The 55016-nt window shown below is 48.7% G+C and overlaps 1 protein-coding gene across 2 annotated transcripts; it reads left to right on the top strand.

The window, feature by feature from the left end:
• Window positions 1-7899: 7899 nt before the first annotated feature.
• On the top strand, window positions 7900-52812 carry PCCB (propionyl-CoA carboxylase subunit beta). Of its 2 annotated transcripts, XM_058657280.1 has the most exons (15): window positions 7900-8123; window positions 11354-11473; window positions 12799-12867; window positions 15366-15422; window positions 17391-17504; window positions 22687-22797; window positions 36807-36915; window positions 38386-38506; window positions 40008-40089; window positions 47974-48097; window positions 49273-49380; window positions 49603-49703; window positions 50341-50439; window positions 51317-51416; window positions 52607-52812. In XM_058657280.1, exons 1-15 carry the CDS (start codon window positions 7941-7943, stop codon window positions 52726-52728), a joined length of 1620 nt encoding a protein of 539 aa, XP_058513263.1. In that variant the 5' UTR covers window positions 7900-7940; the 3' UTR covers window positions 52729-52812. The 2 variants fall into 2 exon arrangements, with proteins under 2 accessions (XP_058513263.1, XP_058513264.1); XM_058657281.1 differs by lacking the exon at window positions 22687-22797 and having other exon boundaries at window positions 7910-8123.
• The last annotated feature ends 2204 nt before the right edge of the window (window positions 52813-55016 follow it).

Below are 55016 nucleotides of genomic sequence, written 5' to 3'. Positions count from 1 at the left end.
GTTGAGGAGACTAAGGAGACAGCCAGTCGCCTGAGGGGCTCATGGCCATAGGCAGCTGGGATACTGAGAGGTGGAGGCTGACCAAGGCAGTTTGCTGAGCAGAGGAGGGGGACGGAAAGAAGCAAAGGAGTACGAAGACAGAGGTTTAGTTAGGGAAGAAGAGCGAGTCAGAGAGCGTTGCGGTAGAAGGGCTGTGGACTGGCAGTGTGGCGCAGTTGGTGAAGCCACTGCCTGCAGCACCAAGATCCCATTCCCAGGTAGTTTCAGCACTGCTTGTTCTGCTCCCTGCTAAGCTGCCTGGGAAAGCTAGGCCCCTGCAGCCTATGTGACAGAGCTGGATAGAGTTCTAGACTCCTGGCTTTGGCTTGACTCAGCCAAGGCCTTTGCAATCATTTCAGGAGTGAACCAGTAAGTAAAAGAGCTACATGTCCTCTCTTCTCTAACTCTGCCCTATTCAAACAAATCACGTAAATTTATATATTAAAGAAAGTGAGGGTGGTTAGTTGGTATAGTGGGCTAATCCTCCTCCCGTGTCACTGGCATCTTAATTGAGTGCTGGTTCAGGTCCCAGCTGCTCCACTTCCCATCCAGCTGCTTACTTATGGCCTGGGAAACAGCAGGGGGTGGCTCAAGTCCTTGGGCCGCTGCACCCACATGAGAGATTCAGAAAAAAACTCCTGGCTTCTGACTTCAGATCAGCTCAGCTCTGGCCACTGTGGCCACTGGGGAGTGAACCAGCAGATGGAAGATCTTTTTTTTCTCTCTCCTGTCTGTCTCTTTCTCTCCCTGTGAATCTGCCTTTCAAATAAAAATAAATACACATTTAAAAAGATGAGTGGAGGGGCCAAGGCAACCTGTTCAGTAGCAGCAGTTGGAAGAACGCAGCCAGGAATGTATAAGGCTCTTGCATAGAACTGCTAAAAGGCAGAAATTGATGAAGAGCTATCAATGAGGAACAAAAAGCACATGGGAATGGACATGTGGACACACTCTGTGGAGGAAATGACGTTTAGAACCGAAGGTGTGGGATTTGGACATACAGACCTGGAGCTAACACGCAGACATCTGAGTCGTAAATCTTGGTACCTGTCAACCCAGCCATAGTTGTAAATGCAAATGAAGCTAGAGATTCTGACATGCGGTCATCCTAGCTTCATGATGGGTCCTAAGTTCAAAAGTTAGCATCATAAAAAAAAAAGGTGGCATCTGAATTAGAAACAGTGGTGGGAAATCACTGACACACTCACACACACACCCAAAGAAAAGATCATGTGAGATTGGTGTTACATCAGTACCAGAGCTACTAGAAGGGACAAGGGAGGGTTCTCCACTAACAGACTCAGTGCTTAGGCTGTCACGTGGAACACCCACATCACATCTGGGGTTCTGGTTCCAATCCAGCTTACTGCTATGCATCTTGGAGGCTCAGGGATGTGGCTTCCTGCTGCCCATGATGAAAACCTGGTTGAGTTTTGGCCTTTGGTGTGGCCCAGTCCCAGTAGTTGTGGGCAACTGGAGAATGAAACAGCAGCTAGGAGTCTCTTCCTCCTCTTTATCTCCCCTCCTAGAAAAATGGAAATACACAAACATTTTAAACAGAAGGGATTCAGGCCTGGCGCAGTAGCCTAGTGGCTAAAGTCCTCTCCTTGCATGCACCAGGATCCCATGTGGGCGCCAGTTTGTATCCCAGCTGTTCCATTTCCCACCCAGCTCCCTGCTTGTGGCCTGGAAAAGCAGCAGAGGATGGCCCAAAGCCTTGGGTCCCTGCACCCATGTGGGAGACCAGAAGAAGCTCCTGGCTTCAGATTGGCTCAGCTCCGGCTGTTGCAGCCACTTAGGGAGTGAATCAGTGGACAGAAGATCTTTCTGTCTCTCCTTCTGTTTTTGTAAAGCTGCTTTCCAATAAAAATAAGTAAATCTTAAAAAAAAAAAAAAGAAAAGAAAAGAAAGCAGGAATTCTTCAGTAGGCAAAGAACTCTACTGATGTCAAATTGTTGGCTCCCAGAAACTGTGAGAATGAATTTCCATTGTTTTATCACTGATCTCGTGGTAATTTGTTGTGACAGCTCTTGCAAATGAAACAGTCTAATATGATTTTTGCAACCCTGCCAGCAGCAGCAGCAGCGGCTGGCCACCTGAGGGCCGGAGGAGAGTGAGTGAGCCAGAAGGACTGACCTAAGACGGACCGGTGCCTGGTGCTGCAGGTCAAGATGCAACGGCTGAGAGCAGCCAGGTGCTGGGGTGGGCAGAGAGCAGCCAGGTGCTGGGGTGGGCAGAGAGAGGGAGTGAAAGGTTTCGTGGTGGGGACGGAGCAGATGCGGTAGGGAGTCGGAAGGCAGCAGAACAGTAAGAGGTGCAGGGATGGCGTCGAGCGATGGTTTGTGAGTCCAGGGCCCCAGGGTGGGTGAGCATAGCTGAAGGTGTTAGCTGAAAACTCCACAGTGCCTCTGGGAGCAGCGGGACGAACTCAGGTCGGAGAGGCACTGTGGAGCTCTGGAAGAGGGACAGCCTCCACCGCCTGCTTCCCAGAGCCCACAGTGAGATGATGAGGACTCATCAAGGTGGATGGGAAAATGTGTGTGGTCTAGGGAATGGCAGGCTGTAGGTCTCAGTAACGATCTTAACTGGGATTTAAACCAGGCTTTCACTGCCCATTCTGTGCCACTAGAGAAGCATGGATCAGAAGGAAAAATGCAACTTTAAAGTATTTCATTTTTCTTCAGTTTTTATTTAAACAACTGTGTAATTAATGTACAGTAGGAATCTTTTTAAAGACTTGTTTATTTATTTATTTATATTTTAAAGGCAGATCTACAGAGAGCTGGAAGGACTAAGATCTTCTGTTAGCCGATTCACTTCTCAGATGGCTGCAATGGCCAGAGCTGAGCTGATCAGAAGCCAGAAGCCAGGAGCTTCTTCTGGGTCTCCCAAGGTTTTGGGCTGTCCTCACCTGCCTTCCCATGTCATCAGCAGGGAGCTGGATGGGAAGTGGAGCATGCGGACATGAACCGCTACCCACATGGTATCCTGGTGCATACAAGGCAAGGACTTTAGCCATTAAGCTACTGTGGTGGGCCCACACAGTGGGAATCTTAAAAAGCCCTCTCCCCATGGATAACAGCTGCTTTCCAAGATGTCCTTTCATGCCCCGTACTTCTAACTACTCAAGCTGTTGAGGGCAAGAAGGCACTGGGACCACCTGCACTGACAGTCCAGTGTGGGCTTCTAAACTGACTGCTGTGTTTGCTTGAGGCTACAGCTTTCCTGGTTGCTCCCACAGGAGCAAGGGCAGCAGGACTAGGGCTGCAGGACTCCCGGGGGGCTTTGATGAACTGGGCACAAAAAGAAAGTTCTCACCTGCCTTCCTTCCTTCCTTCACTTTTTTTTTTTAAGATTTATTTTTATTTCAACATCATTTATACAGAGAGGAGGAGAGACAGAGAGGAAGATCTTCCATGCGCAGATCTTCCCTTTGCTGGTTGGCCAGGCAGTATGTTAGTAGTTTCAGGTACCTCCTTCCATTTAAGTTTGCTTCACTTGTGAGACAAGCTGTGATACTTCCCATTTTATAGGAGAGGAAACAGGTTAAGTTGTTCACTATCACATGGTAGTAACTGGGACTCACTTGTCTCTTCTCTAGTCATGGTGTGATGAGTGACAGATTTCGGGGGCCACCCCTCTTGGCTCCTCCTGAGGCCATGGAGTGAATTTGTTTTATTCAGGAAATCAGAGCCAAAGCAAGATTTGCACTCAAGCGTCTGACTCCACATTTTCAACATAAGTGTCTTAGAAGTGGAGAAAATTACTAAAGACCTGGGAGGGTGATGCCTGTCTTGCCATGGAGTCATCTCAAACAAGCAACCAGCAAAGGGGATGAAGGCCATGCCAGCAGCCTAGAGCATGCTGGGATTCCAGAAGGCAGCCACTGGAGAGTTCAACCCTCCTCTGAGTACCACTCATTCCAGGCTGGGATTTGGCTTCAGGTGGGAGAAGTAGCACTAGAAACCTACAGCACTGCCCATGGAGTGGCCTGGGTGGGCAGTAGGATAGTGAGAAGGGAGAAGGAAAAGAGGAGAGAGGGAGAATGAGCGGCAGGTGTAACTGGTTCAGCGAGCTCCCCTGTGTTGGGCTTTCTGTACAATTACCTTGCAGAAGTATGCATCCTAACCCAGCAGGAGAATCAGGGTAGACTGCAAGAGGTGTCAACTTAGCTTGAAAAGGTGGCCAGGAATCAGTGATTTTTTGTCTAGACCCACTGCAGTGTACTTCATAAGTACAGGAGCTGGCACTGTGGTGTAGCGGTAAGGCTGCCAGCCTGGGCGCTGACATCTAGGACCAGCTCCGTCCTGCTGCTCTACTTCCCGTCTGGCTTCCCACTCAAGCGCCTGGGCAAAGCACCCACGTGGGAGACCTGCAGGACGATCCTGCTTTCTAGTTTCGGCCTGGCCTAGTCCCAGCTGTGGCGGCCATTTGGACGATCTCTCTACCTTCTCTCCATAACTGCCTTTCAAATAGTTAATTAATTAATTGAAATCTAATAAATACATTATGAAGGTTTCTGTGTTCAGTCTTGTTCTGGGTGCAGAGGCTGCAGTGAACAAGAGCTGAGTAATCACATTACGTGGGGTGTGCCTGAGGAGAGGGATGAACAGGACGCCCCTGGACACAGAATCCCACTGCCCTCAGCTGAACGCAATTTCTACTTCCTGGACTTGGCCTCTTCACAATCGCATGGCAGTAACCCCAAGGCTGGGGACATAGCCGAGAGAGAGAGAGAGAGAATATGAATGAATATATATGAGTGTGTGCGTATATATATATATGTGCCAGGCGCTCCTGTTCCCTGGCCTGCAGTTTCCTCCTCAGAGATAACACATCAGGCTTGTTCAAGGTCTCCCCTGGCTCCCACGGCCAGCCTTCTGTCCTAGAAAGTTAAGTTCACTCTAGAGTCTTGAGAGAGGACTCTGGGCCTCAGGTCCTCTCGGTCCCCTGCATATGTAGGTAAACAACTCCTACTCCAGGAAATGCAATCAGTACTGACATTCAGTTCTTGAGGGAGGAGATTGTTAAGGCTTTTGTTGAAAGCAATTACTCAATTGCGTTGCGTTAACATTAAAGTCCTGGTTCAGAGTTTGGACTTTATGAAGGTCTGGCTATGAGCTAGATCTCGGAAGAGTTAATGATCAACTTCAGCTGCTTTCTGTGACTAAACTGAGAAATATACACCTTGTTCTTTACCTTAAAGATTTGCCTGTTAGCTAGGAAAACAGACAAGCTCTTAACAGTTCAGTTCCCACTCCTTAGCGCAGTGGGTCTTAAACTTTAACAAGCATGGGCCCTCCCCAAAGTTATCTGTTAAAACAGACCTCTGCCCCCACCCTCACAGTTGTTTATTCAGATCAGGGGAGGAGTCTGAGAATGTGAGCGTTCGCATTTCCAACCTGCTGAAACAGGTGAGGCCAAGCTGTGGTGTTGACAAGCTTCCCCCCTTGACCCAGCTTGGATCAGATTTTCCTGAGTTCTTGTTTTGATTGGATCTGACCTGGGCCTCCCATATCCCGACTTGTAAAAAATCAAGTGGTAGCAAGACTCCTCTCTTGCTGACATCTGCTCACTGTCTGTATCTGACCTGGGCTCCTCATCCCGATTCCTTCCTTTGCCTGGAGGTGGTGTCGGTCACCCTGGCCTGCTTGAAGAATCCTGCTAGGAGGGTAGAGCCCGTCTCCCTGCTGTATGTGGTGTCCTTCGAGTAAGTTTCCATCCACAGACGCTCACCCTGCTCCCTGTCTATAAATGCCCACACTTCTTTCTGTGTTCAGAGTTGAGCCCAATGTTACTCCTCAGGGCTGTAAACACCCCCAGTGCAGTGTTCCCCAGGCCTATCAGAACAGTCCTGAATAAATTCTGCCTTACTGTTTTTTAACAAACGTCATGAACAATTTTTTCTTTAATAGGGTTCACACTTGGGGAACCACTCCTTGAAAGTGCAGATGACAACAACAAACTAAACTAGACAAATGGAATTACATCAAACCCAGAAGCTTCTGCACCGCAAAGGAGACAACAGAGAGACAAGAAGACATACTTGCAAGCTAATTATCAAAGGATTAATGTCCAGAAGATATCAGGAACTCACAAAACCAAAACAACAAAAAAACCAATTCATTTAAGATACGGGCAAAAGACCTGAATAGACAAGTCTCAAGAGAGGAAATACAACTGAGCGACAAATATATAAAAAAGCGCTTGGTGTCACCAGCCAGCAGGGAGATGTCCTCTCACTGCTATTAGCATGGCTATTCTAAAAAATCACAGAGCAGAAAATGCTGATGAGCATATGGGAAAAGGGGGACGCTTGCACGCTGCCGCTGCAAATGTAAGTTAGTACAGACACTATGGAAAGGAGAATTCTGACGAAACTAGAACTGCCATGGAAGCCAGCAATCACCTCGCTGGGTAAATATCCAGAAGATATGGAATCTTTGTCAAGGAGAAACCTGTTCCACCATTGTTTATCGTAGCACTGTGCACAAAAGCAAAGGTGGGATTGACGAAGGTGTCCGTCACCGGAGGAACAGAGAGCCGTGACATATCTGTGCCAAGGAATACTATTCGGCCCTACAAAAGAATGAAGATCCAGTATTGTGATGCCGTGAGTTAAACCACTGTCTATGATGGTGGCATCCCACATGGGTGCCAGTTTGAGTCCCATCTGCTTCTGGTCCAACTCGGTGTAGATGTGCCTGGAAGAGCAGCAGATGGTTCAGATGTTGGGGCCCTTGTACCCATGTGGGAGACCCAGAAGGAACTCCTGGCTCTCGGTGTCAGCCTGGCACAGCCACCTGTTGCATGTGCTAGATCTCTCTTTCTATAACCGAACCTTGCAAACAAACAGAACTAAAGAAACAGTCTGGTCATTAGTAACAATGGATGGACCTGGGACACGGTGTTGAGTACAATGAGCCCCAGTTCTCTTACAGAAGCAATGTCTGTTGTAGAAAGCCCTTGGCCATCCTGATAAAGGAATGACTCAGACACAGAAAAGACCAATTCCACACATTTTCTTATACGTGGAAGTTGAAAAAACTCTGCACACAACGGGGAAGCTGGGTGTGGTTTGATGTGATAAATATATCATCATGAATATGATATTTTAAATAGCGGGAAGCTGGGTGTAGCTCGTGGTGACACATCTATCACAGAACATTCAGCAACAAGGCATGCTTCCTGTGGGGCACACCAGACCTCCGTGTGCCACTCACGATTTTTGCTCTGTTCATTTAAAGGTGTAAGAGTGTGGCGGCAGGGATTAGGAGGGGAAGAGAGAATGAGAATGGATCTTCAACCCCCTGCTTCACTGCCCAAATATTGGCACGGCTGGGTCGGGCTGAAGGCAGAAGCCAGCAACTCCATCTGGGCCTCACCTGCTGCCCGTCCGCCCACCCCCAACCCACGGTGTGAATTAACAAGACGCAAGAGGCCGAGGCAGGGGTGCAGCCGGGGAGGCGTCCTGGGGGCCCCGCAGCCTGCTGCACCGCAGCGTCCACTAGTCTCGGCTCTTGACCAAATCCCTGTACCGATCCTAGCTTCAGCTGCTTCACCTGTGAAAATCGGGCCTATCAGCTAACGCGAGGTTGAATATTAACAGCCACACCAGTCTCTGCAATACATGCTATGTGTCGACTGCTATCAAAGAATGGAAGAAATGCAAGAAATGCGGCGAGCCAGGAGGGGCAAGGACTATAACTCGCTCTTCCGTGGCTCCAGGTGGGCGCCAGCTCGGAGCGCTAACCTCGCCTGCCGGCCTGCTGCCCGCTCGCCCACGCCCGCCCGTGGCCGCCCACGCCCGTGGCCCTGCGCCCGCTCCACTGCGCAGGCGCACCGCCGGCTGAGCCCACACTTTCTGCACACGCGTACTCGCGCGCACCGGCGGAGCCGACATGGCGGCGGCAGTGCGGGCGGCGGCGGCGGGAGCGAGGCTCCGCGGGGTCCCGAGCGCCCTGCGCACCGCGGCCCGCGGCCTCTGCAGCCAGCCTGCCTCGGTGAACGAACGCATCGAGAACAAACGCCGCGCCGCGCTGCTGGGAGGGGGCCAGCGCCGCGTCGACGCGCAGCACAAGCGAGTGAGTCCGGAGACGAGCGTGGACCCCGCCCCCCGGCGCTGCTGACCTATCCCAGCGCGCCCGGCCCGCCTCGTCAGCCAATCCGCGCGCTGCCTGGCGGGGCGGGGCGAGAAAAACTGCGCTCGCGGAGCCCGTGGGCTCGCGGACGGCCGTGGAGAGCCGCGCTGAAGCGCCTCAGGTGGCGTGGGCCGCGTGCTGGTGGGAGCAGGGCGCCTTGAGCAGCAGACAGCCATGCTGCCCTCACGGTCTTGTCAGAAGGGAGGTGGCACTCCATACAGAGATCTGTGCTGGAAGTAGTGGTGGTGGGCGCTTTGGTAATGGAAGCAGAGACACCGAGGCGTGTGTAAGTGAGTGAGTGTGTGAGTGAGTGTGTGAGTGTGTGAGTGAGTGAGTGTGTGAGTGAGTGTGTGAGAGTGTGTGTGTGAGTGAGTGTGTGAGTGTGTGAGTGAGTGTGTGAGAGTGTGTGTGTGAGTGAGTGAGTGTGTGAGTGTGTGAGTGAGTGAGTGAGTGAAGAGCGCGGTGGGCACTGCGGCAACGGCCCATTAACCTGGCCTGGCGGACATGCGAGCGTAAGGGACCTGTGGCACCTGAGGGCAGAGCTCCGGCACCTGCTGGGTGGGAAGCCCGGCCCGTGTTTGGCCTGCCCGACCGTCCGGGTGTGGCTGTTGGGGCGGGGGTCGCAGCTGTCTCCGGAGAAGGCCGGGGGGCCACCGAGGCAGCAGGCCCCGGGAGGGGGAGCGGAGGGCCCGCACTGGAGGCCAGGCTGCCCGGAGCCCAGGTGGGCTGAGCTAGAGGCTCCCGGTGACTGCGGGAGGTCCCACCAGCCCTTCGACGGGGACCTGGACGGACAGGTCCTTTTTGACACTTGGGGTTGAAGTGTGAATGCTGTTCGGGGTACCAGGGCTCCCCCCGGGGTGGCTGCGACGGGGCTGACAGGCTGTTGCTCAATTCCTCCCTGGAACTTCAGCCCCGACCCCTTCCCTGAAGATCCTCCTGGGTTTGGAGGCAGACTCCCGTGCTAAAGCTGACGTAATCAGGAGGTGGACTTGATTTAAAACCCGTGCCCCACCTCTCATTGGACTGTTTCCGCGGCATAAATTTCCTAGAAGTGGAATTAGGGGGTCGAAGAGTATGAATATTTTAAGAAATTCTGTGACCACATCACCAGATTCCCCTCGCCCCAGCTAACCCTACGTTGCACAACAGTGTGTAGGATTGCCTGTGGGTTTTACAACAAGTTCCCGGACTTTGGCCGCTTTCCCAGGGGGAGGGGGAAATAGATCAGGTGTTTGGTGGTGGTGAGGCCAGAGGGCTGAGGCCTTGACTTAGGCGCTAAAGCAGTGGGAGGTCTTGATGGAGTAAAGGCTCCGTCTCACTCCTCCAGAAAACAGTTTTTAGGATTTTTATTTATTTATTGGAAAGGCAGATATACAGAGAGGAGGAGAAACAGATCTTCCATCTGATGGTTCACTCCTCAAGTGGCCGCAATGGCTGGAGCTGAGCCGATCTGAAGCCAGGAGCCCGGAGCCTCTTCTGGGCTTCCCACATGCGGGTGCAGGGTCCCAATGCTTTGGGCTGTCCTCGACTGCTTTCCCAGGCCACAAGCAGGGAGCTAGATGGGAAGTGGAGCTGCCGGGATTAGAACAGGCACCCATATGGGATCCCAGCCCGTTCAAGTCGAGGACTTTAGCCGCTAGGCTATCGCCTCAGACCCTCCAAAACCAATTTTACTTGAGTTCTTTAGCATCCTCTCCTCACCCCTTTTCCTCAGCTGCTCTGTGCCACGTGGCCAAGCAGCACTGTGTCGGCTGGGGCCGCAGCAGGAGGCATGGTTTGGGCTGTGGTGAAGTGTGCTTCTGTGGGTTTCCCTGAAGCCTGGGGCATTGCCTTAGACCCTTCTTTAGGCCTGTGTTAGTTCCACCTCCTGATTTTCTATTGTTTTTTTCCTTAATTTTTTTATTGTTATTTTCCATGATAAAGTTCTGTAAGCTGAAGGTTCCCCCTCTTTCCTTCCAAACTTCTCATAATCCCCTCCTGCCACCACCCTGTTATCACAGTACTGTAGTCTCTTAGTAACAGTCAGGTTTAATTCTCTGCTTTCTGAATGTATCACGGTATGAAGGGTCTATAGGCAACGGCCGACAATGTACTATCCTATTGTAAAGGAGTATTAACTGTTTCCTGGGGAGTCCTACTTTTATTTGGAGTAGAGAGAGACACACACTGCAACGTGTTTTTGCTTCCTGGCATGCTAGTCTCCCTTATACAGTTCATCTTTGAGAACATATGTATATACTTGCTTATATCCATTTGTTTTGTACTTTGCATAAAGGCTGTGTTACATCAGAAAGCACATATTTGTCCTTTTGGGACTGTGTATCGCTAAGCATAGTGGTCTCCAATTGGGACCATTCTGTTGCAAATTCATTCTTTTTTATAGCCATGTAGTAGTCCCTAGGATAGATACACCAGTTTCTTTATCCACTGATGAGCATCCATGTTGTTTCTGTGCCTTTGCTATTGTGGACTGTGCTGCTATAAATTCAGAGTTGTATGTTGCTTTCTTGTATGCAGATTTCATTTTATTTGGATATATTCCCAGGTGTGGGATACCTGGGTCATATGGTAGATCAGTTCTCAGTTGTTTGAGCACTGCTCACACCTGGTTTTCCATTGGTCATTTACCTTTAAAAATTTACTTGGAAGGAAGAGGGGCATGGAGTGGAGGCTAGAGAAGGAGGGCGAGGGGGCGAACGAGAATGGGGTGAGGGAGAGAATGAGTTTTCCATCTTGGTCACTTCCCAAACGCCGCAACAGCCCACACCAGAACAGACTGAAGCCAGGAGCTCCTTCCAGATCTCCCACATGGGTTCAGGTGCTCCTCGGATGTGGGCTGTCCTCCACTGCTTTCCCAGCTGCCTGCACGTGGAGCTGCATTGGGAGCTGGGCAGCCAGGACTCGAACTGGCACTGTGCATTGGACTGCGAGCATTGCAGGTGGCAGTGGCTTAACCTGACAGCCTACGATGCCAGCCCCTCCGTTTAATTATTCACGTTCCCAGCTGGCGTCTGTTATTAGCACTGTCTGCCATGAGCATGCCTGCTCGGGTGGAGGCTGTTCTCTGAGTGAAAGGGCAGGAACGGCTGTCCTAGCTCTCTGCAACATCCCTGCTTTGCTTCCTGACTTTGTCTTTGAGGACCTCTCCGAGTGACTGCTACGTTTTCTCTCAGGGAAAGCTCACAGCCAGGGAGAGGATCAGGCTTCTGCTGGATCCTGGCAGCTTCCTTGAGAGCGACATGTTCGTTGAACACAGATGTGCAGATTTTGGAATGGCTGCTGATAAGAACAAGGTATCTTTCCTTTTTTAAAAATTCATTTATTTAAAAAGATTTATTTCTTTTTCTTGGAAAGGCAGATTTACAGAGAGAAGGAGAGACAGAGAAAGATCTTCCATGCTCTGGGTCACTCCCCAAGTGGCCACAATGGCTGGAGCCGAGCTGATCCGAAGCCAGGAGCAAGCAGCTTCCTCTGAATCTCCCGTGTGGGTGCAGGGTCTCAAGGCTTCTGGTTATCCTTCACTGCTTTTCCAGGCCGTAAACAGGGAGCTGGGTGAGAAGTGGAGCAGATGGGACATGGACTGGCACCCTTACGTGATCCTGGAACCTGTAGGGGGAGAATTAGTCAGTTGAGCCATCGTGCTGGGTCCTTTTTGGAAATTTATTTGAAAGGCAGAGAGAAAAAGAGAGATCTTCCATCTGCTGTTCACTCCCTAAATGGCCATAGCCCAGGCTGGGGCAGGTTGAAGCAAGAGACAGAATTTCTTGCAGGTTCCTCACGTGGGAGCAGAGGCCCAGTTGGGCCCTCCTCTGTTGCCCATAGCAGGCCAATAGCAGGGAGCTGAATTGAAAATGAAGGAGCTGGGATTCGAACTGGTTACCTATATGGGATGCTGCATCACAGGCAGAGGCTTAAGCTATTGCTCCACAGTGCCAGCCCTTTGACTCACTTTTGACTCAGTTTTCTGTATGTGTGTGCTGGCTGTAACTGAAGATCTGTGAGTCCTATCAAGAACCTGTGCCAAATGGTGGGTTTGACATTTTAAGGTTCTGTGTAGGGGAAGTAGCTTGAAGAAGTTACCATGTGCATTTCATTATTAGTATTTAAATTCCTCTTAGAGAGGCCGAGGGAAAGCGTGAACGAGCCCAGGTGCTCCTCTCCCACCTGCTGGTTCAGCCCTCACATGCCTGTGACAGCCAGGAGTCGGTTGACCAAAGCTGGGAACTGGAAACTCAGGTCTCCCATTTGGTGGCAGGAACCGACCTGCTTCCGCCATTCCTGTCGCCTGCAGGGTCTGTGGTCCCAGGAAGCCACCTCAGGCGCTGCAGTGGGATGTGGAGTTGAGCAGTGCAGCAGGTGACGTGGGGATTTAACCAGGGTCTTTGTGTCCCTCTTCCTGTGAGCATTTATAGTGCTGGCTCTCAGGATCTCTTGATTGTTTTTGCTTTTGCCCTTCAGTCTTGTTGAACAAGCAGTAGCCCAGTAGTTGCGTTGCAGAGCCATGGAAGTGTCCATGTGAGTTCGTATTTTGGTTCTCCTTGAGAGATAGTTGCCTAGTTCATTGAAAAAAATACTTGGATTTTATTTTTTAACCTTCCTTTTTTCCTTCCTCTGGTAGTTTCCTGGAGACAGCGTCGTCACTGGACGGGGCCGAATCAACGGAAGATTGGTTTATGTCTTCAGTCAGGTATCCAGAGCGGAGCTTTCCTGGGGGCGGGCAGGGGGCAGAATGCCTGCCAGGGGTCCATCTTGGGGAATGGAAACTTGATTGTGGTTTGGGTCAAAGGGGGGATTTTGGTTTTTCAGTGCGTACGTCCAGACTGTTACACGTTTTCTTGAGGAGAATGAGTTGTTAGCTCTAGGGAGGGTCACGGATAGTGCTTTGTACAAAGCTGCCCAGGAACCAGGATTTATTCTGAGATTGCTTTGGCTGTGTGCCTCGAGGGCAACTGAGTCCCAGCGTTGTGTGCGAACTGAGAGAATAGTGGGCAACCTGGGCAGAGCTGATTGGACTTTCTTTTTTTTTTTTTAATTAAAAAATTACATTTTCCATGGTTTAGTTTTGTAGATAAAAATTCCTCCTCCTCTCTCCCCTTCCTCCTCTTCCGTCTCCTGCTGCCACTCGCCCTGCCATATTGTCAAAGGTGACTTGCCTTTCTGAACCACAGTTCCTGCGCTTGGGATTAACATGAAGTGTTCAAAGTTTCTTCAGACTGCTCAGGTCAGATATAATTTGTTCACAGTGACATTCTCAGAGACTGTTAGAGGTTAAATAGTGGCCCTCAAAGATGTTCACATTCTAATCTCCAGAACTGGTAAATTTATGTGGCAAAGGGAAATGAAGATCATTAATTTAAGAAAAAATGTTTGAGCAACTGAGCTTGCGCTGGAAAGCCAGGGCTCCCCAGGTGAGGCCAATTGGCTCTCAAGTGTTCTTCAGCGTGGAAGAGGGCAGCAGAAGCGAGGTTAGCGTGATTGCAGTCTGAGAAGGGTCTCACCTGCCGTGGTTGGCTTTGGAGGTGGAGAGAGTGGGAGATGAAAGGCTGGAGAAGGCAAGAAAACAGCTTCCCTAGGCCTCCAGGGAGGAGCGGACCCCCAAAACATTGTTGAGGTTTAACAGTCACAGAGTTGTAAGTTGGTGTTGTTTCAAGCCACTGGATTTGTTAGTTTGTTCCAGCAATGAAAGAAAACAAATAGGGAAAGTGTTGTATATGCCTTTGGATTTGAGCTTCTTCTTCAGAGGGGAAATATGTATGTAATTCTAAATGTTTTGTTTCTTTTACACAACTGAAAAGTTAGTAGCTTACCCAGGAGCCCGTGTGGGATGCTAGCGTTTCAGACAGTGGTTTCACTTGTTGCATCACAAGCCTGGCTCCTTGGGTAATTTTAAATTTGTTGTGTTTGGGCCATAGTTATTTACTAATTAAGTTGTCCTTACAATGTTGTAAAACTCTTGTAAGTGGGTCTTCTAAATGCTGAACTAGAGTGAAACCTGTCTTACGGCTTTTTTATAGTTTATGTGATGTGGGCAGAAACGCAGGCAGAAGGAACTAGTGAAGACAGCACAGAGGAGGCGGCTGTGTCTCCCGGACCTGCTGTTCACCTAACTGAGCAGGTTGCAGAAGTGCACCTTGGAGATACTTTCAATTTTTATTTTAAAAGGAGAGACAGAAATCTTTCATCTACTGGTTCACTTCCCAGATGGCCGGGCTGGAGCCAGGACCAGGGAGCTCCAGCTGTGTCCCGGAGGAGACGTAGAACTCGGCAGTAGTCTGTTTTCCCACGTTCTGTGGTTCTTGGGTGTCCCCGCCTGTGTGACCCTCTGCGCAAGTGGAAGCTTTTGTTTTTCCCATCTGTGCCAGGAATTCTGCCTTTGCTTTGCCGCCTGGGTCTGTTGGATCCCTTCTCTGCTGTTGGGCATGTTTGCCAAGTCTATTAACTCTACCGTGTGTGTATATGTGTTTAAGTTTATTTGAAAGTCAAAGTCATAGAGACAGGGAGTTAGGTCTTCCGTCTGCTGGTTCACTCTCCAAATGGCTGCAATAGCCAGAGCCGAGCCGATCCGAACCTGGGAGCCAGGAGCTGCTTCTCAGTCTCTCGCATGGGGGCAGAGGCCATCCTCTGCTGCTTTCCCAGGCCATCAGAAGGGAGGTGGAGGGGAAGTGGGGCAGCTGAGAGTGAAACGGACCTTTACGTGGGCTGCTGCTGCTGGAGGATTATCCTGCATGCCAAGGCACTGGTGCTTTCACTGTGTTTTTGAGGAGTTTTTGGGAGGGAGGTTGTGCCCAGGATAAGCCATTCGTGTGTGAGGGTAGTCAGTTAGTCAGTGTGAGGGCTGTGACTGCCCGTTGCTGTGTTCAGCTTTTCCTGAAAACAGCCAGTGTTTTCCTAGAAATAGGAAGACCTGTTTGACATTCGCAGGGTCTGAGGTTGGGGTCATTTCTGTATAACTTTTTGTTTCATTGAAGCTGTGGATCATTTTGTAGAACAAAGACTGGATATGCTCTCGTAACGTGTTTATGTCACTGTTACAAAGGATAATCTGTAAATCAGATTCTCCCCTTCTCCGTTTTTGTCATGTTTTGAAAGTCCTTTGAATTCTCCTTTTTCTTTCTAATTGGGTCCTCGTCTCTGCTGGTCAGTCACTGTTCTGCCCTGGCTGACGTGGTTGTGTTTGCTCTTCAGGACTTCACAGTGTTTGGAGGCAGCCTCTCAGGCGCACATGCCCAGAAGATCTGCAAAGTAAGTGCTTTGTGTTGAAAATGGAGCCAGTACTTCTATCCGGGACTTTGCATCTGGAGTGTCCTTGATGTGCAAGCTCTGAGCCCAGTGGGGACGAGCTGTGCAGGGTAAAGGGGCCTTTTCGTTTATTGTTATTATTTTTTGTATCATGGATTTCTTAATTGGGCTGGCAAAGGGTTGGCCCTTGTGATTTCTTTTTTTTTTTTTTTTTTTAAAGATTTATTTTTATTACAAAGTCAGATATACAGAGAGGAGGAGAGACAGAGAGGAAGATCTTCCTTCCGATGATTCACTCCCCAAGTGAGCCGCAACGGGCTGGTGCGCGCCGATCCGAAGCCTGGAGCCAGGAACCTCTTCCAGGTCTCCCATGTGGGTGTAGGGTCCCAAGGCTTTGGGCCGTCCTTGACTGCTTTCCCAGGCCACAAGCAGGGAGCTGGATGGGAAGTGGAGCTGCCGAGATTAGAACCGGCGCCCATATGGGATCCCAGGGCATTCAAGGTGAGGACTTTGGCCGCTAGGCCACGCTGCTGGGCCCCCTTGTTATTTCACAGGTATAAAATTCATAGGACCACAAAAAATGAAAAGCATTTTAAAAAGCCCCTCAATTTTTTGTTTTGAATGAATGTTAATGAACAAGATTTATCCATAGACCTAACAATTGGTGAAATTTCAAAGTTGTCAGAGTGAAATGGTATTCCTGTTTAGGGGAATGTCTGGATTGTAGACATGGTCCCATCAGGAGTTTGTCTTGAGACTTTGGGCCAAACACTTGTAAACCTCCCCTAAGTCTTTTGTCTTTTTACTGCTTCTGTTGCAATGCTAAATGAGATCATGGAAGTGAAAGTGGGTTGTAAACTCTCAGTGGCTCTGGGAACTTGTTCCGGAACTGACCCTAGAGGAGGATCTGTCACTGCAGAAGTGAAGGGCCTGGGCCGGCCTCAGGCTAACAGATGGGTCGACATCTGCCTTTATGGAAATGCTGCTGTGCTGTTCTGTCTGCCGCCAGTCCTTTCTAGGAGTAGTTGGAGCATACTGGCCACAGAAAATGCTGTAGCCTGAACCTGCAATTCTAGAAGATGTTGCCTCAAGTTGTCTTATCTCTTGATGATGGGAAATGCTTTGGCCCTTGGGTGTTTGAGGGCTTTAATCAGCTTTTTAAAAAATTATTACTTTTTTTTTTAAAGATTTATTTTTTAATTTTTATTACAAAGTCAGATATACAGAGAGGAGGAGAGACAGAGAGGAAGATCTTCCGTCTGATGATTCACTCCCCAAGTGAGCTGCAATGGCCAATGCTGCGCCAATCTGAAGCCGGGAACCAGGAACTTCTTCCAGGTCTCCCATGCGGGTGCAGGGTCCCAAAGCCTTGGGCCGTCCTCAACTGCTTTCCCAGGCCACAAGCAGAGAGCTAGATGGGAAGTGGAGCTGCCGGGATTAGAACCGGCACCCATATGGGATGCTGGGCCGTTCAAGGGGAGGACTTTAGCCACCGGGCCCTAAAATTATTTTTTTAAGAAAGATTTATATTTATTTGAAGGTCAGAGATACAGAGGGAGGAAGAAAGGGGGAGAAGGAAGGAGGGACGTCGAGATTTCCCATTCACTGGTTCACCCCCTAAATGGCCACAATGGCTAGAGCTGGGCTGGCCGAAGCCATGTGCCAGGACTTCCATGCAGATCTGTCACTTGGGCCACCTGCCGCTGCTTTCTTAGGTGCATTAGCGTGGGGCAGGACATCCAGGATGGGAACTGGTGCTCATGTGGATTGTTGGCTTAACCCATTGTGCCACAGCCCGACCCCTAATAGCCTCCCGCATATCTGATCCTGTGTCTGTAGTGAAGGGATTCAATTACCATGGGTGGGGGAGGGGTGTGCGTGTGAAACGTATCCTGATAACATTTTCCGGGAAATACAGTGCTGCTTTTGATACCAAGAGCCGCTGTCTCACAGAATTGTCTGTTCTCTCAGATCATGGACCAGGCCATCGCCGTGGGTGCTCCAGTGATTGGTCTCAATGACTCTGGGGGGGCGCGGATCCAAGAGGGGGTGGAGTCCTTGGCTGGCTACGCAGACATCTTTCTGGTAAGAAACCTGCTACTGGAGAACAAAGTCCAGGCTTCCTCCCTGTCTCTCCTGGTTGCTGTCTGCCCCAGTGTGTCCTCTAGCTGCTTCCTGAGGACTGGATTTGGGAGGGTTGTGTTCCCACTAGGAGGCCCCTCCTGGAGACAAGCAATGAAAGTCACCCATTAGGGAGAAACAGCTGAAAATACATTTTCTCTTTTTGCAAAACCAACGAGAGGGAATAAACAATCTCTAGAATTCAGGTCTGTCTGTTTAATACTGTGTGTGTGTGTGTGTGTGTGTGTTAATGTTTTGGGTAAATACCATAGAATCATTCAAAGTTGAAGCACTAGGAAAGGAAGAAAGAAGTCACTCCAAGTCCCACAATTTTTTTTTTTTTAAGATTTTATTATTATTGGAAAGCCGGATATACAGAGAGGAGGAGAGACAGAGAGGAAGATCTTCCATCCGATGTTTCACTCCCCAAGTGAGCCGCAATGGGCCGGTGCGCACCGATCCGATTCCGGAAACCAGGAACCTCCTCCAGGTCTCCCATGTGGGTGCAGGGTCCCAAAGCTTTGGGCCGTCCTCGACTGCTTTCCCAGGCCACAAGCAGGGAGCTGGATGGGAAGTGGAGCAGCCGGGATTAGAACCGGCGCCCATATGGTATGCTGGGGCATTCAAGATGAGAACTTTAGCGGCCACGCCGCCGGGCCCCAAGTCCCACAATTTATAAACATTTGGGGATTGGTCATTTTAGCTGATCTTTGTTGATTCAGACTGAAAGAAAAGCAAGAAATGAATTGGAAGCCAAAATAATGTATTATTTAAAGTATGAAGTATATTGTGAGGGATGCAGTAAAGGAGGCTGGGTAAACTGGCCGTGTTTCCAGGTGTGGGGACCAAGAGACAGGCTGCTATTATTTCTAACCAGGCCAGCTGCTCCTGGCCTCCTCGGCCTGCGAGCTCCGGTCACTGTCCTTTATGGTTGGTCAGGAGATTGTGTGCTTGCTTTCTGTAAGATATCCTGCCAGTAGTGGGAATAGTTAGTTGAGAAACCACTTTCTTTGTGTAAGTCTTTATTTTACACTAAAGTCAGAATTACAGAGAGGAGAGACAGAGAGAGAGAGAGAAAATCTTCCATGTGCTATTCACTTCCTAAGTGGCCACAATGGCTAGACCTAGGCCAGTTTGAAGCTAGGGTTCAAGAACTTCTTCCAGAGATCTCCCATAGGTACAGGGACCTGGCTGTCCTTCGTTGCTTTCCCAGGCCATTACCAGGGATCTGGATTGAAGCAGAGCAGCTGGGATTAGAACCAGCACCAGTATGGGATGTGGCACTGCAGGTGAAAGATTAGCCTGTTATGTTACCACATTGTACCCTGTGAGGATTTGTTTTATTTATTTTTAAAGGTTTATTCATTTCTATTTAAAAGTTGTATTTACAGAGAGGAGAGAGAAAGAAGGATCTTTATTTATTTATTTTTATTAAGATTTATTTATTTTTATTACAAAGTCAGATATACAGAGAGGAAGATCTTCCATCCGATGATTCACTCCCCAAGTGAGCGCCACAGCCCGTGCTGCGCCGATCCGAAGCTGGGAACCAGGAACCTCTTCCGGGTCTCCCACACGGGTGCAAGGTCCCAAAGCTTTGGGCCGTCCTCGACTGGTTTCCCGTGGAGCTGGATGGGATTAGAACCGGCGCCCATATGGGACCCCGGGGCGTTCAAGGCGAGGACTTTAGCTGCTAGGCCACGCCGCTGGGCCCAGAAACAAGGAGCTTCTATCTGCTGGTTCACTTCTTAAGTGGCTGCAACTGCCGAAGCCAAGCCAAGTCAATCCAAAGCCAGGAGCCAGGAGCTTCTTCAGGGTCTCCCCTGTGGGTACAGGGTCCCAAGGCTTTGGGCCGTCCTCTACTGCTTTCCCAGACCACAGGCAGGGAGCTGAGTGGGCAGTGGAGCAGCTGGCACACAAAGCAGTGCCCTCATGGGATCCTGGAGCATGCAAGATGAGGATTCAGCTACTAGGCTCTCGTGCCAGCTCCTCCTGTGAAGGTCTTAAACCTACTGTTCAATCTTTTTTTCTTTTTTAAAGATTTTATTTATTTTTATTGGAAAGTCAGATTTTACAGAGAAGGAGAGGCAAAGAGAAGTATCTTCCATCAGCTTGTTCACTTCCCAAGTGGCTGCAACAGCTGGAACTGAGCTGATCTGAAGCCAGGAACAAGGAGCTGCTTCTGGGTCTCCCACATGGGTACAGGATCCCAAGGCTTTGAGTTATGCTCAACTGTATTTTCAGGCCACAAGCAGGGAGCTGGATGGAAAGTGGAGCAGCTGGGATACGAAGCAGTGCCCATGTGGGATCCTGGCGCATGCAAGGCGAGGACTTAAGCCACGTGCTATCGTGCCTGGCCCCTACTATTCAGCCTTGAGCTTTGGGGATCACTCACTGGGGAGAATTAGTTATGGCTGGATTGGCCTGCACAGTTGAGGCGTCAAAGTCAACTCCTGTGTTAGAAACAATGGAAGAAGTGACCCTAGGAGAAGCGGCAGTGGATGAACGCTAGGCAGCATTTGACAGAATCCTTTAATGTAATTATCTTTTTGACAACAGACTTGGGGAGTTGGGATTGAATATAGATTGGGGCTTCATATTAGTAGGTACCACGGGGGACAGGTGTGATGGCTGAGGTGCTGCTCGTGTAGGAAGCCCACATCGAGTTCTCTGCTGCAGCCTTGGCCCTGTCTTGCAGGGCGTGAACCTGTTGTGGGCTCTCTCTTCCTCTGTCTGCCTCTTGAATAAATTTAAAATTTTTTGCAATACTGAATTAATGGATTATTCATGCTGCTTTTTCACTCTGGTGGAACCTTTATTAATTTGGGGTAACTTTAATTTTGATGTGATTTCAAAGTTCATAGAAAAATTGTGACAGCAACACAGAAACTGCTATCTGTCCTTTGCTCCATTTATCCTATTATTCTCCATATATGTATATTTGCATTTTTTAAAGATTCATTTTTATCGGAAAGGTAGATTTACACAGAGAAGGAGAGACAGAGAAAAAGGTCTTCCATCTGCTGGTTCACTCCCCACGTGGTCAGCATGGCCAGAACTCAGCTGATCCGAAGCCGGGAGCCAGGAGCCAGGAGCTTCTTCTGGGTTTCCCACATGGGTGCAGGGCCCCAAGGACTTGGTCATCCTCAGCTGCTTTCCCAGGCCATAAGCAGGGAACTGGACGGGAAGTAAAGCATGCAGGACATGAACTGGCGTCCATGTGGGGTCCTGGAGCCTGTAGGTGGAGGTTTAGCCAATTGAACTATTGTGGCAGGCCCCTGGCATGTTATATTTTTCTGAAACATTTTGGGGTCAGATTGGTGACTCTGCTACTTCATGTCTTCTGAACCTGCATGTGCTTGCTATTTCAGAAGAACAAGGATGCTCTCTTAACTAACCAAAATATGGTAGTAAAAATCAGAGCATTGATCATTGATTCATCAGTATCGTTCTTTTTTCCTTCATATTTATTTATGTGAAAGGCACAGTTGCAGAGGAGTGGAGGAGAGACCGAGGTCTTCACCTGGTGGTTCACCCACCAGAAGGCTGCAGTGGCCCAGGCTGGGCCAGCCCAAAGCCAGCAGGCCTGCCAGTCTGAGTCTCCCTTGTGAATGGCAGGGGCCCAGCTACCACGGCCATCTTCTGCCTCTTTCTCAGGAGCATTGGCGTGGAGCTGCATCAAAAGTGGAGCAACTGGAACTTGAACAGGCCGCGTGTGGGATGTCGGTGTTGTAGCTAGCGGCCTAGTCTATTCTGTCGCAGAGCTGGCCCCCGTCAGTGTTCTAATCCATAGTTATTATTCACACTTCGCCCAGTGGCCTTAGTACAATCCTTTGAAGCTCTTTGTGTTTCTGGCCAGGATCCAGCTTCAGGATCAAGAAGTATAGTTGCTGTGTCTCTTTAGTCCATTTATTATGAAACAGTTGCTTGGCTTTTCTTTGTCTCCAGAAGACATTAAACAAGAATCAAGTCTTACTGAGGTATAATTGACAAGTCATAAAATCCACCGGTTGTGACCATAAAAAGTAATTTCCATAATGCATTTCTAGTGCCCTGCAACCCCTGCTGTAACAGTTTCTGAGCCTTTTTCTCATTTCAGAAAGATACTCTGTCGCCTGGCAGTTACCCCAGCCAGCCCCAGCCACTGCCCCTCATCTGTGTGTCCCATTAGAGTTTGTGACAAATGAACTTGTGAGCTAGTGTGGGGACTGTAGCAGCCATGGTTAAGAATGCCAGACTTTGATTGTTCGTATCTGAGTAGAGCAGTTTTTAATGAATGAAAATTTCTCGATATGTTTGTATTAGGTCCAGTTCCAGACCCAGGGCATTTGGCTTTGATAGTTTGTCCAGTTTGGTAGCTGTTTGGAGAGAATTTTTTGAATTCATACACTTTGCTGTAACTGAAAGTCCAGACGTCCATCTTGACATTTGTGTCAACAGCACGGGTGACTTTTTTCTTGTTCCTCGCTGTGTGCTGTGTTTTACAGGGATTAGAATTAAGAGTTGGGACAAGGTGAAACATGAACCTCCTTCTAGGTAGACAGAGCTCTAGGGAAGGAGAGCAGTCGGGGGCAGGCCAAGGTGTGTTCGGACCCTTCTGGCCTTACCCGGGGCCTGAAGCCTGCCCCCTGCACCCCACCTGCTGCGCACCTGCCCTGTCTCCCTGGCTTGAGGCTTAGCTCTCCATGGTACTGTTGTCGATGCTGCTTCTGCCTTCCTCTCTTGACAGCATCTTTCTGGGAATGGGCAGGCAGGGAAGTGGCCTCTGCCTCTTAGCCTTACCTTGTGCTTTGCTGCTGCCCTCTGAGAAGGGTGCCCAGGGCTCCAGAGTGAGTGATCGCTTTGGACACTATGCTGAAGTTTCTGTTCTCTGGCCAGCCTTGTGTGGGCCGGAGCTAGCACATGTCCTGGTGGAGGTTTTGGGGAGTTGCTGTCAAGAACGAGAGAGGGTATTAGCCCCACAAAGTTAGATGGCAAACTAGTCCACCAGTTAAAGGGAGAGATTCACGTAGAATTCTGGGAGATCCTCACTGAGAGGTCTCTTGCCTCCTGAATAGAGTTTTGGTGCAGCAAAAGCCAGAGGGGGCCTTATTGCTGCATCTCTCCGCCACCTCTAAGCAGAGCCCGTGCCTTTCTCTCTTGGCAGAGGAATGTCACGGCGTCCGGAGTCATCCCGCAGATTTCTGTGATTATGGGCCCGTGTGCTGGTGGGGCCGTCTACTCCCCAGCTCTGACGGACTTCACGTTCATGGTGAAGGTAAGAAACAAGGGCCTGTGGGGGTCGCCTTTCAGAGTCATGCAGTTTCTTATCTGCAGTAAAAAACTCCTGACCCAGATCTGGGTTATCTGCGTTCTCACTGGCCTGCAGTGAGGCGGTGATAAGGTGTATGGAGAGAAGTTTTCACGCTGGATCTTTAGCTCCTGGGGTTTGCTGGCAGGCAGAGCTGATGTTCTACTGGTGGGTGATTTTACTTGTTCATGTGAATTGCAAATGGTTTTCAACGAGACAAAAGAGCCTACTTTTTCTCAGAGAAAGAACTGTTTCCTGAATCTTAGTCATGAAGTTTCTCATGCAAGGCTTTTCTGGAATGTCTTTCAAGGGCAGCTCTTTCTGTTCATTGTTCTTTCTTGAACTGTTTGCTGTTTTAGTGTGTTTTCTCCCTATTGGTGATGGATACATCTGATTTCCAGCTTCATTCCCAGAGATGCATATTTAGTAACTTCAGTGGGATGACATTTAAAAATGATTTTAAAAGAATCTGTGTGGGGCCCGGCGGCGTGGCCTAGCGGCTAAAGTCCTCGCCTTGAACGCCCCGGGATCCCATATGAGCGCCGGTTCTAATCCCGGCTGCTCCACTTCCCATCCAGCTCCCTGCCTGTGGCCTGGGAAAGCAGTTGAGGACGGCCCAATGCATTGGGACCCTGCACCCGCGTGGGAGACCCGGAAGAGGTTCCAGGTTCCCGGCTTCGGATTGGCGCACATTGGCCCGTTGCGGCTCACTTGGGGAGTGAATCATCAGACGGAAGATCTTCCTCTCTGTCTCTCCTCCTCTGTGTATATCTGGCTGTAATAAAATGAATAAATCTTTTTTAAAAAAAAAATAGGGCTCGGCGGCGTGGCCTAGTGGCTAAGGTCCTCGCCTTGATCCCATGTGGCCGCTGGTTCTAGTCCCGGCAGCTCCACTTCCTCTATCTCTCCTCCTCTCAGTATATCTGACTTTGTAATAAAAATAAAATAAATCTTTAAAAAAAACAAAAACAAAAACAAAAGAATCTGTGAATTTATACTTGGACAAGCTGTGTAAGCTTACACATTTACACATGGATAATTACCCCAATCTAATGCCTCAGTTTAAGAAAACAGCAGCCTTTTGCTCATCAAATCCAGAGCCATGTCATATGGAGATGCATTCTGAGAAATGTGGTGGGTTTTTTTCTTTTTTTTTTTTTTAAAAAAGATTTAGTTATTTTATTACAAAGTCAGATATACAGAGAGGAGGAGAGCCAGAGAGGAAGATCTTCCGTCCGATGATTCACTCTCCAAGTGAGCCGCAATGGCCGGTGCTGTGCTGATCCGAAGCCGGGAACCTGGAACCTCTTCCGGGTCTCCCGTGCAGGTGCAGGGTCCCAATGCAGTGGGTCGTCCTCGACTGCTTTCTCAGGCCACAAGCAGGGAGCTGGATGGGAAGTGGAGCTGCCGGGATTAGAATCAGCGCCCATATGGGATCCCGGGGCGTTCAAGGCGAGGACTTTAGCTGCTAGGCCACGCCGCCGGGCCCAATGTGGTGGTTTTGATGACCTATGTTGTATGTGTAATTTGTAGTTACTGGAAGGTCAGGATGCAGCTCAGGGCTGTTGGTAATTAGTCACAAGGATCAGGAAGTATGGGTTGAGGGCAGAGCACCCACGTCACCCAGGAGAACAGCCCTGGGGGCAGCATAAACATTGAAGCACTGATTTTCAAAGACAAGTAGGGCAGTTGGAATTCAAGGTTCAAAAAGTTTTTCTCCTTTGAACTATTCTGTTTTTAGTTACCAACTTAAAACTGTAAAAGTTCAATAAAAGGTTTTTTAAGATTTGTTTTTATTAGAAAGTCAGATATACAAAGAGGAGGAGAGACAGATGGGAAGATCTTCCATCTGATGATTCGCTCCCAAAGTGGCCGCAATGACTGGAGTTGAGCCAGTTGGGAGCCAAGCCGATCCGAAGTCAGGAGCTTCCTCTGGGTCTCCCATGTGGGTGCAAGGCCCCAAGGCCCCAAGGCTTTGGGCTGTTCTCTACTGCTTTCCCAGGCCACAAGCAGGGAGCCAAATGGGAAGCTAGGCTACCGGGACACAACCCGGTGCTTATATGGGATCTTAAGCCGTGTCATTCCAGGCCCTCAATGAAGCATGGATTTAAAAATTAAGATGCCCATATCTGTTACTTCTGGACCAAGCAGAATTCCCTTGTAAGTCTCTGTACACACCTAGCCCTCCACCGAGCCTTAGGGACAGAGGTGTGGGAGCAGTGCCTGTGGCCATGGAGTGCTTTCCTCGCTGCCCACCTGCTCTGCCCAGTGAGCACAGCGCTCCACAGCCCTTTAGCAGTCTGTGCCTCCCTCTCTCTCCTCACCATTATCTGTCTCTCCTTGGTATTGCATCCTTGCATTAGCACTGAACCAAGTGTGGATCTTTTCTTGCCTTCGAAACAAAAACTAAAACCTTCCCCTAACTTGTATGCCTCTGGCTATAGCCATACCCTGTTTCTTTTTTAAAGGATTTATTTATTTTGTACATCAGTTACAGAGAGGGAGAAATGCAGAGAGATCCTCCATTTAAACTCCCTAGATAGCTGCAATAACCAGTACTGGGCTGGCTGAGACCAGGAGCCAGGAGCTTCATTTGGGTCTCCCACATGTGCAGCAGGGACTCAAACACTGGGGCCATCCTCCATTGCTTTCCAGGCTGTTTACAGGGAGCTGGATCAGAAGTAGAGCAGGCAGGCTGTGAACCAGTGCCCCTTTGGAATGCCAGCACGCAGGTGGCAGCCTAACTTGCTAAGCCATGACACTGGCCACCTTTCCATGTCTTGGTGTGTTGGTTTAGCTCAGTCCCCCAGTCCATGAGTGCTATTTTCCTAATGTCTGAAGTGATTCTGCATTCCTGGAGGTGTTGCATGGTGCTCCTCTCTGGCATCTCTGGCTGGGTTCCACTGACCGTGGATTCTGTTCCACGCTCTAGATACTGGAGCCCATTCCAAACAGCATTTCTTTATTTCTGTTTTTTAAATGATTACTTATTTGAAGGGCGGAGTTGCAGTGAATGAGAGTGTAGGACAGACACACAGAAGTCTTCTTTGGTTCGTTCCCCAAATGGAGGTAACCCTCAGAGCTGAGCTGATCCAAGCCGGGGGCAGGAGCTTCCAGGGCTCCTGTGTGGGCTCAGGGCTCGAGCACCTGGGCCGTCCTCTGCTGCTTTTCCAGGCGCCTCTGTGGGCAACTGGATTGGAAGTGGAGCAGCCACGACTTGAACCAGTGCCCACTGGGACGCTGGCACTGCAGTGTTCGCTAGGTCACAGTGTCATCCCACAATTCTCTGCTTTTGTTTTCTCCTGAACGATTCTGTTCTCCACGCATCAAATTTTTGTTGGTACAAGCATGTTGGTGAGCCTTCCTATCTTGTCTTCCACAATTAATTATGAAACCTTACGATACTACTATGTATCTTAAATATTTTAGTATCTTAATAAGAGTAGTAAGAGCGCAGTGAAAACACTCGTGGACTCTTTTGAGAGACAGAAATGGATATGAACTGCCATCTGTTCGTTCATTAAATACCTGCAAGAACTGGCAGCCTTGAACTCGCTGCAAGTCTTCCGCAAGGTGGCAAGAGCCCTATTCACGGAACCGTTACCACTGGCTTGCCGGGTCTGTTAGCAGGAAAATGGCGTCTTCTCTGGAACCCAGACAACACTGATGTGGGATGTTGGTGTTTTTGTTTGGTTGGTTGGTTTTTAAGATTTATTTATTTATTTGAAGAGACACACACATGCACATAGAGCAGAGCAAGATGTTCCATCTTGTGATTCACTCTCCAGCGGCTGCCACAGCCAGGACTGTGCCAGGCCAAGGCCTGGATCTGGGAGTCAGCCACATCTCCTGTGGGTGTAGGAACCTAAGCACGTAGGCCATTTTCCATTGTTTTTCCCAGTCCATTTGCAGGGAGCTGGATGGGAAGTGATTTAGCCAGGACATGAACCAGTGTTCACACTAGCAAGGTGACCTGAACCAGCACCTTATATGTTGCTGATGTTACAGGCAGCGGTTCAGCCTGCTATACCACAGTGCTAGTTCTTACAGTTTCAAAAAAGGAAGTGTGCTCCTTGAAGCAGTGTGGATCAGTGAGGCCTGTTTGGGCCTTTATGTAAAGTGAAATTAAATGCATTCTTTTGTCCGCGGCTTTGTGCTTGTGCAAGGTTTTACAGTCCTTCCTAGCCGTGTGGTAAATGTGTCTTCTGCCTCCAGCCTCGGTTCTGCTGTCACGGGTCCTTGAACTGTTGCCAGGGTTTCACCTGGGATGGTGCTGACGTAAACATTCTCATACGTGTCTCGGGTTCTCGGGGTGAAGCAGTGTGAGGCCAGGGCATCGAGGATCTGCAGTGCGCCTTGGTGACGCATGCCCGTTTACTCCAGCAGTTGCAGTTCTGTCAGCAGCCTGTGAGTTCCACTAGGTTTACATGCTTTTGCTAGAGCTTATATTAATGTATTTTAAATTATGCTAGTTTCTTGCATATACCATAGTCCCTAGTGAGTTCTTAATTTGCATTTCTCTGACCAACAGTACTGCTAATGTGTTCCTGATTTTGTGGCAGCTCTTTTGCCTTTTTTTTTTTGTTTGTTTGTTTTGCTGGTTCTAATCCTGGCAGCTTAGCTTCCCATCCAGCTCCCTGCGTGTGGCCTGGGAAAGCAGTCAAGGACGACCCAAAGCCTTGGGCCCCTGCACCCACATGGGAGACCTGGAGGAAGCTCCTGGCTCCTGGCTTCGGATTGTCTCAGCTCCGGCCATTACGGCTGCTTGGGGAGTGAACCATCAGGTGCAAGATCTTCCTGTTTCTTACAAAAAAATTTATTTTTATTTGAAAGACAAATTTTACGGTGAGAGAGATCTTTCATCTGATGGCTTACTCACCAAATAGCTGCAGTTGCTGGAGCTGGGCTATCCTTATCCAGCCTCCTGGAGCTTCTGCCAGGTCTCCGACGTGGGTGCAGGGCCCAAGGACTAGGACCATACTCTGCTGCTTTTCCAAGCATATCTTAGAGAGCTGCGTTGGAACTGGAGCAGCTGGGACTTGAACTGGTGCCCATATAAGCTGTTGGGCCTGCAGGCAGAGGCTTACACTGCCACGCTGCAGTACCAGCCCCTGACTGAGATCTAGCTGCTGGCTTACTCATCAAATGCCTGTGGCACAAAGAGCTGGGCCAGGCTGAAGCCAGGAAGCTGGAGCTCAGTGGAAGTGTCCCCCAAGGTCACGACAGGAGCCCAAGTACTTGAGGCGTTCCTGCTGCATCCTGCGGCGCACACTAGCGGTAAGCCGCGTCCACGCTGGAGCCAGGCTTCCACAGCAGGGACTTAGCTGCTGCGCCACAGGCCACTGTGAACTCAAGTCCCCTTGTGTTTACATGTTGAGCATTCCCAGAGCGCCGTTAGCCACCCCACTTGGAGCTCTGCACTCGCCCCCGGCTCCAGTTTCCCCCCTTTAGCTCTTTTCTGTCTCTGCATGTGACCACTCTCACATTTGATGCACATGAAGCCATACAATTTTGATCTTCAGTGTCTGGCTTATTTCACGCAGCATGAAGTATTCCTGGCTCATGCCTTGCTGTAGTGTGTTGGAATGTCCTTGTGTTTAGAGAGAGAATAAACAATAGGGAATTGCATGGCATATACTGGGCAGTTTCTTTATCCATTCATCTGCTGATATGCTGTTGGGTTTCTGCTACCTGTTGGCTAGTCTGAATGACGCTGATACGAACAGGAAGGACCTTAAAAAGTTCATGGAAAGTAGAATGAAAGGAAGAGTGTATTTTGCCAGCCTTGTTTATTCTTCCCCTGCCGGCTTTCTTACAGTGTCTGGACATTGACAAACGGGAAGCAACACATACCCACCGGTACAGCGTTGTGCACAGTGGCTTCGCTGCCCCGAGTCCTCTGTGCTCCACCATTTTCTGCCCCTTTGCCCCTCAGCTCTGACTTTGCACTCTTTGGGATAGTTTTGCCTTGTTCAGAGTGTCGCATTTTTGGAATCTTTTAGTGTGTAGCCTTTTTCACTGGACTTCTTTCATATATATACATATATACACTCACATGTTAACATGTGAATGTACATATTAGAAGAGGGCAGTGGGGGATGGGGAGCACAAACTTGGTCCATGCCTCCCACAGGGACCGGGATGTAGCTACTTGCATCGTGACTGCTGTCCGCTGGGTCTGTGTTTGCAGGAAGTTGTGAGTGGCAGCAGAGCTGGGAGCTGAATCCAGCATTTCAGTACGTATCCAGCAGGCCTGTATCTCAGCTGACACTTTAATCATTAGGCCAACCATCTGCTCAGAGTCTCGTTTCAGTTTGCAGTTTCTTATTGCCCTGAGATGTGGACCATCTTTTCGTGTGTATATATGGATGAGGTATCTGCTCGAATCCAACTCATAAAAAATGTTTGTTTATTGAGTTTTAAATTCTTTGTATGTTTTGGGTGATAGTCCTTTATCTGGTATTTGTTTTCTCTTTTTAAAGATTTATTTATTAATTTGAAAGTCAAAATTATAGAGAAAGATCCCCCATCTGCTAGGTCATTCGCCTGTAGGCCACAGCAGTTGAGACTTGACCAAGCCAAACCCAGGGGCCTGAATTCATTCAGGTCTCCTGTGTGGCAAGGCCCAAGCACTTAGGCCCTCTTCCATTGCTTTTCCAGGCACACTAACTGGGAGCTGGATCAGAAAGTGGGGTCCCTGGGACTTGAACCAGTACTCATGGGGGATGCTGGCATCACCAGCAGTGTCTTAACGTTCTGTGCCACAATGGTGTCACCAGCAGTGTCTTAACGTTGTGTGCCACAATGTGGGCTCTGTCTAGTAGTTCTTTTGCAAATGTGTCCTCCCATTCTCTGGCTTACCTTTTAATTTCCTTGATAATGTTTTTGTTCTTAGCACAGTTTTTCCCTATAAAGTCTGGCTAATCAATTATGACTATTATTATGCTTGTGGTGGTGCTTCTTTTTTTAAGATTTATTTTTATTGCAAAATCAGTTATACAGAGAGGAAGAGAGACAGAGAGGAAGATCTTCCGTACGATGATTCACTCCCCAAGTGGGCTCAGCGGCTAGAGCTGCTCTGATCCAAAGCCAGGAGCCTGGAGCCCCTTCCTGGTCTCCCACGCGGGTGCAGGGTCCCAAGGCCTTGGGCCGTCCTCGACTGCTTTCCCAGGCCCCAAGCAGGGAGCTGGATGGGAAGTGGAGCTGCCGGGATTAGAACCGGCGCCCATGTGGGATCCCGGGGCGTTCAAGGTGAGGACTTTAGCTGCTGAGCTACTTCGCCGGGCCCGTGGCGTTTCTAAAAAATTGTTGCCAAAAGCAAGAGGGCCTGGGTTTTTCCTGTGTTACAATATAGAAGTCTAATGCCTTTCATTTTACATTTATGATCATGATCGTTTGAATTTTTATGAAAGATGGAAGATCTTATCTAGTTTTTCTCCTTGACATTTGGGTATTATCAGGCACACGCTGGGAAGTCTGTTTCCTGTTGGTCTCCTTTGTCCGTTTGTCCGGGGTGGCTGTCCTGTGGGTGTGTTGAGGGGCTTTCTGTTCTGTCTCAGCTGCTGGTCGGTCCGGGATGTGTTCTGCAGCCGACCGGCGCTGCTTGGTGGCGCAGCTCTCCGCTGGGCTCCTGGGCGCCGCTGTTGTGCTGCCTGTGGATCTTTTGCCTTTCCCGTAAATGTAGGATCCTTTACTTTGGGACCAGTGTGCAGGTGGCGCGCGAAGAAGTGGCACCTTGGTGACTATGCCTCCCTATCTTTAAACAAGGACTTTCTCACCATGTGTTTAGCTTTTTGATGTCTTTCATTAGTTTTGTGGTTTTTCTTGGAAAACAGTTTTGTTTCCTCTCTGTGGCTAGTTAACATTAATATGTAAGCAATGTTTTTTTTAGCTAATATCAATGCTGTTGTGGTTTTAAATTCAAATTCTGCTTATTCATTTTGTTCACATGGGAAAGCAGACGGATTTTATGTATTAAACCTGTGTCCTCCAATATTGCAATAATTGCTTATTAGCAATTCTATATTTTTTGCTATTTTTTTCAGTTTTTCCTCAGAGATGATAAAAACACAATTTGATTTCTTCTTTCCCAGTCTGTGTTACTTCTTATTTGCTTTCTTTTTTTTCTTCTTTTTTTTTTTAAGAAGATTTTTATTTATTTTTATTGGAAAGGCAGATACACAGAGAGGAAGATCTTCCGTCCGATGGTTCACTCTCCAAGTGGCCGCAACGGCTGGAGCTGAGCCGATCTGAAGCCAGGAGTCTCCTCTGGGTCTGCCATGCAGGTACAGGGTCCCAAGGTTTTGGGCCGTCCTCAACTGCTTTCCCAGGCCACAAGCAGGAAGCTGGATGGGAAGTAGGACCGCCAGGATTAGAACCAGCACCCATATGGGATCCTGGCGCGTTCAAGGCGAGGACTTTAACTGCTATGCTATTGCGCCGGGCCCCTCTTATTTTCTTGTCTTAACAATGAGCTAGGACTTTTAGTATAGTTTTTTTTTTTTTTTTTTTAGATTTATTATTATTGGAAAGCCGGATATACACAGAGGAGGAGAGACAGAGAGGAAGATCTTCCGTCCGATGTTTCACTCCCGAAGTGAGCCGCAACGGGCCGGTGCGCACCGATCCGAAGCCGGGAACCTGGAACCTCTTCCGGGTCTCTCACGCGGGTGCAGGATCCCAAAGCTTTGGGCTGTCCTCAACTGCTTTCCCAGGCCACAAGCAGGGAGCTGGATGGGAAGTGGAGCTGCCGGGATTAGAACCAGCGCCCATATGGGATGCTGGGGCATTCAAGATGAGAACTTTAGCCACTAGGCCACGCCGCCGGGCCCCTGTTTTTGTTTTTTTAAAGATTTATCTATTTGTATTGCAAAGTCAGATATACAGAGAGGAAGAGAGAGAGAACGATCTTCTGTCCAATGATTCACTCCCCAAGTGACTGCAACAGCCGGTGCTGAGGCAGTCCCCCAGGCCACAAGCAGGGAGTTGGATTGGAAGCGGGGCTGCCGGCATTAGATCTGGTGTCCATATGGGATCCTGGCGCTTTCAAGGTGAGGACATTAGCTGCTAAGCCACTATCTGGGCCCCCATAATGAGCTAGAACTTCTGATATAGTGTTGAAAACCAGTATTGAGGGTCCAGTGTGATGGCTCGGTTGCTAAATCCTCACCTTGCGTGTACCAGGATCCCTTATGGGTGCCGGCTCATGTCCCAGCAGCTCCACTTCCCATCCAGCTCCCTGCTTGTGGCCTGGGAAGGCAGTCAAGAATGCCCCAAAGCCTTGGGACCCTGCACCTGCGTGGGAGACCTGGAAGAAGTTCCTGGCTCCTGGCTTCGGATCGGCTTAACGGCCACTTGAGGAGTGAATCAGCAGATCTTTCTTCTGTTTTTCCTTCTCTCTGTAAACCTGCCTTTCCAATAAGAAATAATCTTTTTTAAAGGAAAATCTTTGATGAGAGGGAACATGGCTGCCTTGTCCTAGACCTTGGTGAGGAAGCTTCTAGTTTCTTACCAGTAAATGTGATATTAACTCTTGGTTTTCCTTAGATATTTTTTGCTAAGTTGAGTAAGGGCCTTTCTCTTCTTAGTTTGGGTTAGAACCTGCGCCCATATGGGATCCCGGCACGTGCAAGGCCAGGACCTTAACCACTGTGCCACGCCGCCAGGCCCTAGATCTGTGGTTTTAAAATTTCTGTTTTTAAACTATTTATTTACTTATTTTGAAAGTCTGTTACAGAAGCGGAAGGAGAAAGTGTGTGTGTGTCTGTGTCTGTCCTGGTAGGGGCCTGGGGGAGATCCTCTGTCTGATGACAGGTTCCCCGGATGGCTGCAATGACCGCGGCTGAGCTAGACACAAGCCAGTAGCTTCATCCAGGTGTCAGACATGGGTGACAAGTATTTAGGCCATCTCGGCTGCTTTTCCCAGACCATTAGCAAGGAGCTGGATTGGAAGTGGAGCAGCCAGCACTCAGCACTTGAACTGGCACCCATATGGGATGTCAATTATGCCACAGTGCTGGCTCCTGTTTTTTGTATAATTCTTACAGTCTGGGTCTTGCTTCTTAATATATTCTGACAATTCATCTTTGAAATGATGTATTAGTATATGGTTATTGATGTAGTTGGATTTATTTGGTTTTATTTTTGCTTTGTTCTTGGTTTCTACTTTTAGCTTCTACTCTTAGATGTTTTGTGGTTTTAATCACGTTTATGTGATTCAGTTTTCTCCTTTTAGCATATTATACATTATTTTAACATAGTGGTTGCCTTAGTTTATAATATGTAATCCAAGCCCAGGTGCAAATCACAGTATCCAATTACTTGGGGGAATGTGAGCACCATATAACAAAATAATTCTGACTCTGTCCTTCTATTTCTGTCAGTATGGTCATTTATTTTGCTAGTTGGTATAACCAAGCATGCATATATCATGACAAAATTAATGTTTCATAATTTTACCTCACCTTTTTCCTTCTCTGATGCTCTGTCTTTATGTAAATCCAGGTTTCTGACCTTTATCATTTACTATCATTTACTTTCAAAGATTTTTTTTTCAAGGCTGAAATTATTAATCCTCAAAGAATGGTTTTAAAATATTTACTTATTTTGAAAGAGTTACAGGAAGATAAAAAGATATATATAACAGAGAGAGAGAGATCTTCTCTCTGCTGATTCACTCCCCGAATGGCCACTACAGCCAAGACTAGGCCAGGCCAAGCCAGAAGCATCTTCCGTGTAGGTGGTAGGGGCCCAAGGACTTGCCCATCCTTTGCAGCTTTCCCAGGCCATCAGCAGGTTTGGAAGTGGAGCAGATGGGACCAGGATTGATGCCTGTATAGGATGCTAACACTACAAGTAGAGGTTTAGAGTGCTGTGTCACTGTGCTGACCCCAGATTTGTTTCTTAAGGTTTATTTATTTGGAAGGCAAATTGTAGATTTTGTATCTGCTGGTTCACTTTCCAAATGGAATAATGGTTGGAGGCTAGTCCAGGCCAAAGCCAGCAGCCAGGAAGTTCACCTGGGTCTTCCAGGTAGGTGCAGGGATCTGGGCACGGGGGCCATCTGCTTGCACAGGCTCATGAGAAGGGAGCTGGATCTGGAGTGGGACGATGACTTGAACTGGTGCCCAGATGGGAAGCCAGTATTGCAGGCAGAGGCCTATCCACTACACACAAGGTCAGCCCTAAAGTTTTTCACTTGACCTTCGCTTTTTTTCCCCTAAAGATTTATTTTTATTGGAAAGGCAGATACACAGAGGAGGAGAGACAGAGAGGAAGATCTTCTGTCCGATGATTCACTCCCCAAGTAAGCGCCATGGCCCGTGCTGCGCCGATCCGAAGCTGGGAACCAGGAACCTCTTCCTGGTCTCCCACACGGGTGCAGGGTCCCAAGGCTTTGGGGCATTCTTGACTGCTTTCCCAGGCCACAAGCAGGGAGCTGGATGGGAAGTGGAGCATCTGGAATTAGAACCAGCGCCCATATGGGATCCTGGCACGTGCAGGGCGAGAACTTTAGCTCTAGGCTACCACGCAGGGCCTGGCCTTTGCTTTTCTGTAGTTTGAGACTGGGAGGTGGCGTTGTGGGTTTTCTGACTGTGATCTCAGGTGGTGTCTCAGCCTGCTGGAGCTGCCATTTGGTGCCAGACAGCTTCAGGGATTCTCAGCGTTGTTGTTTGCAGTAGTTTGTTATTTTCTTCTAAAGATTTATTTATTTATTATCAGTTAAAAAGGCAGATTTGCAGAGAAAGGAGAGACAGAAAGATTTTCCGTCTGGATCACTCTCCCAAATGGTCATAATGGCCAGAGCTGAACTGATCTGGAGGCAGGAGCCAGGAGCTTCTTCCAGGTCTCTAATATGGGTGCAGGGTCCTAAGAACTTGGGCGTTTCTCCAGGGCTCTCCCAGGCCACAGAAGGGAGCTGGATGGAAAACGGCGCAGCTGGGACACGACTTAGCACTCAGAAAGGGTGCTGGCACTTGCGGATGGAGGAATGGCCTGTTTAGCCCCACAGTGGCTCCTGTTTTCAATATTCTGTCCCTTTCTTTCCACTCCTTGGATCCCGTGTGTGTGTGTGTGTGTGTATCTTTATTGTGTTGGTATTTCCTCTCAAGGTCTGTTTCAGTTTTGGTGTTTTCTGTTAGATGTTCCCAGGCCCAGAGATTTCTCCCTGAGCTGGGCCCAGGCTCCCAGGAAGCGAGTGCACGGTGCTTGTCATTTCTGCTAGCATTTCTTTTGGCCCTTTGAGGATTTGCGTCTCCCTGCCTGCCTTGCCTGTCTGTCCTTGCGTGCTGTCTGCCTTGTCTGTTGGGAGCCGTTAGCATCTTATCATCACATTTGTTTCAATTCCTGATTAATTATTCTAGCATCTTTGATTCTGATGCTTCCATGGTTGCTGTGTCTTTTCTAACACTGCTTTTTTTTTAATTTCAATATGTTTCATAACTTTTTCTTGATAGCCAAACTAGGAGAAAGTGACTGTTGTCAACAGGCGCTTGATCCTGTAGTGGTGAGCTGTGGGAGAGGAGCGAGCCTACTGGGTGAGCAGGTCTTAGTCTTTTACGATCCTGGGCCTCCGGTATGTGAACTTCAGGTGAGCTTTCTGGTGCTGCGCATGCGCAGGACGGACAGCAGGAGGGGCACAAGGAAGCAGCGCTCTCATCCCTGCTGGAGCTGGGACAGGACTGGGGTTCGCCTCCCCGGAGGCGTGTAGTGGTTGACAAGGCTCCGACAGCCTAGGCTGTGTGGCTCAGTGGTTCCTCCTGAGGGCAGAGCTTGTGAAGAAGGGGAAGTTCTGTGTGTGTCAGAGGAGTGCTGACGGAGTGCTAGAGGAGCGGTCGCTTCCCCTGACGTGCTGGACGGGACGGTCTCACCTTGGCAGCACTGTCCTTGGGAAGCCAGCGGACTCCAGCAGGGTAGAAAGATGCAGGTGGGCCCGATCACGGCTTCCTTGGGGTTTGTGTCTCCTGGCCTTGTCCCCTCGGAGCCTCTAGTACATTGTTGAGCTTCATTTTGACTCTCAGGCTGGGCCCCATTAGGTCTGTCCTCCAGGGCTTCTCGTCGGACAGGCCTCCGCTGCTCTGTGAGCTCACCGCTGCTGGATCTGAGAACTGCTGAGTTTGTGTTTGCTCAGCTTTTTGTTTGTGTGGACAGTGTCTGCCTCCAGCTTTGTCCGCTGTTTGAAGTTCTTAAACTGCCGTGAACACGAGGTGCTTCTGTAAGCATGCGTTCAGAGGTCTTAGCACGGAGTGGAAAGATCTGTCTGTATAGACCTGTTCTAGCAAGTTCCCAAAGGGCCATATGATGAAGGACTTGCACATCGTGTAACTGATTAAGGACCAGTTTCCTTAGTGTGTAAGAAGGCGTCATCCAGTGCAAGAATGGGTGAAGAACATCAACAGTGAGTGGGCAGAGGGGACCACAGTAAGATATTTGTTTACCACCAATCTGGAAGCCAAGTTCGTGCTATACTGGTAAGGAATGATTTCTCTGTCTTACTTTAAAGAGTTACTGGGAGAGAAGGTCGTCCATCCACTGGTTCATTCTGCAAAAGATTGCGACGGCCAGAGTTGGGCTGATTCCCAGCTGGGAGCTGGAGCTTGTTCCTGGCTGCTCAATGGGTGCAGGGGCCCAAGGCCGTGGACCAACCTCTGCTGCTTTCCTAGGCCATTAGAAGGGAACTGGATTGGAAGTGGAGCTGTTGGGACTTGAACTGGTGCCCAGATGGATTTGCCAAAACTGCAGGTAGAAGAGTAATGTGCTTTACCACCATGCTGGCCTCAGGAATGAGCTCTTCAAATCGCAGAAATATGTTAAAAAGACAAATCTGAGTGCATATAGGACAGGGTTAGGCAATGTTTGTATTAGAAAATAAGACGGTGTGTCACTGCCTTCTCTGTGTTTGTCCTGGTTGAATGCACGCTAAGGCTTCGACCAGCTGTGGTACACTGAGGTTGACTGTTCTCGAACTCTGATTTCAGGACACCTCATATCTGTTCATCACTGGCCCTGATGTTGTGAAGTCTGTCACCAACGAGGATGTCACCCAAGAGGAGCTAGGTGGTGCCAAGACCCATACCACCATGTCAGGTGAGCCCTGGGGGATGGCCGCTCTGGGCTCACACGCCGTGGAGAGAAGGGACATGGTTTTAGTAAATACTGTTCCTCTGTTGGAATATGTGTAGGAAGATTGCTGTGTGAACTGCCTTTGAACAGAGAGGTACAGGTGGACTTAATCTCAGACTTACTGAAACCAGTAATGGGCTTCCCAACGCTGCGCTGTTCACTGAGTACATGCCCATTCACTTGGAGAGAAAACCTGTGCTTTCCCCCTCCCCCCAAAGGTTTACTTATTTTTATTGGAAAGGCAGATTTACAGAGAGGAGAGAGAAAGGTCTTCCTTCTGCTGGCTCAGTCCCCAAGTGGCTGCAATGGCCAGAGCTGAGCTGATCCGAAGCCAGAAACCAAGAGCTTCTTTTGGGTCTTCCACATGGGGACAGGGTCGCAAGGCTTTGGGATGTCCTCCATTGCTTTTCCTGGGGGGAAGTAGAGCAGCTGGGACACAAAACGACACCCTGTCAGATACAGGTGCATTGAAGGTGAGGATTTAGCCAACGTGCTGGCCTCGTTCCTGTCTTTCCAGGATTGCTAAGCATTGATTGTATGCCAGACATTGTCCTTGTTGAGAATTACTATGACGGGCAGGCCTCACCTTCCTCTGCTTGAGCTGCTATTGCAGGGTGTTGCTGGGTAATAAACAGGGAAGCACACATTGTAGAGAAGTGTGTGAAGAGATCTACCCTGAGGTCAGGAGTGAGGGGTGTTGCTGTGAGCAGAGCAATCCTGAATGAAGATGTGGCCAGTGCGCATCTGGTGCAGTGGTCAAGCCATCACTTAGGGGCTAGCGTGGTAGCATAGTGGCAAAAGTCGCTGCCTGGGATGCAGACAGCCTGAGTGCTGGTTTGGGTCCTGGCTGTTCCACATCCAGTCCAGGTCCTTGCTGATGCATTTAGGTAGGCCACAGAATATGGCCAAGTACCTGAGTCCTTGCAATGCTTGTGGGAGACCCCAGGAGAGTTCCAGGCTCCTGGCTTTGACCTGGGGCATCTCCAGCTGCTTGGGGAGTGAACCAGCAAATGAAGATCTCCCTCCCTCCCTGGCCACCTGTAACAATCACATATGGAAGGACCTGGTTCACGTCCCAGCTGGCCTCCTATCCAGATTCCTGGCAGCACACACACTGGGAGGCAGCAGCGATGGCTCAAGTCCTTGGGCTGCTGCCATTCATGTGGGAGTTCTGGGCGTGTGGCTTCTTCCTGGTCCAGCCCTGGCTGCACTGCCTGTAAGATCCCTGTCTCTCATCTGTCTGTAAAATGTAAGATAAATGGGGCCCTGTAGAGGATGGCAGCGGTGGAGGGGACGGCCACCTGACTGCTGTGTGCTGTGGAACTCCTGCCCGTGGAGCACAGCGGATTGTGGAGCTGTCAGCGTGCTGGAAGCGAGGCAGCATCTCTGGACTTGCTGGCAAGCTACTCCATCATGGCCTCCCTGTTTCCTCAGGTGTGGCCCACAGAGCCTTTGAAAATGATGTGGACGCCTTGTGCAATGTGAGAGAATTCTTCAACTTCCTCCCCCTCAGCAATCAGGACCCGGCTCCCATCCGCGAGTGCCAGGATCCCAGGTGGGGTTGCATTGTGCAGGGTGGCCTGCGCTTCTCCAACTCAAGGTCCTGACAGGACCTGTGGGGTCTGCCCCTGGGTGGGCTGGTGGACCCAAGGGTTGGTGACCGTGGGAGCCCAGGAGCAAAGGAAGGAGTTCTATGCACTTTGGACTTTTGAGTAGCCCTGGGGAAAGACAGCATGTCCAGACAATACAGACTTTTGCTGTCTGAGAAACTTGAGTTGTCTGGAATCAGAGAGGGAAGCATTTTTATGTCCAAATGTGGACATGGACCTCCTGTCCTCAAAGAAATGGGTGTATGTGCCTGCTCATGGCCTGGGGCTGGGCAGGGCCACCTCCTGAATTGCTCTTTCCTGCTTCTTGTTAGGGGCACCTCGGGGTAAATAGAGACCCAGCTGAGGGCTGTTGCCACACACCTATGACTGATCCATTTGTTTCTTCCCCAAATCCACCCTTCTGTGCTCCCTTGCTGGAGCTTTGTTCAGCACAAGGGCTTCAGGAAGAGGCCATTTCAACCACTTACCATGTGGCTGTGACTGGGTCAGTGATCTTTTAAGGAGTCGTGTCCCTAGGGACTCCATATATTTGCCATCACCTCTCAGGGCACCCTGAGTGTGGGCATAGGGAGGGCAGGTGGCCACATGTTCCTTTCTGAGCTTACATCCATACACTTGGACTCTGGGAAGGTGTTCAGATGTCACTGGCAGGTGACTGGTCTGGTTGGGCCCAGCCCTTCCTCCCCTGCGTCCCAGGGGCTCTGTGGAAGTGGCAGCCTGAGAGCAGGCAGGACTTGCTTCCGTGTGGAGCTGTGCCCAGCACAGGGAGAGCTATCTGGGGGCCTGATTGCCCCTCTCAGCATTGTGGTGGCCTCCGGCCTTCTACACGGGACAGCAGGGACGGGACAGAGCCTGTTGGAGAGCAGCCAATGGCAAATCGACCTGTGGAGTGAGTGACTGTGGCTTGGCCTCCTGCTGGACCTCCTAGACACAGCCTGAAGGGAGAGTGGGATGCAGGGTAGGGCAGCAATTCTGCTGGTGCCTTTACATGAGCTCTGGCAGGCTTCCCTTCCAGGGACCGTGAGTGCCCAGTGGTTTCCAGAGAGCTCTGACTTGGGTCTGAGTTCTCGTTCATTCGTGTTTCATGTTTTAGGGAGTTAGAGCGGGATCGTTTGTGGCCATGTCTTGCTCATCACAATGCCCTTTAATGTCCCACACAGTCCCTGAAATGTAGGAGGTATTCAGGGAATTGAGTGAAAGCATCACACTCGGGAACAAGCTCACTTTCTTTTCTAAAAGGACACTGCAGGTCTTTGACACTGGTCTCAGGTACAGTGTGAGTGGTGGCTACAAAGGAGTGATTCTTTGGGGGCGACTTTGCACGTCTGGCAGGGACAGAACCAGCCCTGTTCCTGTGACATGTCTCCCCAGTTCCATTCCAGCTCCCCCGACACAGCAGGTAACAATGTCTTCTCATGTTGACCCCGCTGCCTCTTTCCTACCTAGTGACCGCCTGGTTCCTGAGCTTGACACGATTGTCCCTTTGGAGTCTACCAAGGCCTACGACATGGTGGACATCATACACGCCGTAAGTTGCCTGCCTTGCCCATCCATGTGCAGACATTCAGTCCTCATACTTTGCTTTAATAAGGAAGTTTTGGTCCTACTGGTCCTGATGTCATATGGGGTGGGCACAGGACCAGTGCCACCTAGCAGTGTGTGTCCTGGGAAGAGCTAGCTAAAGGTTCCCAGGGGCTGCAGGGATGGATGGGGGAGGAGCCAGTGGGCCAGTAGAGCCTAGGGTTCCCTAGAAGGCACTGAGGTACAACAGGCTGGAGACCAGGTCAGGTCCTGGGAATCTTGAGTGAGCTCCTGTGTTGGGGCCTTGAAGCCCTGAGGTCACGTTGTCTTGCTGGACAGCGTTGTGGGGCATCTTGTGAAAACGTCAGGGTGTGTGTGCGTGCGTGTGTCCAGTCCGTACATTTATACATGCACGTGCACGATGGACAGGAGCCATTTGAGTTTTCTTGGTGCAGCAGATCCCTCGCTGATTAAGTAAAGGGGACAGTGTTGGGTAACCTGGGGCATCTGTAAATGGCCATTGTTTTTAGATTCAAAAAAGTGCTTACGAAAAAAAGGTAAAGGGTGCATCATTTAAATTATTTCTTGGGCTTTTTTTCATTTTTTATTATATTTTTGACAATCTTTACATAGTTAATTAGGGTAAAATGGTTCAAGGGCTACAGGAAAGTGGGTAAGACTATTATTTCCATATTGTTTCCTTCATGTATCTGAGGTAAAGGGGGATATTGAGGGAGAAGCCCCACCCAGTTTCCCACCCACCCCAGGTCCCGGATGTGGGGCATTCTCTGAGATACTTGCTCAAGTGGTTTTGATAGTTCACCAGTTATGAATCGCTGCCAATCTCGCCGCTCCAAACATGATGAGGTCGTTGAAGAATCCACTGATTGACATAGTCCATTATAGAGTCTCCGTTTGCCCAGTATTTCGCTGCCAACATACAGCTGAGGTGGTTGATTGATTTATTCTGTCTTCTGTCTTGGTTAGGATTCTGAGTCCGGCATTTTGATTGGGGAGATCTCCAAAGAAACTTTGAGGTGTTCCCAGACCAGATTCTTGTATGTACTAGCAAGTCCAGGGCCCAGCACAGCCCATCGCCCCGATCAGCTGGTGGTTCCAATTGTTGGGTTGGTTCTGTTTTCAGCCCTAACTTCCACTGAAACCAATGGGTGTTGCAGTCCAGCCTGGTTTTGCCCAGCACATACTCGGCCCTCACATAAACCAGTGGGAGCTGCAGCCTAGTCAGAGTGACCCACAATAACCCCCACCAGGCCTGCCCTCTACCCTGGTTTGCCAGTATGTGTAGCAAACTAGTCCAGTCTGTCCCACACCCCATTCGGCTCTCGTACATGTCAGTGGGTATTAAAGCCTAGTTCCATCTAACCAGCTCAACTATCCAGCCCTCTTGGATGTTGTTGGGTGCCTCTCTGTCTAGCCACGCCTGCCCCTGTCCTGGTTCTCGTGCCCTCCCATGGGAGTGGTAACCAAGAGGGAGGAGCCCACTGTTTCCCTCCCAGGTCTCTCCCACTCCTGGATTATGCACTCTCCAAGTGGTTCTGTGGTTTGACTTGAGAGAAATAGCCCCCAGTGCCAGCTTCTGCCAGCTGATGATGCGGCTAAGCCCAAACAACCCTCACCCACTCTAATTTTGTTTGCACCAGTAGAAATAATCAGCCCAGCCTGGCTTTTCCCTGATCTAGTCCACATGAGGCGCACAGGTGTTGTAGCCCTGCCTGGCCTGGTCTGCCCCCATCCCAGCCCACGCTCTCCAGTGGGAGTAGCTGTCCAGCAAGGGAACCCCCCCATATTCTCCCTGCCGGCTCCGCCCCCTCCCTTCCTGATTCTTACTCGTGCTGGTTGGGCACTGTGGTTACATCCGGTAGAGGCAACCTCCCCTTGGCATTCCGTTTTGTGCACTGGTTTTTGTCATGACCAAACCTGGCTCGACTCACACTCTGTTCCAGTGCTCGGTTTTGCCAGTGGATGACGTGAACTGATTCAGCCTGGTCTGCCCCCGACCCATGCCAAATGTATGCCAGTGGGAAACTACCATGGCCTGTTCTGGGCTGTTTCCTAGGGACTTACTGTTTTTTAAAGATTTGTATTTTTAGTTTGAAAGGCAGATTTACAAAGTCTTCGGTTGAAGTTGATGAATTCTTTGTCCTGTGGTACGGCACTTTGTTCTTTCCCCATTTTCCTGCAACCCGTGTCCATCCCCAAGTTCATCCTGCATGTCCCACTCTGACCCGATGACCTGACCAGATCCTTCAGAGGGACAGCTGAGGCGGGAGAGTCCTCACTGCACTTTGCTCTGCTGACAGAAGAGGGTGCTCTTCAACTAGGAATCTTCCTCACTGTCCCAAACTGCCAGTCCCATCCGCTACATGCAGATCCCACACAGCTCCTGTGACAGGTGCACTGAGAATGAGGCGTGTTGGTGGGTGCCGTGGCCTTCGCTGAGGGGTGTGTTGGGAAGCAGGTGATCCCGCCTCCACCTGGGCTGATGAAAATAACGCTGACTAATGCCAGGTGCAGGAAGATGGAAGGAGTCAGCTTAGAGGGGACTGAGTGAAGAGATGCGATGATGCTGGGGTAATCACCAGCTGTGATAAGATTACAAGGTACTAAAAGAATGTTTTTGAGCGAAAAGCTTAATTGGGGACATTGAAGAGAAATGGGGAAGTCACCATGATAAAAATACTAGGAAAAAGTGAAAGTAAAGTTCTCAACAGAAAAAGCTTTGTGAGATGACATTTAACTAGTGTGAAGCAGCATGCTGCACGTTTTTATATGCAGCTTTAAATTGCCAGCCTAAAAATTAATGTAAACATAGCTCATAAAAATTACTGAAGAAAAGTGTCAGAGTGAGGTATAATGGGAGAGAGGCAAAGAAGACTAAAAAACATATAATTGGAGTGTTAGAAAAATGAATGGGACAGAATTAACATTCAGGGCTGTAATCGAGGAAGTCATTCTGACAGAACATCATCAGGGATACCAGCCTGCTGCACACCCAGTCCAGCTCCCGGGAAAGCTGTCTTCAGCCTGGCCCAGCCCAGTGATGGTGGCCATCTGGGGACTGACACCCTGGATGGAAGATCTTTCAAGCAAATGAACATTTTTTAAAAACAAGAGGTCAAGTGTAGTATGCAACGAAGGATTTTATGTGTAATTAAGCTGATAGAAAAACAGTTTTAGATATTCCAAGAATTGGAGTTTTGAACGCTTGGGTCTGCAAAGGGAGGGTAAGCTGGACCGTTTCCCAGAGTGAAGGAGCCCTGGGCCGCAGCAGGCAGTGAGTCAAGGAGCTGGGCCCCTATGGTTCAAATGGAATGAAGTTAGATGAAGTTCTTACCTCTGGCGCAGCTCGGCCTCGCCCTGGCAAAACACTGTGCACATGTGGGAAGTGAGCCGGTACGTAGGAAACCTCTTTCAAGTTAAAAAGTGAATTAAATTCCCCCACATCAAATTTCTAGCTCAAAAACCAGGAAAAAAAAGTAAGTCTTACTAAAAATTTCAAAATATATCACACGAAATACTTTTGTGAATACTTAAGTATAGAAAACTATGATATATGAAATAGAAATGTAACTAATAAAGCAAATGCTAGTTAACTTTTTTTTAAAACTTCACTGTTTGGAATAAGGTGCCCTGAATAGCTGGCCCTGAGCCGTGCCAAAGCCAGGAGCCTGGAACACCATCGGGGTGTGCTGCTTGAGTGCTGGTGCCCGAGCTCTTGGTACATTGACTTCTGCTTTCCCAGGGGCATTAGCAGGGAGTTAGCTGGGGAATGGAGCAGCCAAGACTCGAACTGGCTTCCACACAGGATGCAGGAAGTAGCTTAGCCTGTTGTGCCACAGCACTGGCCTCAAACTAGCTAATTTAAATAAGAGTATGAATAGAAGTACGAAGTCAAAAAGGGGAACAACTTTTGAAAAAGAACAAATTCTGAAAGTGGACAGTTTTGTGAAGAGCAATTAAATTAGTCATTTAAGGAAGCTTAAATAGACCAAATTCTAGGGGAAATTACTTCATGGAAAAAAAAAAAGTAGCAGCAGGACCACATAGTTTCATCTGAGAATTTTGAGTCCTTCAAACATCAAACTGTTGAACCTCCACCCCATGGTAGAAACATTTATAAGAAATTGTTAAATATTTATAGACTTTTTCAAGAAACCTGTTTAATAAGGAAAGACCAAGTTCCATGAAGATGAGAAAAAAAAGCAAGGTTGCCTAAAAATTGTTGTCTCCACTAACAATTTTTTTAATTGGAAAGGCAGATCTACGGAGAGAAAGAAATACAAAAAGAAAGATCTTCCGTCTGCTGGTTCACTCCCCGAGTGGCCACAACGGCCAGAGCTGAGCCATGAATGATTTATTTTAAAGCCTTGGAAAAGAAGTTAATCTTTATTTGTAGATGACACAGTTTGCTATAAAATTAAAGAATGTATGATGGTACCTATTTAAATAGTAATTGGAATATAAGATTCATGTACAGAAATGGGCAGTCTTCCTATAAACAATAACTAATTGTAGAGTAAAAGCCATGGACAATAGCAACAAAGTAAACTATTTCCTAATACTCAACAGGAAAAGCTTGATGGGGCAGATTTTACAACACATGAAAAACACTGAGTTAACATTGTAAAAATGTGAGTTCTGTTTATGTTAGCTTATAAAAGATAGGCAATTCCAAGAATTGTTTTTATGAAGATTTGTTTATTTTAAAAGGCAGAGTTAGGAATCTTTCATCCACTGGTTCACCCCCAAGGCTAAAGAGCAGAGCTCCATGAGGACTCCCTGGCACATCAGAGGGAGCCAGATCAGGAGTGGAGAAGCTGGGACTTGAACCAGTGCTCTGTTAGCTCGCTGGCTTTGCAGGCACAGGCTTTCCTTGCTGCGCCATGGTACCAGCTCCTACAAGTCATTTCTTTATGCTGCTTTCTAAATAGTGATAGAGTTAAATGTATTAACAATGATTCACTTGAAACAGGCTCATGTTTGCATTCCTATTTTATCTTAATGTTTTCCTCCCAGCCCTGTTGTCACTTTTCCCACCCTGTTCCCACGCCCCTCGTTAACCCTGTTCTTTTCTGATGTGTCCCTGTTTGTATTTGTAGCTTTGAGTCTTTTAGCCAACATAGTATCACGTGGTGAACACGCGCTTGCCCTTACTCCACAGCCTGGAACCACTCCATAATCCTTCAGAGCTTCCCCGGTCTTCAGTTCTGTAGAGTACTGTTTTATGTGTATACTGGTGTTCATAAAACCAGTGTCTAATTTATGATTCACATTTAAAATTTTTAGGTAGATTAGCATATTTTAGCATACAAGTGCTGTGTAATGGTAGTAACTTCATATAGTTGTATTCTTGTGTCTGCAGGGGAAATTCTGGAGTTGGAACTGCTCAAAGTATCAATGTTTGTTTATCTAGTAGTAGATAATACCAGATTCCCCGCCTAAGAATGGGTGGAAACATCTGTTTCCCCAGACTTGCTAACAACATGTTTTTAAACTTTTATTTTAGGCCAATCTGACATGAGAATTGATTATTAAATTGTTTTCTAGCATTACAAATTAAATTGGCCATTTTTCCTCCTGTGGAAAATATATCCATTTATATACATGAATATATATAATATGTGACCACAACGGCCGGAGCTGAGCTGATCCGAAGCCAGGAGCCTGGAGTCTCTTCCAGGTCTTCCAGGCGGGTGCAGGATCCCAACACTTTGGACTGTCCTTACCTGCTTTTCCAGGGCACAAGATGAGACGCGGGGCTGCCAGGACATGAACTGGTGTCCATATGGGATTCCGGCATCTGCAAGGCGAGGACTTTAGGCACTAGGCTACCGCACTGGGGCCCACTAATGTCCATTTTATGTTCTAGTGCACTTTTTGAAGCATTCTGCTCTCTGCCTTTATTAGGAATGGGTGCTTTGTGAGATGCATGTTACAAATACTTTCTCCCAGCCTACTGTCTTTAGATTGCTGCATATCATCTTTCACAACAAAAAATGGGATTTAAAATTTTTACACATTCTGCTTTACCAATCTTTAACTGTACTGTATTTTGATTCAGAGTTTTAAAAACATTTATTTACCTTCCCTTAAAGTTGGAGGAATTTCACCTATGCTTTCTTTCAGCATGGATTCAGTGAGTATATTTAGTTCGCTGACCCATTTGTAGTTAATTTTTGAATAGGATGTAGTATGTAGCTAATTTTATATTTTCCAAAATAGCTCTCCATATATCAAAAAGCTGTTCTTTGCTTCTGGGGTTTGAGACACTTTTATCATATACCAAAATTCTGTGTGTACTGAGTCTATTTCTGGCTTTTCTGTTCCTCTGGTCTGTTTATGTGCCAGTGCCCCACTGTTCTAACTTTAGAATACTTTAATATGTGATACAGAGCTAGCTCCTGACTTGTCAGTTTTCTTTCACAGTATATTCCTATTTTTGCACCTTTATGTTTCTATATAAATTTTTCTGTTAAAAACTATTTTGGAGTGGATGCGGCTCACCGGGTTCAGCTGAAGCCGGTAACACTGGCACCCTGTACTGTTGTGCTTGGGTCCAGTTCCCTGCTGGCATGCCTGGGGACATGGTGGAGGATGGCCTGAATGCTTGAGCTCTGCTGCCCACTGGGGCCTCCTGGCATTGGCCTGTGCCAGTCCTGACACATGCAGTCAGTAAGGGAATGAGTCTGATCTCTGCCTTTCAAACAAATTACAATAACAACAATATATGAACTCAGTGTCTTGTTGCTCATGCTGTGGATTGTGTGTACACATATATACATGTAGGCAACAAGCCAGTGAGTTCATGCTGTTGGAAGTGCATGGGAAAGACAACATTTCTTACAGCAAACTGCAAATGGAGAAGGGATTGGAGCTAGAGAAACTCATTTGTCAAATCTCATGTAGTAATGGGTCAAAAATCATCAGTGGCTCTTAAGCCTAGTGGGTGAAGAACTGGATTTATTTATTAAATAAACGTTCATGAAAAGCATAATTTTTACATGTATCAAAGTATTGCCCCCACCAACTCTGTGCCAGTTACACTGGAAAAAATCTAATTTGGCAGAGGAGAAACCTGGCAGATGACACCATGATTGGTGGAGAAATCAGTATCGGTTCATATCCTTTGCTGCTTGATGTGATTCTCTGAGATCGCTCTTGTGCCATTCTTGTCGCAAACAAGCTGAAACACCGAATAAAAATCAACGCTAGAAAGCGGATTCTACAAAGTAGCCGTTCATTAGAAATACACTACTATGAACGAGCAAGACCCGGTGGGGAAGAAAGGAATCTGAAGGAACGTGGCCACAGAAAGTGCCAGGTGATGCAGGGTTAGAATCCGCACGATTTTTGTTGCTTTTGTTGTTATAAAGGATGTCGTTAGAACAACTTGGAACAGTTTGAATAAGGTCATATAGTAGGAGACAGTACCGTGTTAATACTTCCTGAATTTTATTTCACTTTAGTCAGACATGTTTTTGCTCTTAAAAGCTAGATAAGGTGGGTCCGTGAGCCCAAGAAGCATTCTGTCTGCAACTTACTCAAATGGGTGAGGGTAACAGATATGTGTATAAGATATAAATATGTATACAGTGTGCATATACATAAGAGACTGTTGTCTCTTACGTGGGGGTTGGCTGTTCCTCTACCTTCAAGTGCTGGCATCCCACAGGGATGTGTTGGTGCCTTGGCTGCTCCGCTTCCCATCCAGCCCCGTGCCTGTGGCCTGGGAGAGCAGCAGCTGCGGAGCTTGGGGCGCCTGTGGTAGGTTGGGGGAATGTCCAGTTTTATAATTCTGTGCTCGAAATGTCTAACTTTATATCACAGTTGTCTTGTGCTTCACTGTTTTAAATTCAGTTTGTTCCTGCAGGTTGTTGATGAACGAGAATTTTTTGAGATCATGCCAAATTATGCCAAGAACATCATTGTTGGTTTTGCAAGAATGAATGGGAGAACTGTTGGGATTATTGGCAACCAACCTAAGGTGGCCTCAGGTAAGGAGTTCTTGTAAAGCTTGCTGGGAGATGCCAGGCCGCCTGATGCCCAAGGTGTCCTGCTCCGTGCCTTTTCCTCAGACATGGCCTTCCACGATTGGAGGAGAAAAACTCAGGTGTAAAAGCAACCTCTATTACTGTCTTTTTTTTTTTAAAAAGATTTATTCATTTTTATTACAGTCAGATATAGAGAGGAGGAGAGACAGAGAGGAAGATCTTCTGTCTGATGATTCACTCCCAAGTGAGCCATAACGGCTGGTGCGCGCAGATCCGAAGCCGGGAACCTGGAACCTCTTCCGGGTCTCCCACACGGGTGCAGTGTCCCAATGCATTGGGCCGTCCTCGACTGCTTTCCCAGGCCACAAGCAGGGAGCTGAATGGGAAGTGAAGCTGCCAGGATTAGGACCGGCGCCCATATGGGATCCCGGGGCTTTCAAGGTGAGGACTTTAGCCACTAGGCCACGCCGCTGGGCCCTCAAGTCTTCTTTAAACCTCAGCTATGCTAGGATAGTAACATAGCTGAGAAAGCTGATTCTTTTTTTTTTTTTTTAAAGATTTATTTATTGTATTACAAAGTCAGATATACACAGAGGAGGAGAGACAGAGAGGAAGATCTTCCATCCGATGATTCACTCCCCAAGTGAGCCCCAACGGCCGGTGCGCGCCGATCCGAAGCCGGGAACCAGGAACCTCTTCCAGGTCTCCCACGCGGGTGCAGTGTCCCAATGCATTGGGCCGTCCTAGACTGCTTTCCCAGGCCACAAGCAGGGAGCTGGATGGGAAGTGGAGCTGCTGGGATTAGAACCGGCGCCCATATGGGATCCCGGGGCATTCAAGGCGAGGACTTTAGCCGCTAGGCCACGCCGCTGGGCCCGAGAAAGCCGATTCTTAAGGGCACAGTGTTAGTCTGAGTGTAACCTAGCTCCAGAATGGCACCTTACACTGCTGCTCCCACTCTGACACTGGAGGCAGCCTGCATGTGTGCGGCAGAGCTCAGCTCTTGGGCTCTGGTCTGTGTCACCCCCCGTTTCCCTGGATTACTGCTCTGACACGGGAAGACCACACAGCCTCCACGAGCAGCAGCTCTGGGCGGCTGGTTGCCTGGGACATCATTCCTGTAGTGGTTGGAGCGGGCAAGACTGCCCAGAAGCTTACCGTGGATAATCTTTTTCTAGGATGCCTGGATATTAATTCATCTGTGAAAGGGGCTCGCTTTGTCAGATTCTGTGATGCATTCAACATTCCACTCATCACTTTTGTCGATGTCCCTGGATTTCTGCCTGGTAAGTCGGTCAGAGGTGACGGTTAGGAGAGTGCTTCTGCCGAGCAAGTCACACTTGGAGATTCTGGAAGATTCTTTAAGGATTTGCAACTGTGCATATCCTGGGTGTTCAGAAGATACAGCTGAGTAAGAGATGACCTTTTGCATTCTTCACAGCTCACAGTGGCAGGCAACCTTTGCAAATGTGTCTGTGGTTATCTATTAACTCTTCCTTGTGACCTAGGCACAGCACAGGAATACGGGGGCATCATCCGGCATGGCGCCAAGCTTCTCTACGCATTTGCTGAGGCAACTGTGCCCAAGATCACGGTCATTACCAGGAAGGTGAGAACCTCACACGACTGGCTGTGACACCCCCCCACTCCTTAGCAGCATGGCCTGGTGGGAGGTTTGACCAAGAGTTTCACAGGACTTGAAGAAGTACAGCTTGGTCAACTTAAAATCTTGAGGACAGCATTTTCACTCTTGTAGACTTGCTCTGCAGAGGTGTGTGTGTTTAAAGATGCATTTTATGGATTTGCAGCACAGCGACAAGGCCATCTTCCACCTGCTGGGCCCTTCCCTAAATGGCCTCTGTGGCCTCCATGGCTGGGGCTGGTCCAGACTCGTATCAGGACCCTGGAAGTTCACCCAGGTCTCCCACCTGCATGGCAGGAGCACAAGCTCTTGAGCTGTTTTCCCTGCTTTCCTAGGTGCATTAGGGGTTGGACCAGAAGTGGAACAGCCAAGACTCCAACGGACACTCCATTATGGAATGCCGGTGGCTGAGCACAGTGGCAGGCAGCCCCATGTGGCCTTTTATAGCGTGAGAAGACCAGAAGGGACAATGAAGGAACTGTGAAAGGCCTTGAGGAGCCCAGGAGAGCTGTTCTTTACCCACTCTCCCCTGGCCTCCTGGATCTTTCAGAGCCATGACCAGGTTGTCCCAGGTGTTAATGTTCAGCATTTGGGTATGTCCTAGGCTTATGGAGGAGCTTATGACGTCATGAGCTCGAAGCACCTGTGTGGTGATACCAACTATGCCTGGCCCACAGCAGAGATTGCAGTGATGGGAGCCAAGGTAAGGAGCTGTAGCTTTCTGCTTTCCTGGCCCTGAGGACTCTACTCTCCCCAGAGGAGCTCAGAACGCACCTGGGACTTGATAGAGGTTGGGGTCCTTTCTATCAGCCATGACTTAAGGGAGTGAGGGTTAGATCTTGTCAAGTCTTCCTTATGGGACTCGAAGGCCTTTTCTGCCTCCTCTCCTACACTCTCTTCAGGTACATGCTGGTGTCTTCATGCCAGGGTTAAGTGCAACAGATGAGAAGAATGGAAAGCGATAGGGGCCCAGTGTGGGCATTTAGATTCTAAGTAAAAGGAAAGGATTCAGTTAGCTGAAAAAACCCTGGGAAAGTTAAATGTCCCTCCTAGCCCAGCCCCACTGAAGGCTCCAGGCTAGTTTTCTCAGCCCCCAAGAAGCTGAGCTGTAGTTCAACCCTAGTGACTGTGAGCAAGGTAGGTCCTGTTGTCTGACCTATTCCCCACTCCTCATCTGCTCTGAAATAACTATGGGGGTTGAACCAAGTACCTACCAGGGTTTCTAAGCTTGTCTTACAGGTGTTCTGACTCGAAGGCCATTTCTTTAGGATTTTTCAGTTTAATCTGGCCTCCTGTGGCCACTGAACTCTGTTCTCTGGGTCCAGGATACCAAACAAGGATGACAGACCATGCAGAAAACAGACCAAACGACTTGGCTGTGAGGACTGACTGCAAATGGTGAAGGCAGGATGGAATCTGTCTCTCTCACAACTACTGACTCTGCCTGGCCTGCCTCCTGGAGGCTACACCTGAGCAGGGTGTCTGGGTCATTTCTACGCAGTGCTTGAGCCTTTAAGCTAGCACTTTCTCCAGTGATTCACGAGAGGTTTCCAGTCACAGTGATAATGCTCTTCTGACAGGGAGCAGTGGAGATCATCTTCAAAGGACATGAAAATGTGGAGGCTGCTCAGGCCGAGTACATCGAGAAGTTTGCCAATCCTTTCCCTGCAGCAGTGAGAGGTAGGGGCTGCCTATGGAAGGCTGTTTTGTCCATTTGTCACTTGGTGCTGCTCTCTGTCCAGCCTCCCCTCCCAGCCCTGTCTTCTGGTCTGTTGGTGAGGACTGGGCATGTCCTTGGGCAGTCATTCCTTAGGTATGATGGGACCTACAGAGACAGCTTTGGTAACTTAAGCCAAAGTGGCTAAAAGGAATTATTCAGTTGTCTAGTGTGTAAGAATCTACCACAAAATCCAGGGGCTTCAATCACCCACTCGTTTTTCCATTTGTGGTTCTGCGGATCAGTAATTTGGTCTGAGCTGAGCTCAGTAGTTATTTTACTGGTCTTACTTGGATCACTCCCGCAGCTGCAGTCATCCTGTGGCTTGCCTGGTCCTGAACAGTCTAAGATGGCACCACTTCCACGTGGTGGCTGGCTGCTGTCCCTAAGGCCACTGCCCTGCGTGTCTGTTCACCATGTCCCAAGGGAAGCTCTGAGGCCCCTGAAGCCTAGGTTAACTCATACAGTGTCACTTTTGCCATATTTTATTGGCCAAAGCAAGTTACAAGGCCCATTGAGGGGAAAAAATCCACCTGATGATGGAGGAAGCCATCTGGGGAAGGAACGGGAGTTGTCACGGCCGCTTCTTACAGACAGACCGGTCTACTTACTCATTTAGGACTTTTCCTTGCCAAGTCAGATTTATACAGAGAGGGAAGGTGAAGAGCTTTCTGCTGGTTTATTTCCCAAACGGCCGCAACGGCCGGAGCGGAGCCGGTCCGGAGCCAGCCGCTTCCGGGTCTCCCACGCGGTGCAGGGTCCCAAGGCTTTGGGCCGTCCTCCGCTGCCTTCCCAGGCCGCAAACAGGGAGCTGGAACAAAACTGGCATCCGTATGGCATCCCGGTGCCTGCAAGGTGAGAACTTTAGCCCCAGGTCTAATTTTCATTGAACTTTTTTTGTCAGGGAGATGCATGAGAGAGAGCATGGGTGTGTTTGTATCACACTTTTGTTTACCTGCCACATACTCGTGGGTAAGACGATGGGCATTTCCCAACAGTCACTGCCGTGGGACGGAGGGCAGCGTTCAGAGCCTCTCCCTCCCTGCTAGGCAGGGACCGGCTTACACTCCGGGCTTCAGGGGTGGCGCCCAGGCCGGGCACACCGTGGGGGGAGGTGTCGGCGGAGGACAGCTTTTCTTGTGTGCTTCACCAGGGTTCGTGGATGACATTATCCAGCCTTCTGCCACCCGTGCCCGGATCTGCTGTGATCTGCACGTCTTGGTCAGCAAGAAAGTACATCGTCCTTGGAGGAAACATGCAAATATTCCTTTGTAAACAAGTCATGAACGAAGCAAGAACTAAATCACTGTCTACCGTTCCCGTCCCCGTCCTACCCTGTGCAATCAGGAAACCTGGGACTCTGACCTGGAAGGGCTAAGGCCGCACATTCTAAAAACATTTCTTCGGTGCCTGACTGTAAAAATGTTTGCTTTATTAAAAATATTAGTTGGTATTTTTGAGTATACATTTTTTGGGGGTAGAACAGTAAATAGTGATCTAAGCTACAGCTGATTCATGAAACTGTATATTGGTTTTTTCCTTCCAGTACTTACGTTTTATCCAGGGCTGGGACAGGAAGTTTTCTGAGTAGTTCTTAGGCTTCAGTTTCCTGTGCAGCCAGGGATAACGTGGCGTGCCTCGTCTCATAACTTCACCGTGGCTGTTGAGGATTAAATAAGAGGTTTCTAATGTAGTCTGTCTGGAACAGATGCTTCTTAAGAAGTGGCACCCCAGATTACCTTCTGGTATTTTCAGAATGTGTTTCCACATTCAAAAAAACTAATACGGAAATTTTCGAGTGAGTAGAAATGCTCTAAGAATGTATTACATACCCCTGCACCTAGACAGACTCTGTAGTTCACAGTTCCCACCTGTGCTTCATGTATTGGATAAACTTACTCTGACTGACATTTCAGAGGAGATGGCAGAACCATGACCTCCTCCGCCTCCTGCAGGAGCAGTGCCTGTCTCTGCTCTCTGATGAGCTCCCCGGCTTCTCTGGTTGCTTCCTACTGGGGAACTGTCACCCAGCACGCAGCACGTGCAGCCACTGGCTTACTGGCTTTGTCACATGCGCAAGGTGCTGACTGTAAAGGTTTTGGTTTTTTTTTTTTTTTTTGGTATATCGCTGTTACCATTTCCCTTTCTAATGAGTAACTAATTTGTGGGGAAATCTTTAATCCTGTCAGCACACTTGCATTGATGTTTAATACTCACTGATAATTCTTGCCTCAACCTGTGATTGTAACCGTATCATTAGATCTCAATTTAGCAATTGTACCTCTAGTAAGGACGAGCCTTAGCTTCTGATTTTAATTTCTCAGTATCAATTTGGACTCATGGATTCTTCCAGATTTCATGTGGTATCATTTTGATGCATGTTTCATGCATCAGGGGCTGGTGGAGACTCCTTCAGGCTGTTTCCCTGGGTTCTTTTCACATGTTCCAATCATTTACATTCCTGACAAAGGGTAGGATTTTGGGGCCAACATGATGATTCAGTTGGTTAATCCTCAAACTGTGAGTGCCAACATCCCACATGGGTGCCAGCTCATGTCCCGGCTACTCCACTTCCCATCCATTTCTCTGGCCTGGGAAGGCAGTCAAGGATGGCCCAAAGCCTTGGCAGCCTGCTCCTATGTGGGAGACCCAGAAGAGGCTCCTGGCTCCAGGTATGCTCAGTTCTAGCCATTGCAACCATTTGGGGAGTGAACCTGCAGACAAAAGATGTTTCTGTCATTTTTTACTTGGGGTAAGAAAGTCTTACCAAAAAAAGTAGTATTCCAGGTTCATCCGAACATCTCCTCCCAGCCCTGCAAGCAGTTTTTCCAAGGTTAGCTTCATGTCTCTTGGCAGGTGCATCATTTATAGAATATAAAATTGGTAGCATTCACATTGCTATTGCGGTGTCACTGCTTCTACATTTTCAGTAGGTGGGAAATATTGAAGTATAGATGCATATACACACAATACTCCAAAAAGCTCATGGGAAAATAGAATTAGAAGTTTGGGGTTGGTTTTGTAGTACAGTGGGTTAAGCTAGTGTAAGTTACTGCTTGTGACGCTGATGTCACATGTGCGTGCTCGTGGAGTCGTGGCTGCTTCCTGCTAATATACCAGAGAAAGCAGCAGATGACGGCTCAAGGACTTGGGCCACCCTTGAGGAAGACCTAGCTGAGCTCCTGGCTCCTGGGCCTGAGCTGGCCTGCCTCTTCAGGGAGTGAGACAGTCACTAGAAGATGTGTGTCTTTTGCTCTACCTTTCAAATAACTAGGTAAATCTAAGAAAATGTTTTTTGGTGAAGAAATACTTTTAATACTTGGGAAACATTATGTAAATATATACTTCTCATTATGTGTAACCTATTTTAGTTATCTGCTCAACCATATGATTTTCAGAATTATAACTAATCAATGATAAATCTTGTTTCTAGCCTTGAGAGCCCAGAGGTTTCCTGCAAAGGGAGGGCATGGGGGCACGCAGTACCCCCTGGCTCTTGCCTTCCTCATGGCTGCCAGCACGCTGCTCAGCTCCTCCTGGGTCATCTTGGCCTGTGTGTGCCC

Source organism: Ochotona princeps, chromosome 30 (assembly GCF_030435755.1).
Source record: "Ochotona princeps isolate mOchPri1 chromosome 30, mOchPri1.hap1, whole genome shotgun sequence".
Classification (NCBI taxonomy): domain Eukaryota; kingdom Metazoa; phylum Chordata; class Mammalia; order Lagomorpha; family Ochotonidae; genus Ochotona; species Ochotona princeps.
The sequence above is the reverse complement of the archived record's forward strand: the minus strand, read 5'-3'. Positions and strand labels throughout refer to the sequence as shown.

Bases quoted from the DNA above. Each gene is read 5' to 3' on its own strand.
- PCCB (XM_058657280.1), top strand. From the start codon at position 7,941: ATGGCGGCGGCAGTGCGGGCGGCGGCGGCGGGAGCGAGGCTCCGCGGG. The intron at 15,423-17,390 runs GTAAGTGCTTTG...CTGTTCTCTCAG, and splicing joins ATGCCCAGAAGATCTGCAAA to ATCATGGACCAGGCCATCGC. The intron at 22,798-36,806 runs GTAAGAAACAAG...CTCTGATTTCAG, and splicing joins ACTTCACGTTCATGGTGAAG to GACACCTCATATCTGTTCAT.